The sequence below is a fragment of the Chaetura pelagica genome, unplaced genomic scaffold (genome assembly GCF_000747805.2).
Source record: "Chaetura pelagica isolate M959 unplaced genomic scaffold, ChaPel_1.0 scaffold46, whole genome shotgun sequence".
In the NCBI taxonomy this organism is placed as follows: Eukaryota; Metazoa; Chordata; class Aves; order Apodiformes; family Apodidae; genus Chaetura; species Chaetura pelagica.
In genome coordinates this window covers 1,469,804-1,541,892 of record NW_009954102.1, presented here as the reverse complement: position 1 = coordinate 1,541,892, position 72,089 = coordinate 1,469,804, and positions in this window count along the sequence as shown.

Here is a 72,089-nt window from a genome sequence, read left to right as displayed (position 1 = left end):
GAAGCTTATGAGGGGATCTGTGGTATTGGACTGAGTATCTTGCAACAGCATCTTTTGTTGGGAAATCCTTGGTTATTTTTTCCTTCTGGTCATGGGTCAGGATGTTGAAGAAAACACTGCTGCACACCTGATTGAGTACAGAGGAAGGAAAGAAAAAAAATACAAACATTACCAAAATCTTTAAGGTCTCTTCCAACCTTAACTATTCTATGATTCTTAACAACAAAATCCTTTCACGTGAAAGGTTCCCTCTTCAATTTTCTACAGAACAAGTCTTTGAGCTCTATTACCTTTTCAAATATAAATCTGGAAAGAAAATAACTACCTCTCTGGAGGTGAAAAAGGCTTTGCTGCATTTTCAACCACCACAGTAGTATGTTGTTTATTTATACCCGGTCAGCCACGTAACTCTCAGGTACAGTATCCAGATGCTCCCATCTGCACTTCAAGACTTCTGCTCCAGTTGTTATGTCACCTGCTGAAAGAAAACAATCAGATTGTCTGAGGATTGAGCAGCCACTTCTTTTGAAGCAGTAACCAGTGCAGCTTCTGACTCCAGTCCTCTGCCAGCACACATTCAACCGGCCTGCAGACATCAGTAGCTGGCTTCCCCCCACTCTGAGGCTTCAAATTAAATTGCTGTTGAGACTCCATGACATAAATTAAGAACAGAAAAACCAGTTTTAAGCTTACGGCTCTGAAGAAATCACCAAACGAGTTCTGTTTTGGCAGCCTGCTGCTCACAACTCAGAAAATACGACAGCAAAGCAAATCACATGTCCAGCGTGTGTTTTATAACCCTGCTCAGACTAAGCCATCTTGTAGGCACATGCTTGACTATTTTTAGTGGCTGTGCTCCCAAAAACATGGCAAAGTCCTTTAGCACTGGCGAGTCACTGGGGGCTACTTGAAAAGTAGCAAGAGATGTCAGTCGCTGGAATCTTGACTGAAAATAATCATACCTGGATTTCAGATTTGCTGCACAGATTTGCCAAAGTGCAAATGAAGTCAGTGCTGGCAGTGTGATGATTCCCTGATTGCTGCCTCCAGCCATGAAAGCGCAGGATCTGACTGTATTTTATTTTCATCACCATCACTGCAGCGCCGTTTTAAAGGTACACGGTTGCTCGTGGGAATATCAGCTTCCCAGGGTGTCCATCTGGGAATCAAACATTGCTTCTTCAGATCCGAGCAGGCACTGTGGCATATCCAAAGGACCTATAACTGACACGGCCCATTAGTCATAGAAACATCCCACTAAAATTAGCGGCAGCTTTTCATCTTTACGGGCCTCATGCCTCGGTCCATATGTAGAACATACAAAATGGATTTTTCTTTTCTTGGCATGTAACCCCGTCTTTCCGGTACTTTGGTTCCAGACCTTCGTGAGCAATGCAGGTGGCTTTTGTTGCTCCACAGCTCATATTCTTGACAGTTACTGCATCTACACAATACTTCTGGATTCGGCCAGGCTGAAACGTTCTCACAAACAGTTACTTAAGATTACCAGCATTAGCACATAAATATAATAGTAATTAATAACACTTTGGCTTCTTGAAGATCCCCTGTGCTGCTCGGTTGGCTCCATTTCAACAGCACCTAAAACACCAGCAGCAAGAGCTCCCCCTGCCCCCAGCTTGTTTTTAAACTTCAACTGGTTTGTTTTTAAGGTGTGCAACAGAGGCAGGGGGATGAGCTGCTGTGATTCTCACTTGCAGAGCACAAGGTTTTCACAGCTGCTTCGTGCTTCGGATTGCATCCATTTATTCATCTATCTATCTATCCAGTCCAAGATGAGGACAGTTCAGACCTGATTTTTGGAGGTGTTGGGCAATTAACAGCTTTCATGCAAGCCAAGGGGAAGTGTGACCCTGCAGTGCTATGCTGGATGTGGCGTCTGGTTTGTCAAAGAAAGCACGTTGTAGGAGAAGTTGTTTCAACAGTGTTTACCTCACATCTTTATCCTGAGTCTAAATTGACAGCAAATATGAACTTGGATTACTTCTGTGTCATTTCCAGCCTTTATGAAATGAGTAAAGGATCCAAACTGATATATTACAAAATTAATATCTATCGTAAAGAAAATCTCAGATTTCTCAACTCTACCCTCCTGCTTATTTGCTTATTTGCTGCCTCAATATATAGGTAAAACACTGAATAAGACTCTCCTGTTCTCATGAAATCATTACTCTGAGGTAGGGATCATGTTGCCAGTGAGATCTTTATGACACCAGTGCTTTACAGGGCACACAGGATTTATTTTCCAGTGCTGTCCATACACAAGTCTCCCAACGCATTTAATCTGCCCAGAAAAGACAATAGGTTGCCCTAGTTGAAGTCTCCAAGCAAGTATTTCCCATTTTGTAAGAGGAAAATTAGAAGTGAACTGCCTGGATAAAGCTGAGAAGAACACTCACAGCTGAGTGCTAGCACAGGTAGCACTTTTGTAGGATACTGTATAATGCATTGCAGTGCAAACAGTGGTTGTTCCAGTCCTGAAATATCCAGAAATAGAAAAGGTGATTCATTTTCTTTTGGAAGGGAAAAGCAGTGTGCCTTGGTGTTGCTAATAAAAGCCTTTAGGGTTTTGCTCCCTGCAGGCTTCATTGCAGCAATCAGCAGTGCTTCTGTTAGCTCATTATCAGCATTGCTGGCAGAGCAGGAGGGAGAATTGGTTGCACATTCAGATTGTTATTGTCATTGTAACACTTTATATTAAGGCTCCTTTCACAAAGGATTTACAAGCTGCATTAGAGAGAGTGCATCAATAGAAGCTGCTACAGAACTGCACTGTTACTGGGAGGACTGATTAGCCTTTTACTGACACCCTGTGAAAAATTTACTAACTACCCATAAACTTTGTAAATGGAGCTGGAGTTTTCAGGCAGGTACATCTGAGGAACAGGAGGGACCGTTTTGAGGATGTGATCTGGCTGCCCACAGATTACAGGTCACAGCATCTTGCCAGAGGAGCCCTGCAGTGAGCCAACAGTTTCTGGATGAACTACTGCATCTTTCCTAGGAAACCATCCATTTTGAAGCTGGAGTTCTCAGGAATCCTTAATTACTCAGTACTTCAACTTATAAAAAACAGTATTCATGAGGTTCCAGATTTCAGTTATTGAACAGCCTGCTACAGTAAAGACACTTCCACCATTGCAACCTTTCTCCTTCTCTCTCACTTTCTTTCTTTCACTTCATCTACATTGTGTTATGTATGAAGTAAAAACCATTACCTAATATTTAGGTTTTGGTAGGATATGAGTTCCATCCAAGCTAGGGATCAGTCATGCTGATGTTCTATAAGCAAATGCCAACACACCCTTCCAAAAATTATATAGGCAACACGTAACAGATGGATAAAAAAATCTTGATGGTTCAGAGGCTGGCTGCAAAGAAGGGAGTAAAGGAGTAATGGGATACATCCAGTTCTTAGCCACTCACGTGTCACTGTAAGAAGCCTCCTCAGAGCTGCACCTGCAGGGGTTTTAGAAAGCCCTCTGGAAAAGTTCTCCCTCTTTCAGAGGGAGATGGTGGCCAGGATGCCTCCTACAGGTAATTTGAGATAGTGAACTAGAAAGAAAATTAAGCTAAAATAAAAAAACCCAACCAAATCCAAGCCTAAATTCTCCCCAAACCACACTACAGCATGCACAGAACCAGTGCTCACTGGTGTAGCAGGTAACACACACTGTCACACTTGGCTCCAGGTTGGCAGTTAAACCAATAACAACAAAGGTGTGAATTCTGCCCGTATCACTGGTTTTCTGGATTCCTGAGTTTGTAACCTACATAACCTACACTTCTTACGAGACCTCTCTGCCTTCTCCCCCCTCTCCTAAGATTCCCTTGAACAAACTGCCTTGGCTGAGCTTTTCCAAGCACACAGAGTGACCTGGCGTAGAAACCTCAGGGTCCTCTTCAGGCTCTCTCATAAAATAACTTGGATCTCTTTGTGTTTTTCTTGAATAAATGCAGCACGTTCTGCCTTTGTTGTTTTTTTTGCCAAGGTGTTTAGAAGCAGTAAAGCTGGGGGCTGAGGAGTGCTGGCAGGCTGGGCCCAGGCACTGTGCTTACTGCAGGGATATTCTCCCACCAGCTGGTTTCTGCTTCCATATAATTTGTCCAGAATTCCCATCAGGACCTCTAAGTTCACCTTCTGCAAAATGTTTATTAATTCTTTTTCTTCCTCTCTCTCTGAGAAAAGTGTTCCTCCCTCATTCTTTTTTAGAAGAAAATAATTTGCCACTGGATTGGAAACAAATTAGTACCACGTTGGCAGGGCAAGTCTGCCTGTTTCCCAGACACATTTCTTGTACTTGCTAATTCTTTTCATCATGAAAATGGCAGAAAGGCAGAGGTGAAAACCCATATTTTCAAGGAGCTCCTTTGATAGGGGTAGATCTAAAAAGAAGTGGGGATTCATCCATTACACATGTGGCTCATTCCCAGTGGCTGCAGTGCACTCCAGACACCATCAGGCTGTTGACTGGAGGATTCACAATTTAAACTACCATTGACAGGTTGTTTAAAACAATCCTCTTAACTGAAAGATATTTTGGCTCTGCTTATTAACTGCCAATTAGGTATATCTGCCTGATATTTGCCACTTACAAATGTTAGGCTGCTCACACGGGTCATAAGATTTAAATTTTACTGTGTCTCTGGGACATGAAGAGGTTTTAAAAGACTTTCCTAATGAGAGGAAGATGCAGTATAAGGCTAACAATTGATGCAAATCACCAGTAAAGCCTGTGGTTGTAATAAGAAGCATTTTCACCCCTGTGTAGAAAAACAAAGCCTAGATTTTTCACTTGGACACATTTTGAAAGCAAGCCTGCCTAAATCTAGTGTAATATAAATGAAAAAATAATAATAAAAAAAAACTATGAGTTAATTATTTTAGGTTGAGCAGTGTGTTTCATAGAGTCATAGAATGTCTTGAGTTGGAAGTGACCTCTAAAGCTCATCTAGTCCAACTCCCCTGCAATAAGCAGGGAGATCTCACACTAGACCAGATTGTTCAGAGCCCCATCAATGACCCTGGATGTCTCCAGGGATGGGGCCTCCACCACCTTTCTGGGAAACCTGTTCCAATGACCCACCACCTTCATATTAAAAAACTTGTTCCTAATGTCCAACCTAAATCTACCCTTTTCTAGATTAAAAACATCACCCCCTGTCCTGTCATAACCTGCCCTTGTGAGCAGCTCTTCCCCAGCCTTCTTATGGGCCCCTTTCAGGTATTGGAAGGTGCTATAAGGTCCCCCCAGAGTCTTCTCTTCTTTAGGCTGAACAACCTCAACTCTCTCAGCCTGTTTTCATAAGAGAGGTGCTCCAGCCCTCTGATCACTTGTGTTGCCCTCCTCTGGACATACTCCAAGAGGTCCACATCCTTCTTGTGTTGGGGCTTTCAGAGCTGGATGCACTGAAATATCTTTGATTTTCATTTTGGCAAAAAAAAACCAAAACCAACACAACAAAAAGGTGGTTTTGAGTTGACCCAAAACAATTTCATCTTTTTTTTTAGTTTAGCCAAAGAGTGGAAAGATTAGCTATTTAGACAGCACTACTCCTCAATTTAAATTTGAGGAGCTATGCCATTTCCAGCAGGCTATCCTTCCTGCCTTAAACGAGGCTTTTTATCCTTATATATAAGTCTGTAACAACTGATGAGAGAAATATTGAGTAATCACAGAGATTGCAGTCAAAGTTTCAAAACTCCTTTAACTATTTGACCTTCCTTTCTTGGAAGGGGATCCTCTCCGTGTGCTACTTATTCATCATTCCAGTTTATAATAAGAACTTTTTGTTGTTGATTGTGGCCATTGGCTCTTGTTTTAAAAATAAAACCATCCCCTATCAATTTATTTCATCTCTTGCTTTGTAGGACATAATTTACAGTGATATGCCTGGCCCTAAGTGAATGCAGGTTAACTTACAGTAGGAAGAACTGCTGGAAAAAATACAAGGAGTTGTCCCCAAAATAAACAACCCTTCCTTTTCAGTTTTTGTTCTGCCAACAGCTGTGTGATGCTGAATGTATAGGAGCAGGATGTTTGTTACCCATCCTACAGATGTCTAATGTTTCAGTCATGTCAAATTAATCACTTTTGCTCTGCTGGCTCACAAAGAAGCAAACAGTCTTTTTCTGATTCACCTTCAGAACAGATATTGCTTTGCTATTTATGAAATGGAATGCACCAAGCACCTTGTTTGTTCTTTTTTAGTTCCCTCTCCATTTTTCTGCTTATAACACCTTTGGTGACATCAGCATGTGCAGTATAAACCTTGTGTCATGTGCTAGAGCACATGAAAAAAAAGCTCAGCATGCTAGTGCTCTTTGGGTAACACCTACAATGGTAATGAAGTGTTTCCTGGCACGCTGCACGCTCTGCCTTAAATCACACTTATATTGAGCTCTGTAAGTCGTAGAGCTTTTCCCAGTTTCACCTCTACATTAGTGCCCAAGGGAATGGTGCTGGATCATGGGAGGCAGCCCCTTCCCAAGGCAGTGGGGCTGCTGGACGTGGTTGCCACCAGCAGCTTCAGCAGCAGGAGCCAAGGAAAGAAGCTTCAGCAGAGCTGATGGCAGAAAAGTCTCAGCAGCACAGCAGGCTCCAAGAAGAAGAGATTTGTCTAGAGCTTAGCACTAAAACCCCAGGTCCTCACCATATTTGTGTGCCCTGCTTTGTGTGTGCAAAGCCTTGCTTAAACACCAGTGGGATTTCTCACGTTGTTAAAAGGAGAAGCCACTCCAGGGGCTCATTGGGAAGATTTGCAATTTTTTTAAGGACAGAAAATGCTTAGGGGGAAGTGACAAAATAAAAGATAACAAAATAATAATAAAAATTTTTAAAAAATCATAACACAGGGAAGAAAAGAATACAAATGTTGATAATTAACCAAGTATTGTGACAGAAACCTGGGAAAGATTATGCACATTAGATATGAGCCTGAAATGTATTGGAAACAATGTAAGTGTCTAAAATATGTTAAAAACACATCACTTGGGAGATAATGCTCCTTTCCCTTGATTATTTTGGAATTAAATATGACAGCTGTGTGTTTTAATTGGCTGTGATGATCCTAATTTTCAAATTTTTTACATTTGCTGACTGCTAAACATTTTCTTAGGCAGCCTGACATCTGATAGCCCTGACCACCTACAGGCCATAGCTCCTGTTCCAAGTAGATTTCATGTAATCTTGTCTTTATTGGAAAATTACCAAATTACAAGAAAGTTACTGGCTTTAAGAGGTAGACAGAAAAACCTAAATTTGTATTGGAAGGTAGTATGAGGTGGGGGATGTATTATTAGATAGTATTATATCAGGGTTGCTTTCCATAGATGTATGATGGTGCATTTATCAACAATTAATTGTATCTGCCATTTTATTACCATTAAACTATTATTATTGCTTTAGTAGTGAGAACCACCTTTCTGCAGCTCTTTGTAGATAGTACTAATTTTTGCAGCTCTTAGTAATTTGTATTACTTGAAAAGGTTGCTTTATCAGTGCAATTTCAGGAACTGTTTGTCTCTGCCTCCTCAGCTTCAGGTAACTGGTTTAAAACAAATGGACTTTAGTACCAGAAATTCACTGCCAAGCAGCAAACCAGGAAAAGCCAAAGGTTCATCAATCACAGAGCAATTGACAAGATTTCACAAGAATGTAGGTGAAGAAAGGAATACCTGTCCAGAGAAAAATGTATTATTTAATTGCTATTAAGTATTGATTATTAAATATTATGCTAACATTAAATTTAATTTAAAAAAAAAAAAAAAAGCTCTGGCTAGCACCAAAAATTAATTTAAATAGTTTTTTTTTTAAAACAGTGAATTATGAAGGAATAAACACAAACATTTGATTCCCTCCTTTGCTTTCAGTGGCTTCCATTAATTTCTCACAGAAATGGGCTTAACTCTCTGGTCTAAGCTGCAGTGAGGTGAGTCAGGGTGCAGAGCTGTGCAAGATCTGCCCCTCTGCTCTGCTCTGCTGAGACCCCACCTGGAGAGCTGGGTCCTGCTCTGGAGCCCTCAGCACAGGAGGGACATGGAGCTGTTGGAGAGAGGCCAGAGGAGGGCCATGAAGATGATCCTTGGGCTGGAGCAGCTCTGCTCTGGAGACAGGCTGGGAGAGTTGGGGTGTTCAGCCTGGAGAAGAGAAGGCTCCAGGGAGACCTGAGAGCACCTTCCAGTGCCTGAAGGGGCTCCAGGAAAGCTGGGGAGGGGCTTTTCATCAGAGAGGGCAGTGACAGGACAAGGGGTGATGGTTTTAAACTGAGAGAGGGGAGATTTAAGTTAGATAGTAGGAAGAAATTCTTCACCATAAGGGTGGTGAGGAACTGGAATGGGTTGCCCAGGGAGGCTTTTGATGCCCCATCCCTGGAGGTTTTTAAGGCCAGGTTGGACGAGGTTTTCTGCAACCTGGTCTAGTAGTTCCCTGCTCATGGCAGGAAGGTTAGAACTTGGAGATCTCTAAGGTCCCTTCCCACCTTAATGATTCTATGACTATGATTCTACGATTCTATAAGATCAACAACTGCACCCATGGGTGCCCATGCTGCCTGGTGCAGCACCCAGGCTGGACACACATGCCAGCTGAAATGAACAAAAAGCTAAAGTGTACAGATAAAGAAAAGCAAATAAATAGGATTTGAAGTTACTAAATCAGTTTCTATGTACTGCAGATGCTACTTTATAGGGTAAACAAGCCCTTAAGATGCAGCTCAGATAAGCTCCCACCTTGATAAAACATTTCTATAGACTTATTTATGGAATAGTCTCTGGAATAATACCTAGCATTCTGTACACTTTCTTTGAAAATATAGTTTCGTAAAAAACCCAAAATAATAAAACTATATACTATTATTATTGTTGTTATTATTATCATCATCATCATTATCATTATTATTGTTATCACTGTTATCACTATTATTAATTTTTTATTAGTAGTAATAATATTTTCTGTAGAGAAAAATCCATCAGAGGCCAGGAGATATGCTAGACAGAGCAGTATTTTACTTTTCTTTCTGTCTGCTGGTGACTATGAGGGTTTAAGAACATCCCTGTCTTTTTTAAGGACTACTCAAGCAAACCCTCTGCATTCTGCATACCTTCTGATTCACACTCATCTAAACCAGAGACATTATGAAACAGCTTGGCACAGATAACCAGATATTGTTTAGTTATTTATTTTCACTGTGGCTTCAGTCTCTTCTCTGTAAAGGTTTGGATTTTATTTTATTTTTCCTGAAAAATGTTCATTTCTCACCTTATTCATTTTCTGCCCATAGTTCTTGTGTGAGCTCCAGTGAGAACACATATTTCTTCTCAAAGTTTGAAAAAAGCCTGAAAGCTGCAGCTGAAGAGTCCTGCAACTGGAGTAATTTTTATTACCTTAACACTCTCTTCCTCAAGCTGCATCTCTCCAAAGAGAAGGCTAAGGCTGTTCTAACAAACCAAAGGAGCCTGACCCTTTAAAATCATCTCTGATCCTGGAGCAGAGCTTCCCTGTTTCACATGAACACAGCCTCCCTTCCCAATCTATTTCAGATTTTTTTACAATCCCCATGTTAGCCAGGAAGTCTCTGAAGCTCAGCTCCTACCAGAACAGTTTTATACCTTATACCTTTGACAGGAACTGCTGGCATTCGCCTGCAGGAAGCTGACATGTGATTTAGGAGGGGATAAAACATGTACATGTTTGTTACTTGAATTTTACAGCTCTGCGGGGAATGAAAAACTTTTTCACAAAGGATTTAAATCCTTGGCTTTGTTCCCCACTTGAAAATTTCAAAAAATTCTCTGAAGGGAAATTGCAAGATGAAATTAATTTGAGGTCAATTGAAAGGTTTCAGTTTGACCCAAACCAAAATCCTTCTGGTGTTCACTTTCATATTTATTTTTTACATTACATTATAACACACTGAGCAGCATAAAATATGAGATGCTAGTCCTGCTGCTTTAAAGAAAGTCTTGAACATGTGGCCCAAATGTAACTGATACATTGATGTCTAGCTGAGTTTATGGAAACCCTAAAACAACAACTGTGGGAGATATGAAATGAGCTATTCATCCTGACTTGTGCCCAGGCGTGACATTTAATAACGTCACTATTTAAAATACTTTATCAAATAGCATGAGATAAAGAGGAAGAAGAAAGGAAAAGGGTATGAAACAGGAAGGAAGGACCAGGTATGGTAAGAGACAGTGTCACTTGTGGCCAAGAAAATAAACTGTTTACTAAAAAGTACGAGTTTGCTGTTCTTATAATCTTACAGATCTATATTCTTTCCAAGCCAAGAAGAATCACACCCCCAGCAGGGAGGAAGCTCTGCTAAGGAGAAGCAGAGTCTCAGGAGCTGAGTTATTTGGAATCACCAAAGCAGCACTGGCTTAATGTGCAGTCATACTTCAGCATTTGCACTGAGAAGGAAAAAAATTTGTTCTATCCCTTTGCTGAAACCTCTTCCATCAGAGGAGCTTTCCATCCCTTTCACCACCACCACATTACCACTACTTCCATGAACATGGAAGACAGGAAAGTAATCAAGAACAGTCAACATCAGCAGATCACACTCCACCAGCCCAACTGCTTTTGATGAAGAAATGAGTGTCTGTGCAGATAACGTGTAATACACTCTGACTTCTGTAAAACTGTTGACACCATCCCACACAGTATTTTCATGTGCAGGCTGAGGAAATCTGGACTGGACAAACTGTCTGCAAGATGCGTTGAAAACTGGCCAAAGCACCTCATTCTAATTAGTGGCTCAGCACCAAATTGGCAGCCAGCAAGAAGCAGAGCAGCCCAGGAGCTGACACTGGGGCTGGCACTCTTCAGTAGTTTTTTTCAATGACCTGGGCAATGAGACAGAATCCACCCTGGTCAGATGTGTGGACAATACTTAACTAAACAGAGAAGGAAGAGATTGGTACACACTGCAACAGGGAGAGTTTCGAGCCAAAGGGACCCTAGTAACCTTGAGGATTAGGATAACAGAAGTCTCACTGACTTCAGCAATGAGAAATGCAAAGTTTTGTACCTGGACTAGTGCAAAGACAAGTCAGGGAGTCAATTGTCTGAACAGCAGCCTTGTTGAAGAGTACCTTGGGAATCTGGGGAGCACGAGTTAGACTAAGAGCCATCAAGGTGTTCAAGGACCTGGCATAAGGGGTTAGCCCAGGAGGAGCATGGCCAGAGAAAGGAGAGAAGTTACTTCTCCGTTCAGCAGTGATATGGAGGCAAAGAGGTTATTTAACAGGAGCCTACAACAATTTGAAAGACTGTTATAAAGACAGAGGTGTCAAACTGCTGTCAGGAGTTTCAGATGACTTAACAGGGGACAAAAGAAAAGTGTTGCAGCTTGGGAGGTTCACACTGACATTCAGAGAAACTTCTTCTACCAGAGAATAGTGCAACACTGGAAGGCACACTAAAGTGGAAGGTCTGTTCTCAGAGGGTTTCAAGATTCAGGTAGACGTGGCCTCAGCTAGTCTGACCTACTCTTGTTCTAGTCCTGCTTTAACCAGGGTATTGTGCTAGATGATCTCCAGACATCCCTTCTAAATTCATTGATTCTGTGATTTACTTTTTTCACTTCCCGTCACTGCCTCTTCCCTTCTTCTCCCCTTCCATTCAACACCACTGAAAGGTCAAATCAAAGTTGAGAAAAATTCCTCTCAGAATACAAAACCATGTAAAGATGGCCTCAGTATACTCCTTAAAATAGGGAAGGATCTTTGAAAGTGTAATTCGAAAATATCAGGAATACAGAGGAGTGTGAATTTAATCACCAAGTTAATGTGACTTGAAAAATCTTTATTGCTTAAGACAACACATAATTCCTCCCTCTCTCCTTCCCTCACTCTCTCCCTCCTCCCCTCACTTCATCCCTTCTCCCCATCTATCCATCCATCTGCACAGATTCAGTAAAATAATGAAAACAGCACTGCCTGTGGGATGTTCTTGCCTGGGCAAGTCTTTACTCATCAGTCCAGTGTTTAAAGAATGGGAATGACCACCTGGGAATGAATTCAGCAAGCTGAGGTCCCTCAGGCACTCTCCAGCTTGTGAGAGAAGTTGGCATAACATACAGCCTGGACACAACCTGGAATTTAGATGCCAATATCCTAACTCAATCCCATTTTATACAGAGTTTGGGCATGAGTACAGGCAAACTGCACTGTTCTTTCCTCTAACTACAGATGCATTTAAAATCTCTGTTAAGAAAAAAACAAAATAAAATAAAATAATGATAAAAGAAAGAAATTATGACAATCCTGCTAAGGTAACCTCCTCCTATCATCTCAGTTCAATTCAATTCTAGTGAAACTCCACTGACTGAAAGATACGACCAAGATATTTATCTAGAAATCAGTAACTTCCCAGAAACAACTTTACCCAACCATTGTACCTCAAACTCAGGGAACAGTTCAGCATCAACTTTTGAGATACATGTAAGATAAAATTAATGTGGTGGGAAACACAATCTACATATGATTTCCCAAGTAGACAGATAATAAACAATACAGTAAAACAGGAATCACCAGAGGAGTTTGCTCAAACAGAGAATTGAAGTTGTTAACACAGAGATTCTGAAAATGGGCAGTTCTGGCCTCTGGAGAGACTTTTTTCAGTCTGTGTGGCCCTTGGAATATTTTCATCCAAGAGGAGTTCCCTTGGATGAGATCCTTGGAAAATATTTCCCTTTGATCTCTGGTGTATTACTCCTCTTTTGCAGCCAGCCAAAGTTTAAAACTAACTTGACTCCCCTTTGACTGATACAACTTGTACAGTCAGATACAGAATGAAGGTAGCAGGGATCAGAAAGACCCCGAGGAGCACTGCAAACAATCAAAATGCCACTTGTGTTGGGCAGTGGTAAGATGACATTTTTGGAGATGTCTGGAAGAGGCTTGTCTCATCAGCACCAGATGCTTAGAAAGACATGGGCTATGGAGAAAATCATCAGCTAGTGGAGAACTTGCAGTTGCAGAGAAGACAATGCAACCAGATCAACTCATACCACCTGGGAATCTGAGCCCTAAAGACTGAAATCATAACAATAGCCCTAAAAATAAGTTCCCACAAACAGGCCTACTCATCAGCACTGTTTCTTGCCTTATTTTGGAGCTGGAGATCTGCTACTAATACAGGCTTCCCTGCCCTAAATCATTTATTTTGGCAGCTCATAAAATACGGAAACTCTAACACTCAATATTCCCCCCTGTCTCGTGAGTCCTGTTCAGGGACAGGCTCTTTATATCAAACAGAAACTTAAAGATTGTGGCATGTTATCAAAACCATAATGAAATCTTGTGCAAGTAGAGTAATCAGAGAGGGCTATTTGTCAAGACATACTGGAGAGAAAAACAAAATCCCACAGCAGAAACAGGAGTGCTTGCTCTGCCGAGAGATCCTGTGAAAATGAAATGAGGCTCTTTTTTTCCTCCTCTTCAATCAAAGCTCAGTATGAAAACAAAAACGTTACCAAATCACTTTTGCTGATTAAAAAAAAAAAGAAGAAAATAAAGAAAAAGATGTTGGCTGGGAAGGAGCAGTGCATAATTTATACAGAAACAACACTAAAAGGGGATTGTTCACATAGATATTTTTGAGCGTGTGATCAGAGATTTTGACCCTGGGGGGAGCTCATGTTGCTGCCACTACTGGGTTGAGGCTGGATTTGAATCTCTCTGTGAGACAGTCAAAACCTGGGAAGCTGCACAGGGAACGAAGGTGCAGGCAGATCTGATATTACTTAGGAGGTCCCTGGTGACAGCATGCCTGTGTTTTGACCCCACCTGCTGCTGGAGGTTACTGGTTGTATCCACAAAATATCTGTAGGGGTTTAAACTTGACTCATTGCTTAACGATGAGAACACGGGAGGGGGAGTTACATGCTCTGGGATCTCCTTCTGGCTGTGCCATTGATTTGTGAGCTAGAGGCCTGCTCAGTAAATCCAGGGTAGCATTATTAAGTTACTTCAATGGACTGTTGGGATGTTAATTACCCAGCACATTTGTGGTCAGTTTGCCCTTCTGAAAATCAAGCCACTTCGCTGTCTAAATGGTACTTAACTCTGGGTGAAAAGATCAAACACTTCAGCTTAAACGTCCCCATTCTCAGCTCTGCAGACTTTCTCAGTACCGTCACATTTTCAAATACCATCCCACTTCCAGAAGAGGAGGTCAGGTCAGGATTAAGTTTCACCCAGAGATCTGCAAGGCAGATATTAAAAGGCACAGTGGTACCTAATGGTATTGGTTTCACAGTTGCACAAGCACTAAATTACTGAACGTGGATGTAAATACTGATGAGTAAAGGGCAGCAAGGGTGGGTGCCTACAGGGCTGGAAGGCAATACTTCATTTTTGATCACAAATACAATCTATTTCTGAGGCAGAGCAATGCAAGGCTAGTACCTGTCAACAAGACAGCTGGAGGTCTCTTTTTTGCTGATAAATGTTGAGTGCAGCTGTGCTTGGCACACGCTTGTGCTGTAAACAGGAGCCGTGGCTTGAAACATCATTCTGATTTTCCCAGCCCTGCTAATTGCTGCTTCCACTTCATCAGGGGTGGCACCAAGGCCACGTCCTGAAATCTATTCAAACCCAGAGAACAAATTAGCTCCTAGAGCTGCCTGGCCTTGTAGTCACCCACATTCATTAATTCATCTGTGCTGAATGAAGGAATGCAAGCCCTTTAATTACACTGAGACACTCAGAAGTTGCTGGGTTTGGTGGATAACCATGGGCAGGCCTAGGCTCTCCATGTTCTCCCCAGGATCACATTGCTTTTGAACCAACCCACACTCAAGTGAGGGAGTGAATAGGGTGATGGTCTAGGACAGGGTGATGGTTTCATGATCAGGGCACTTGTCAGAACTGCAGTTTCAATATCTTTAAGCTAAATAGTTCATGACTGCAGCTTCTATTTCTTGGATTTCAGGGTGTTATGGAAAAGGTAACAGCTGGAACTAGGCCTTCCCAGTGCCAGCAGGTGTGCATCAGAAGAAGAAAGCTATCTCAACTAGAATGAATTACTTACCATTTTCTATTTATAACAGTTCCCTGCCACACATGTAAGAATAGCCTGAAATATTTAAGTGAAAGGAGAAAGATGTCAGAATAAAATCAAGAGAACACTTAACAGAAGGTAGCAGACAGCAGCTTCATTTTTAATTCAGAGCCCTGTGGCCAGCAAATCCAACAGTAGAAATAGTCTTCACCTTCCCTTACCTATCTCAAAATGTAAAGATCAATAGGTTGCAAAAAGGATCAGAAGAAAAGGGCAGGAAGACAAAACCTCCTGTATTTATGAGGGTTCACCAACCTGTTTCCTGCAGGTTAGAGGACTGCAGTGCTATGGGCATTCTTCAGGCAAAACCCTCTAGTATGGGAAGTTCACCTGCACCTTGGTTGTTGCCATAGCACCATGTCATTTTCAAATTGAAAATCTATTACATTCTCCTTATAAAGTGCTCCCAAAATATCTTTGCCAGATCTTCATAATTTTCCATTTTTTCTACTTTGACCTCTTTTCTGTGACCCTTGACTTCCCTACAGAACCTTCAAAGAGGGATCAAACCCTACAAAGATCAGCCAGGATCATCCTCCTCACTTGTCTTAAATCCATCAAACCAGCTGTCCCTTCTCTAAATAATCTTTTATTTGTTTTACATTTCTATGACCATAAATACTGCTTCTTCATACCAGCTCCTGCTTCCACCTTTCTGCCAGTTGTACACTCCTTCACTGCCATTTTCTATGCCTTCTTATTGTCTCCATCACTCTAGGTACTTTGCCAAAGAGCAATGCTCCTTTAGGTCCAAATTCTGAAGACAATTTATCCACAAGGACCAAATTAGAGACCAGGCTGAAAAGCAACTTGATCTTTACTCATTTTTAAAAAGCATTTGATTTATGTACATGATTTTTATCAAAGCTCTAAACCTTAGTTATAATGCTCTCCTCACATATCCAAGGGATGCACCTAGGAGGCCTGTGAAGTAAGCTGGGGACTCATTCTGCCTGAGACCTACACCAACTCAGAGTGAATCAGGTCCAGATTTAGTGTGCAACCACAGCTACTGCTGCTGATTTGGAGCTGACTACTGTTCAGCTGGCTTGAATCACAGACAGAGGCACCCACAGGACTTGTTTGACCCACTGTAGGTACCTACTGCACAAATGCCAGCATCTGAGCTAGTCATCCAGGCTGTCTTTATAATCAATGGAAGATAGAGCTGATTCTAGGGTACAGTTCAGCTCATCCTGAATTTGCTGCCTTAAAAATCACTTATTTTGCTTAGTTAAGCCTTATGTATGTCTATTTGTCTCCATTAACTACAAAAGGATTTTTTGGTAACTTAGCTCAGATGCAGATGTCTGAATTATCTGCCTGCAAATTAATATCTAGATTTATAGCCTGAACTCAGTTTGAATATGACTCTCTTTGGAGATCCCTCCTTTCTTTCCTGAATGCACAGGAAGTCTCTGCAAACCTATGTCCAGTTTTCCATGGTCAGATAACAGCTTTCTGAACATGGATATGAACATGTTTGGCATCAAATGCTTACACAGCTGCATCTTCTTTTATCAACCAGACAAGTTACCTACTGATGGTGTACAGAGAATAACTTACAAAGGATTTTCTTCACCGTGCCAACCAGCACATTTTAAATGTAGAGCAAAGCAGAATGGGATGGCTCTTGCTTCAGCAAGTGGCAATTTCCACATCACCTGTTGTGTGTACTTTTACTGTCCATTTTCTGGCAGAATAATGCCCTGTTCCTGCTCCATGGTGACTGGGCATTATATGACCACATTATTAATGGCATGTGATCCATAGGAAAGCTGCTTAATACTTAGGTACATTCAAACTACAATTAAATTTCCATCCTACTTAGTAACTCATCACAGCTACGATTTTAAAAGTTGTACAGATTTATCTCTGCAAACAATCAAATTATTTCCTCCAGTGGTGCCAAATGAAATCTTACATACAAATCTGGAAGTATTATTTCCTTTAAAATTTTCCTTCACAGTGTTTTATCAATCTCTTTCTTGTCATTGCACCACCATGAAACATCTGTGTTTCAGCTCCAGCTCACCAGCAGTTCCCATTTGAAAACTCTGTAAATTTTGTGCTCCTCTAAAATAGATAGATAATTGATTCCAGGAGTGGGTGTCCAGAGCAAACTGTGTAGCTGCAGTTCCACTTCATTTAACAATATACAGTTCTTTGTTAGGTAGAGATCAAAGAATATAATTTTATTAAGTTTTATTTGCCAGATTGGAAAAGAATGGGATTTTTTTATTTAAAAAAAAAAAATATATATAATAAAAGAAAAGAAAAATTGACTGCTGAAAGTTCCTGGGAAGGGAGAAACCTTCAACAGGAAACAAAGTCTCAGAGCTGTGGTAACATTTTGACACTCCCCAGAAAAGAGGGAAAAGTGCTTGGGCTTAAAGGCAGGCCAAGTGTTTTTCTTGTAGAATATAGAGTGGAATGAGAGGTAAAACAAAACCAAAGCATTTAATAAGTACCTTGAAGTGGGTTTCAATCAACAGCTTTAATGTATGTTGATTTTAAAAAAATAAATAAATAAAATAATTATTATTATTACTATAGTAGATTGTCATTGCCAAACAAAAGTGAGGAAGGAAAAGTCTAGGGAAGTGTAGAAGTAACTAAGTATTTGCTCCAGTTTGTAGCTCAGGGTAAAAAAGAAAGAGGTGGAGGGAAAAGAAAAGAGAGGTTATGTTTCCTTGTGTTGTGTTCTTTTTAATTCTGTGTTCTTTTGGACTTGATGCATTTGAGCAGCTTTGTGTTCAACTAGGGCTATCAGTGCTCCCAATGAGTGTGTGTACATGTTGGCAGGATCAGGTCTTGTTTGTGCAGCAAATGATAATGTTTAGTGTCACTGCACTATGTCTAGAGCCCTGAAGCAGTGAAAGATCAAAGCATGTGCCTAAAGCACATAACATCACTTTAATAAACGTGTGGTACTTTTGTGCCCACCTGAGGAAGGTACCTCAGTGGCATTGGTTTCAGGATGCTCTGAACCACCCAAAGGGCTTCTTTGCTGCCTGAAATGTCCCTTTTGGGGTATTTTTTAGAAATTCAGGAAAAAAAGCTTCCATGTTGTTTTTGAGTTCAAGTTGTTAATGAAAGTGTTTGGAAAAAAAAAGAGTGGCAGAACAATTTCACTTCAAAGAAAACAAAAAAATGGCCAGAGAGGTGAATTAAGCAAGGCAAGGAAGGGTGAAGATGCTTTAGAGCAGGCTGGAAAAGTGGTGAAGATGGAAAAATCAAAACAGGATGTCCTAGAAAGTAGTTGCCAATAGCAGCAAGTTTTTTATTTTGGAATGGAGACGTTCTCATCTTTTCTTTGGTACTTTATTGCTTCTGGTTTAGGTTTTGGGAGGCCAATGCATTTGTTTCTGCCTGAAAGCTTGGTGAAGAAAGAAAACAGAGTTCAGTCTTCCTGCACTGTAAATTAAGTGGTTTTGGAATGTGTAATCATCCAAAAAAAAATGACAGTGATGGGTACCATGGAACAGCTTAAATAGTTTTGAATGCTTGATGGACAGAAGTTGTTTATTATTCTTTTTGACACAACAGCACAGTCCCTGCTATTTATTTTATAAGGTCAATTTTGTAGATTTGGTTTCCTTAAGATGAGATTCATATTCAGAGTATATAGAGTTAAAAAATGGGACTAATTATTGTACAATGGGGCATTAAAATTACAGCAGATCCTAGCTGCTTGCCCAACAAACAAAAAACCCCCAAAAAGCCAACTAATAAATCCTGACAAAGTGCAAATGTTTGGAAAACAAATTGGTTTTTGCAATTTTGTGTTGAAAATTCTAAGCAACAGACAGAGAGTTCATACTTTCAAGTGAAGATTTTTCCTTTCTACGTTTCTTTGTTTTGAAATGACTTCTTCCACTATTTTTCAAACATTTTAAAATTCAAGATCTGAATTATTTCTCAATTTTATCCAACCAAAGGGTTCAAAACGAAAGATGAGAGAAGGATTCATTTAATGGATTTTATTTTTTTTAGCTCTAAGAAATCTCCTTTCAGATGAAAAACTTTCCAAGTAGTGGAATTTCCTTATGTTCTTTTCATAAACTTCCATTAACTTCACAAAACTCAAAATAAACATCAAAAGGAAGATCAGGAGATTATTTTCCAAAATGTGCCATGAAAATACCCAAATGATGTTAACTTTGTCATTAATAACTGTGTCAGGATGAAAACTAATACATTTAATGCACAGTAAATGTAATTGCTTGTATTTTTTTCCACTAAGGTTATCCAGAAAAGACAGATTTTATTGCCTTTTGTTGTTTTTTTCTTTTTTTCAGACTGATTTTTGTTAAGCAGGAAGTCAAGATACCTGTTTTTTTTGAGCATGTTTAAGATCTCCAGCTAATACTAGTAGTTTCCATATGCCTTATCTCTATGTTTCTCAATGAAAATGAGGAAGGAAAATAGGATAATTGTGTCAAAATGGGAGATAATAACACTTTCTTCAATGTAGTTAAGTAAAGTATGACTACTTAATGTAAGTAATCATATTTGACATGGTCCTGTTACAAGACTCTGAGTGTCTCAGGTTGATTTTCACAGTAGCCTTTGTTTTTTTTGTGCACAACCAACTGAGAAGCAGAAGTCTGGATTAATTCCTCCTCACTTTAGACATTTCCCTTTAAGGTGCTTATGATGGGCATCCTTCAGGTTCACAGTTTCCCTAAGTTTCCTCTCCAGGCAGAGCGAGGTTGAGCTCCTAGTCGGCCTGTACCAAAGTAGCATATAAACCAGAAAACATTTCTGGAAAGAAATGGGGAGGGAGAGAAAGAAAAAAAAAAAGCAGAAATCCACAGAAATTGTCATGATGTCATGATATAAGTCTTTGTTGCACGTGCAGCTTGAACATTGTGTCCTGATTCCCTCATTTCTACAAAGTTTTAGCAACCTAGCAACAGACAGAAGGAAGATAAGATGGTTACTGCTGTGGACCTACTTCCACTGAAGGAACAAGGAAATTACAGCCTGGGGAAGGTCTTTCAAAGGTGTGTAGAAATAAATCCCTCAAAGAGCTTGAACTGGAAACAGATGGCCATTGTCTCTCATTTTTTTCAGAGGTGGGGTTCACCAAAGGAGATAAACCCATGGCAGACCTGAAAGAGGTGTGGGGAGGTACCTCACAGAGAGAAAATAGCTGACAACTGATTGCCCTGGAATGCAGGAATGGGTTCAAGGAGATCAGGTACATCCATGGCATAAAAGGAACTCAGTGTGCATTCTGATACGGGACTCTGGACAGTGTGGATGTTTGGTCTGGCCCACTCTTATGCTCCTTGTTCTGTTCTTCTGAATGGGTCTCAGTGAGGGGTTTAGGACCTTTGAACTGAAACCACTTATGCCATTCAAGTTTCTGAAGGTGGTGTGAAGCTCTGAAAGCATTGCCTACCCTTCTTCAGGAAATCTGTGGTGCAGCAGGGAAACTCAACCCAAGTCTACAGTTGACCAGAGATGTCCAGCACATCTAAACAGTGGTTGTTTGACTTCTGCAGCTTTTCCCTGAAGTTCAAACCAACATTCACAGACTGGAAAGGAGGCACCTGCAGTCACTTTGGTCTCCTGCATGGCCATATGAGATACTTCAGTGGACTTGTGGGCACAAATATAATTTCTGCATTGCGTGTGTATATATCTATGTTATCATATTCTTTCCCTGTGAAAGCAGCAACTACTGTATGTGGTAAAATGATATATTGTTGTCCGCAAAATGTCTTTGGCAACAGGATGTTCACTAGCCTTGGAATTTTGCCTTGTATAAATATTTTTAATCTACTCCATGTAGGCATATTTTGGCTGCAAAATAAAGGGTTTGGGAGATTAATATATCCAAGCTCAGTTCTGCTTATACATCCTACATACATCAAGGTTTTATTGAACTCTGCATCTAGAAACTTTGTGTAGCAGCTGTTTGGGGGGCTTTTTTTTTCCCTTTTGCCTGCTTTACTCAAAGGAGGATTATAACTCTATCCTATTTTTATACTCTACAAATGTAGTAATTTAATCTACAGATATATTTTCACTCTTCAGATGTAACCTATATAAAGCATGTTCAAATTTATGCTCATTGCTTTTCCTGTAAAGAATATTCCTGGCCTCTTTTCAAGTGTCCACATTTTCCCAAGGACCATCCAAATAGCTGTTTAGCAATGAATAATGAACATAACAATTATTTGACAGCATCAAGTACCTTTCAGCTGAGTATCTCAAAGCTCTGTCAACTATTTATTAATCCTCACTATTCCCTCAGGAGAGATGTTTCCTTAGTCCATTCTGTTGGCACAGCAGCTGGGTCTCAGAGAAGTTGCATGCCTGGGTTCAGGTCCAAGAGTCCACCAGTCACCAGCAGAGCATGGCCTAGAGCTTCTGCCTCAACCCTGCTGGATGGAACTGTGACCTCTCACAGAATCATGGAATTGTTAGAGCTGGAAGGGACCTCTTAAGATCATCCAGGATCCCCTGGAGCACATCACTCAGGGCTGCATCCAGGGGGGTTTGAATATCTCCAGAGAAGGAGACTCCACAGCCTCCCTGGGCAGCCTGTCCCAGGGCTCTGTCACCCTCAGAGTAAAGAAGTTTTCCCTCATGTTTCAGTGGCACTTGCCATGTTCCAGCTTGTTCCTCTCCTGCATGTTAAAATCTCCTGCATGTTTTGTCTTCTGCAAGACAAAATTTAAAGGAAGGCTGAGATGGTGACTCTGCCCAGGTGCACTTTGCCAGCTCTTTTCCAAAACCTGCTGCTACCAGAGAAAGGCCTACATAAGTAGGCATGTGTAAATGAAGTTATCACTTAGGTTTTACAGGCTGTGTTTCTGCTGCACTGAGCATGACACTGCTTTTCCCAGATATTCAGTCTTGTGGTGGAGAAGGTGGCAGGTAATGAGTCAGTCCCCCCCACACCTCAGCTTTTGCTGCCTGAGCACGGGCAGCCCAAAAGAGGGGCTGACTACAGGAATGCAAAGCTGCTTCTGGCGGAGGGGTAAAACAACGTACCAGGGAGAAGGGTGTTTCTCTAATTCAAATTTCAGCAGTTCTGCTGTGAATACAGGAATAGCTTTCAGATGGACCACAAACATTCACATCTTTGTCCAATTTCTGCCTCAATCTGGATGTGATAAGATGTCTGCAAATGCCAGTTCAGAACACGATTTAGCAGCTGCCCGAAGTGCCTTTAGCTTAAGTCAAACTCCATTTTAGCAAAAAATGTGTTTCCTACTTCTTACAGAGCTGGAAGTTGTTGCTCACACCAGTTGCATGTGCTTTTCTTCATGTGGCACTGTATACATTTCATGTGCAATACAAGTAACATTAATTGAAAGAGACTGTGAGATCTTTTATTTATGCCCACTACCACATGATTTTTTTTCAGCACTTTGCTGGGACAATTAGTCTAGTATTCCTGTAAGCTTATATCTCATTACAGAGGACCAGACTGTCCCTCTGTAACACAGACACACATATTACCTCTTTAATTGGAAATGAAAGGCTGACACCAGCACCAGCCTCTGCACCTTCCCAACCAGCTCCGTGGCCTTTGCGACGTGTGAGTGCAAGAAAGCAGGGGTGGGGGGGATCCCTCTCCCCTCCCACTCTCTGCCCTAGGAATCAGCAAAGAAGGGGAGGTGCCTATTTCATGCTTGCAGCAAACATTTGGCAGAGACCTCAGGAAGGTGAAAGGATGGAGGAGCTGCAGTCACGACCAGACACAGGTGTCTAGAGATACAGAGCAACGCAGAACCTGAAATATGGCAGCTGCTGCTTAGCAGCTGAGGATGCTGGCAGAGAGGTGAGATGGTACCTGTCCTCAGCTTGGGCATTGCTCAAAAGATGCCACTGGCCCATGATCAGATGTATCCACTAACCTGGAAAAAGGATCAAGTATTACCCAGGTCACATTGAAGTGACAGTTGTGTTTACACTGCACCCAGAGCCTCCAGTGAAAGGAGGCCCAGCCCCACTTAGATATCTTTACCAAATAAACCATGGACAGTTGTACTGAGTTGTCCATCACTGCTGCAGACCTTCCATTCTGAGTGTGGAAAACAACTCACTGCTTTCCTTTCCAATGTATGTATTACAGACAGGAAAACTGCAAATATGCATTGCATTTATTTTATTTTTTTTCCTCTGATAGAGAAAATAGCTCCATTCTTTCAACTTCTCTTCAGAAATCCCATTTTTAAAACCTTCTCTCACTGTGTTTATCTTCAGCATACCTGTGTCCTCCTCAAAACCCAGACCTCATCACAATACTTTATTTGAGACCTCACCCCTTCCAACTACATTATCTACCACTTCTTAGGTATGACTTTCTGCTTAACCTCTCCCAGAGGGACACTTGCAAAAGCATTAGGTTGTTGACTGATAAGAAGCAGGAGATTCACCCAGACAACAGAGTTACCTTCTTCTCTCCTGCTGTGATGCAGAATCATGGGGCTTTTTGGGACTTTGGAGCCTACAGCAATCTTGCAGGTATACTAATTCTCAGGTTCAAACAAGCTGTTTGTTTACAGGCCAGAGAAATATTATCTCACCTTAAGAAATTACCTTGACAATTTTGCCATTCCCTAGAGACTCTTCCTCCTTGGTTTCCCAAAAGAGGAGGGTGATCTGGCCCATGAAGTGGATGCTATTTTATGACTGGCCAGCTCCACGTGTTTACAATGTGTTAATGACAGTAAAGCACAGGAAGTCTTTAATCTAATGCTATTGCAGACTGGGCCACTGTGCACACAGAGACTTTTTTCTTCTTGCCACTGCTTTTTTAAAAAGCAAATTTCCCTCTAACTGATTTTTACCTTCACTTCACCATCAATATGAGGGAGCTGCAGGCCTCTTCAACAGACATGGACCATTGCAGAGCACAGAGAGTTGTGTCTACCAGAAGTCCTTTCCAAGTCTTGCCACAGAACAGCTCCTCTTCCCAAAAGAGAGGTTATAACAATATCATGTAACCTCATGTGACCACTGTTGGCTTGTTAGCCATGACCACTGCTATACACTGGAGACATGGAAAGTGTTGGTGGTAGCTCTCCTCCTTCATCTCTGTGTCCTTCCTCCTCCCCACCTCTGTTTTACCACCAGAGATGATGGAACTAATGCCCTCACATTCCCATGGTGCAATAATCTGGACTGAAAATCCTTGGTCTTGCCTTACAGGCCTTTCTGGTCACATTCCTCCTTAGCTTGACTCCCTTTACTTCACCCTCCAGGATATTATAACGTTTGATCTTCCACAAGTTTTATTTATTAAGTGACAGTGCTGGCTTTGCTCCTTGGGCTGAACAGGACACACATTTTGCATCCCAGGAGTCACCAGGGATCGTGTGAATGTCCCAGTAACAGAGAATGCAGAAAGTCCAAGATTTAAGTACAAAAACGGGGATTAAACTCTTAAGAGCCTGTTTTAAACTCAGAATCCTGCAGCTAACGTACCAGTGCTCCTGGCTGGAGTCTGGTAGCAAAATGTTCTGATATTTTGTTCCACAGGAAAGACTCAGAATAATACTGTCTTTTTTGGATATACATGTGTAATTGAGCAGTGCGTATTTCTGTGGTTTAGGTAGTCATGTTTGACATGATCTGTAATAATTAGCAAAGCCTTGCTGACCTATAGCACTCTCTGCTGCAAAGCAGAGTGTGTGAATTGCTCCTTGAGGAAAATTCACCCTTAATGTAATTCCATTAACTTCATGCCCTTGAGATTTACACTGATATCTACCACTAACATCAAAGGGTTTGGCTAATTAAAGTGAAGAATAAAAATTACCCTTTTCCATCCCTTAAAATTCCACCCAGGCCAGAAGGGAAATCCCCTGTGGTTTTTATTGTCCCTTCCCATAAGAATAAACAATCTTTTCTGAGAGCTCTTGTCTTTACCCACTGTGACAGTTAAATGGACACTGCTGGGTTGAAAGTAATGCTCCCAATTCTGACTCTTATTTGCACTAGTATAAATCACTAGTAGCTCCACTACAGCTAAAGGAATTAGTGTAGTAAAAAAATCAGTATAGGTGGGAAGAAAAACAGGCCCTCATATTTACAGCAAATGAAACAGCACTATCTACATGTTATCTATAACCTGCCAGACTCCCAGAACTGTCCTTGTTCCTAAAATCCAATTTACTGATCCGTTTTTATGGTGTTTAACTCAGCATTTCCATAAACTTAGAGAATTTACATGTTTCAATTCTATTTTGTTTTCACCACATAAGATTAAAAAAATTTTTTACTAGGTCTATAGTGCAATAAATAATACTCTTGTAAACAGTAATATCAGGTAAGTTTTCTGCTATGGCATTAAGTATTCTGCTACTTTAAACAGTGGAATTCCACTGTCTGTGCCTGTCCCAAAGAATGTGTGGATGGCAAAATCTGAGCAGCTTATGTGAAATTTTGGAAAATCCATGTGTATCATGTCAATAACATTTCAATGCCATCAACCACATGAGACTAAGTTCAGATTTCCCTTTGCTTAAAGTTGTTATAAACCACACCAGTGCCTTTTGGTAAGCTAGAAATAACAAAGCTCCCCATGGAAAAGAACATTCATGTAAAAAAAAAAAAAAAAAAAAGTTGCTTTGTCATAATGGAGATAGTGTTCTGAAATGTTCAGCATTAAATAATTCTTGGAAGCTCACTCTCCAAAGCACCTCAGCCAAGGTTTCCACACTGCCCAACCCCACCTGCACTAGGGAGGGTCAGGACCTGGGGAGGCTGGGGCAGCCCCTACCAACATGAAACTTAGAAGAATAAGCAATTTCTGGTCCAAAAACAACCTGTGAGCGGGTTGGCAGGAACCTGGTAGCCTTCCAGCAGGACCCTGCTTGCATTTCATCAAAACTTCATCAGACCTGACACATTCCTACGAAATACTTCTGTTTCCCCACACTGGCATTTTCCAACAAAAGAAGTGTTTGATCGTTGGCTCCCAACCAACTCTGCTCTAAAGGGCTCTGTACAACTTGGTCCATAAACAGTAACAGGTTATTTCCAGCAGTTTACACCTGACTGGCACATACTCAGCTCTTTTTCCCTATCCAAACTATTCCTCCAGGCACTTTTGTTTACACACATATCATTTGGATAAGAGCACAATTTAGTCTCGCTCGGAAAATATATCAGTGCTCGCTGATCAATGTAATATACTTTAGAGACTAAACCAGATTAAAGTGAGCCTATTAATACCAGAAAATACCAATCAATATTTGAACTGTTTATCTATATATATGCTAGAAGTGCATTAGCAAAATAGCAGCTTATATACAAAGCAGCCCATTGTACCCACGTTGGGCCATTTTTCTTCAGTCTACAGCTGTGCACGTAGCCCCACTGGTTGTAAAATGCCAAAACACTGCTCCTGACAGATCACACCTGCTTCAAATAACACATCTCACCCCACACTAATCTACAGCTATAGGCTGGTTTTAATGATTTTAAAACGCTGGTATTAACTCTTAATGCTCAACTGTTTTTTATGGAAGCAGCAGAGTCCATTTTGTCTAGTCTTAATACAATCCCAATAAAACAGCTGGGAAATTGAAGTGCCAAGGAAAAGACATTCAAGTCCACCATTTCCCCTATTGTAATAATAATCAGCTTGACAAAGTCAGATAGTAAAGCAGATTGTAGCACTTTGGGGCTTTTTATACATATATTTAATTGTATTGTTAAGTTCCTCATTTGAAAGCAATTAAAAAAAAATACTTTCAGTTCAAGATTATAAAACTACCCACTTCTGATTTCAGCCTGACATTTTTATTGGTAATCTGAGTTATAACATGCTCAGGTTCATTCCTCATTGATTGGCTGCTGAGCTTTCTGCCAGAGTTTTATAGCTTTATGGGAAAGTACAGTATTTAAAACTCCTTTAAATTCATGGGCTACTCCTGCTTCTGAAAAAGCTTCTCTTGACTTCTCAGAAATGCATAACAAGAGCCCATGTTTACTTAAAAACATCTGCTTCATCCCTTTGTGGAGTAACATAAAAAGTGGGCTGATGTTTTCCATGCTTTCCCTTTACCCTTCTGTCAAACCAGGAGATGACTTCTTTGGGGCCAAACCTGGTTCCTCCTCTACCCCAACACAACCAGTGGAGGTGTGTGCTGAGATGGGGTGAAAAATGGGCATCCCAGGGAAGGGCTCACACACCACAGATCCCATATACCACGGCCCTGTAGGGCTTTGACCTCTCTCTTAGCTGCAACTTGACAAGGAGAGGATGTGAGCAAACAGTGGGCAAGAGATCTCTGTGCCTGGGCTTGCTGCTGCTTTCCCAGCTGACAATAAAAGGGTCATAAAGGCCACTGGAAAAATCATAAACATCAGAAAGGTTCCTTTTGATTTCTTATAGGGACACTCAGATCAGATACTGCTGCTTAGTGCAGAAATGCTCTTTACAGCAAAGACAGAGGCAAAAAAAAGTGCATTGACATGGCTCAATATTCATGATATTTATGTTCTTCTACTATTCTGTTCTGAGCTGTTTCCAAGTTACATATTTTCTTTATTCAGCATGTACCTGGCTCCTGTTATCTCACTGGGGTTGGTGTGTGTGGAAGGGAGGGAGGATGCAGGGCTGCTGGCTCATCTCACTGCACACAGCAGACAGTTCCCAAAGGCTCTGATGGCCATGGAGCAGGTTGGTGGGAAGCCCCCAGCATGGGCCCAAGGACTTGCCTGTGTTGGGCCCTGCTCGTACCAGCCTTCTTCATGGGTTTGCATGAGAGACTTGAAACTGGGGTGGGTGAATCATAGAATCATTGGTTGGTTGGAAGAGGTTGGAAAAGACCTTCAAGACTATCAAATCCAACTATAAGCCCTGCACCCCTGTGACCACTAAACCATCTCCTGAAGCACGTCTAGCTGCTTTTTGAACACCTCCAGGGATGGTGCCTCCACCACCTCCCTGGGGAGCCTGTTCCAAGGCCTCACCACTCTTGCTGTGAATAAATTTTTCCTAATATCCAATCTAAACCTCCCTTGGTGCAACTTGACCCCCATTCCTGAAGAGTGAAGGCTTGGCCCAAGGCAATACAGCCACTCCTACTCTGTACCAGAGGATGCCCAGATGATGTTATAATCATAATAACCTCAGAAGAATGAATTGGGTACCATTTGTACTGAGGCCATCTCAGTGTCAGGCACTTGGCTTCATTCCTGGTAAGTACTGATGACAGAGGCTGCTGCAGTTGGGTGAGTAGATCAAGTGAGTTCAGCAGATGCTGAGCTGCTGTCAACAAATGAGGATTTTCACATGGGACCATCAGAACATGGATTTGATGCTGGTAACCAGAGCCTGCTACCTCCTACTCACCCACACTGATGCAGGCTGAACCTCAGCAATTATTTTTATGCCACATAAATGCAGGTTTGTTTTTCCAGGGCCCTTTCTAAGCAAGCAATGATTCACAGCTAAGTCTCCCCCAAACTTAACACTGCACTTACTGAAGGAACACAGGGTGTATGGAAGCATAACAGTAAGAAGCTGTTTATACCCTTTAATATTATAACTCAGCTTTTGTCATAAATCTCTCTCCTTGATTGCACATACCTCCTGCATGAACTCATGCTTCTTTTGATTTTCCTCTTTATTACCCTTAGCCAACTGAGTGATGTGTGAGTTCCTGTCATGGTGCTGACTCTATTACAAAGTGCAAAGGTAATTTACATCATGGGGCTGGCAGGGCAGCCAATCACACCGTGCCTGGGAGGTGTGCAGCTCCAAAAAGCCTCTCTCTTCTATGGATGATGGAGAGCAATGTTTTTTTTAAAAACAAACTATAAATTTCTGTGCATGGTCAGAGGCAAGTCCTTGAGGTGGGAAAGTGGATTTACACTCAGCCCACGAGCAGCATCGTGAGGAGTCAGCATCTTCTTTCCAGTGAGAAGCCCCAAGAGCAGGGCCTGGGCCACCCCCTCCCTGGCTGAATTCCTCTGGCTCATAGTAGGGGAACCAGAGAAGTGGGGAGAAACAGAAAATTCATGTTTCTTTGCTGAAGAGGCTCGCTGTAAGCCAAGACTCCCTGGAGTCAGAGCTGCAGTTTTCACACAGCTCTATACCCTAAGCTATTTGGAAATTTTCGTTCAGTTTGGATATAAACAAACCTTCACTCTATCTGAGTTCAGGCAGGGGCAAAAGCTCTCCCAGGAGCACAGACTGAGTGAACAGGGCCAGCCTTCAGAGGCTTGGGAGGAAGAAAATCCTTTCCAGGTGGCACTCAGCAGATACTCACAATACCAATGGAAGCAACTAATTCTGGAGGTCAGTCACCCCACACTGTCTTTACAGCCATTAAGGAGAGATAGGCACCTCAAAAACTGGTTCAGAGAATCCGAGTTAGGCTCTTGGCATGATCATTGCTTTAAAGAGAACTCACCTTTCCCAGTGGTGCATAAACTTTACTCCTACCTGAGATAAGGGCTCAGTTAGCCCAGAGGAACACACCCATCTGCTGCTCTTTCCAACCCTGAGACTGGAAAATCCCTCCTGTGGCTGGGAACACGGGCACAGCATCCACTCCATCCCAGGCCCTCAGACAAAAGGGGATGGTAACATGCCCTCTATTGTCTGTCACAGTTAGCTCAAAATACTGCAGGATACACCCCAAAGCCTCAAATTGTACAGGCATTAGAAAATATGCATTTTCTGGTGGAAAAGTAATTTTTAAAAGCACCTCTACAACCCCATCCCTGACAAAACTCTCCTTCTGAGCCTTAACTTTGCACTCAGAGAAATATGTTACTGCTCTCTTCACACAGAGCAACAGGAAAGGAGGAGACTTCTTTGCCTTCACCCACCTCACAGACACTTACTTGTGATAGTACTATTTTACTTTTTAATCAGTTCAGCAAGATGGCAGGTAACAGTGACACACGAGAGCCCTTGAGTCACTTCTGCATCACATAGTGACAAGGTTTATCCTGCATCTCCTAGGTTGGCTCATGGGCACACTGCTTCAGGCTTCAGTGGAAATGCTGAAATCAGTGTTGCAAAACGACCATGTGAACAGCACTTTCTCTGGTGTTTGACAATGCTTTTAATATTAGACATGTGTTTGGACAAGATCATGATGTTTGATAGATACAAAATTTGTATCCATTTGATCAAAGCTATTAAAAGCAATAAAAGAACCTGTTTTCACTATATGGGAGTTAGGGGCACAGGAGACAAGGTTCTGCAGCCCTCAGACTCAAATTCTGATGTTCATCAAGCTTCAGAGGAAATAGTCCCTTAAATTGCAATGGGTCCTGCTCCTGGCTTGCAAAATCACAGGCACAAATCTAGGCTGGGGGAGAACGGCTGGAGAGCAGCCCTGAGGAGAAGGACATGGGGGTGGGAGGAGATGAGAAGCTGGACATGAGCTCCCAGTGAGGGCTGGAGCCCAGAGGGGCATCTGTGTCCTGGGCTGCATCAACAGAAGTGTGGGCAGCAGGGCCAGGGAGGGGATCCTGCCCCTCTGCTCTGCTGAGACCCCACCTGGAGAGCTGGGTCCTGCTCTGGAGCCCCCAGCACAGGAGGGACATGGAGCTATTGGAGAGGGGCCAGAGAAGGGCCATGAAGATGATCCTTGGGCTGGAGCAGCTCTGCTCTGGAGCCAGGCTGGGAGAGTTGGGGTGTTCAGCCTGGAGAAGAGAAGGCTCCAGGGAGACCTTAGAGCACCTTCCAGTGCCTGAAGGGGCTCCAGGAAAGCTGGGGAGGGGCTTTTCACCAGAGACGGCAGTGAATGGGCAAGGGTTGATGGTTTTAAACTGAAAGAGGGGAGATTTAGATCAGACATCAGGAAGAAATTCTTCCCCATGAGGGTAGGAAGGCACTGGAACAGGTTGCCAGGAAGGTCGTGGCTGCCCCATCCCTGGAGGTGTTCAAGGCCAGGTTGGATGAGGTTTGTGCAGCCTGGTCTGGTGGGAGGTATCCCTGCTCATAGCAGGGGGGTTGGATCCTGATGATATTTAGGGTACCTTCCAAACTTAACCATTTTGTAGTTCTGTGATTCCATGATCTTTACTCATGGATGTGCTACACAGCATGGCCAGCTGGACTTCCTAATAATTTACATTATATACTCAAGAAGATTAAATATAAAGTTTCCTTTACTGGCTTTCAGTGCACAGCTTAATTCAAGTCCTTTCACAAAGGGGCTTAGTGTAAGCTGGGGATGTTAGGATTCTGGATCTTTCCACTAAAGTATAACTTTTCAACCTCTGTTTAAACAAAAATGGAAAAGACTTATCCTCAGCACACCCTTCAGCCCCAGCAGTAATGCGAACGGAACCCGTGTAAATAATCTCTCTGTAAATAATCCTCCACCAAACATTTTTAGGGGACTTGTTTTTGCAGCAGTAGCTTCATTCCAGAGCCGCATAAATTTACCCTGTTTGCAAAACTACTGTAGGGCAGTACAACAACACAGTCCAAATCCTGGTTCCACTGCCGTGCAGACCGATAGCGGCAGCAGAAAGCAACACTCCCATCTGGTTATGACACTGTGCTTTATGTGGCTGTCATGCTGCACTAGCTTTTCACCCAGCTGAAGGCTGACCTTCAGCTCAGTACGAATACACAGGGCAAAGTGACTGTAGGTAGACTGCTTTATTTACCAGCCATCCCTGGGTGTTGCATTATCTCCCCCTGGGGCATGTTCTACATCTGCTTTAAGGGTGTGTTTACACTGGACTGAGTGCAGTGTGAGTAGACATTCCTGAGTAAGCATTTGAAGGAATATCTGAGGACTGTTTGCAGCACAGCTGTGATAGCACAGACTTCAGCACAGAGTGGGTACCCCCTTATCTGCTTAGTTTTACAGCTGACCTGCCTGAGCCCAAAGCTGCTGGCCAGACAATCTCCCCAGAGTCCCCAAGGGGAACTCAAGGACTTAGTAGGACCACTCATGCTTGCATTCTCTGATCCTGTGCACAACACAACATGGGGAGATTGCAGAAGCCAGAGCAATGACTGATCAGCACATCCAGCATCCCACTGTCAGCAGACATCATGTCCTAAGTTGACTTATGAAATATGTCATGTCTGAGGTGACACGGAGTCCATGGAGCTAGGAGAAAAATGTATAAACACATCCATTATCTCTAGACTGCCTGGACTGAGCCAATGGTCTGTTTGCCTTTAGCAATGAGAACAGTCTGAGCCCTTTAGTCTTTGGGAGTGCTGTAATGTTAACATATCATCAGGTCATACTTGAAAATGCACGACCTCAGTGTGCACATGTACTGACCAACTTATGGCTGCTCTGACTGTTGTGCATGTCCTTCCCATTCCCTTGGCATCCCTCAGTGAACCCAGGCAGTCAGAGTGAAGCAAACAAAAGCAAAGGTGTTCAAAAGGAAGCAGAGAGAGCAGGATTAGATGCTAAGCTGACAGGAGAGAAGACCATGCACACGCTTCTCTGCATTGTGCTGCTTTCCTCTTTCTTGTAATTTGATGTTCTAGACAAACAACTTTTGTGCCCTCCTCCCCATAACTCACACATCTCTGGTTTTATTCATTGTTAAGTCAATGATCTGTGACTTAGACATAATATAATGTTTTGGACTTTCTTATCCACATTGGATGCAGGAGAAGAATATTTTCATGTGTGTGAATGGGTCTGCCTTTTCTCCTACAGCTCTCCTCAAGGTCCAGCCTGGCCTCACAGACTGTCTGAATTATTTTAGCTGCTATACAAAGTGATGTTGGTTATTCTGAGAAAAATGCACAGAAGGCACCACTTCAATCTGATTTGAAGTCATTGTCCCTCTAAAAAGTGTCAACTGTAACCATTTGCATCCATCAATGCAATCAGTGCTATCATGACGCTTCAAACCCAGTATTGAACTGGACCTGAGGCATCTGAGATCTGACTAGTTGGATGGTGCTGAATAAAGTGTTTTACTTCTGAATACCTGGAACTCTTCATCAGTGAAACAGGGTCAACATGAATTTCCCCTGTAAGTCCTCTCGGATCCATTAATGAGTAAAGATATCCAAAGAAGCAAAGCTTTGGAAGTGATTATATTTAATATCTTGATATGCTTTCAGAATGCCCACTTGGGTTCAATATCTACTGTACTAGTGGAAATAAAAATCATTCTGATTAAGATATTTGTATAGATTTTATAAATTAGAAAAAAAAAAATCTTTTTTTTTTTTCAATTATTATCTTCATTTCCCTTAAAATATAAGATTTCTTACCTAAACTTTCACTGCGCAGCTTTCTGAATAACTATTTGAATTAGTGACAGCGAAGCTTGGACAGAGGAGAATTCTGGCTATATCTTTAATAATCCTAATTACTTTTAAAAATTATTAATATTTTATTTGAACAGCTCCAAACAGTAAGCAGCATATTGCTATAACTGGCTATTTATTACACCTACTATATAAAAGAAAGCAAGTCTCTATTCCTTTTTTTAAAATTCATATAGATGTTCCTATAAACCAGATAGTTAAGTGATGTATTTATTTTGGTTGCAAGCCAAGCAGAAATATTTAAATCCTGCTTTTGGAAGCAAGAATTATCTAATCACTCACTAGCTTTTATAATAAAACATTTATCATGGAACATTAATCCATTAGTACTTATTTTCCATCCCATCCTTTCACTAGCACCTTGCTTTGAACAAGGTTGAGTTTGGCTGTGATTTTTCCTTTTATCATATATCATAGTTACATGATGGGACACACCAACATTGCATTCAGGGAAAAAAAAATACTAAAAAACCAACCCTTGCACTTTGCTTGAACTTGGCACCCAGATGTTCTGCTTGTGCTTCCCCTGCTAACAAAATAGTGCATGTGTGAGTTCTGAAATTAGTCTTTCATCGTTAGGTACCAGGGTTTCATGGCTGCAAGGAGGCATGTGGAAACAGCTAAGAATAATTACCTGTTAGAGAAAAACTGGTGTTTAACTAGCTTTGTTTTTTTCACAGCTTTAATTTGCATAGCACATCAGCAAACTGCCAGGCTGAAGCTGTCTGGCATTAAAGGCAAAACCCAAACGCTTCAGGGGGATTTCTGCTTTGTTTTGTTTTGTTTTGCCAAATTAGAGATTAAAGGTAACCTCTGACTGGAAGGTGCAGTCCCTGACTCTGTGATGCCACATCACCTACGGTGCCGTGTGACTGATCCAAGGTTTGACTTCCTGGAGCTCTTGCTGGACCTGCATTTACAAAGCCACTTGCCCAGGCCAGTGGCAGCTGAGGAGCAGAGGTTGATGTGTCCTCTTACAGCACAAAACCCATGAGGGGGAGGGAAGCACTTACGAAACTCCACAGTGTACTTGCATTTTCTTCAGCTTCCTCTGAAAAGAGAGTTAAAAAAAAAAAACAACAAACACAAACCAAACAAGAAACAACAAAGAAAAGCAAGCTGAGAAAAATCAGGAAAAAAAACAGGAGGGAATGTCCTGAAGGAACCAAAAACTCCCACAGGACATCTCTGCAACCAAGATGTCTCAGCTGAGATTCTGCCCTCACATATGACTTTACTCAGCAGCCCTGAGATGCCCTGGTAGGTATCTCTGGAGACACTGTGGCAGCTGGATCTCCCCTCCCCTCCCTACCATGTGCTGGGCTCAGGCTCCAAGGCTGAGTTGGAATCTCAGTTGAACCCAAGATCATTCTGCTTCATGCATCTCAAGCATTGCAAAACATTGACATCACGTGCCTCCAAATGGGGTTCTTCTGAGCCAGGTGCCAAAGGGAAGCTGCTGCATTTGTTTCCCATTTTTGTGAAGAAATGTCCCATTTCTGAGTCTAAAACCCACCCGTTTTGTAGCAAGCATTGCAGAATGTATGAAATTAGAACAAGAGGGAAGGGCTTCAAGCTGCAACAGGGGACGTTTAGACTGGACATTAGGGGAAAAAAAATCACAGCAAGAGTGGTCAGACACTGGAACAGGCTGCCCAGGGAGGCAGTGGAGTCACCATCCCTGGGTGTGTTAAGGGTCGTTTGGATGTGGTGTTGGTGGAGATGGTTTAGGGGAGAAGTTTGCAGAGTAGGGATGATGGTTGGACTGGGTGATCCCAAGGGGCTTTTCCAACCTGAATGGTTCTATGATTCTAAACATCAGCACCAAACCCTGCAAACTCTGGTTGTTAATATTTAAGGATGGAGTAGACTCCTTGCAAGCTATGGATGTAATAAATACTATGTCAAGTTTTTTTCAGGCAGACACTGATAGGAAGATTAGGGTCTTTGGTCACTGCAGTGATTAGTGAGGCTAGAGTAATCAAATTAAGTGCACACAGAGGCAAAAACTCACCACTGATGAAACAAACAACTTCTGGGAAACAGGAAATAGAAGACAATTTTGAAGACCCTGAATTGTTCCAGTATTCAGACACATCTTTTCCCTGTTGGTTGTTAATAGGTCAATCAGACCATTGTGGACTCTGTGGTCCTCAGAGGAAAGTGCCTATCACCACATGGCTGCTTTATGAGGCAGAAAGCAGCTGAATACAGAGACAGGAGTAGTTATTTATACATTTCAGAAGTGAAACTTAATTAGAAGTCTCCCCTGTGATTTTGGGAGAGAGATTTTATCTTTGCAAGATAGGCCACATACATGTATCAAACTATATAATTCTGCTTTTAAAAATAGGCCTGCCCTTTCAGATTGCTTATGTTATCAGTAGACTAATCTGATGTTAATATTTAAAGACACCCTTTTGTTTTCTCATGCATGTTTCACTTTTTTAAAAATAAGAAATAGCTGTTAAGATTCTTTTAAACATAGGCAATTCAAAGTTATATTAAAGAAATGTACCCAGATTGAATATCCAGATACTGCAATTAATGAAAAAAAAACTATTTTTTTTTTTCTTCCCACTGGGAAAACATTAGCTGCATTCTCAGAACCAAGTTATCAGCACAAGAATCTGAGAATTTCTTGTCACTGAAATGGTGTTACCTCATCCATTAAGGTCACTGAGCTGTCAGTGCAGGTGTGTTGCAGGGATCTGATGGCATTCCCTCAGCACCCACTGAGCCAAAGATTAGTTCAGCACTCGTGTCAAATAGAGTATCATTGAGGCCACTTTAACTTTTGAAGATGGGGCCTGTTCCAATAGGCTGCCAGGAAGTGGTAAAGAAGAATCACATCCATATCACCTTTCCTCTTCTGGAATCAGATTTACTTCTATAAACACTAACACGTAACATAACAACCTATCATATAATACAATACAGTACAACATACTAATAATTAAATCTATCTTTGTTAAGACTTAGGAAATCAGACACTGAACTTTCTACTGTTTTCTGATATCAGGGGCCTATTAGGACAACCTCTTTTGATAGGGTCATCATACCTTCTTTAGGTGAGCCCTCTGTCCCCCCTGCTTTGCTGGGGGATGCTCCTGCAAGATACAACACTGTGTCTTGTCCATTATGGTCATTTGTGCAATTGTCCTTAGAGACCTTTAGAACATATGTGCACACTGGAGAAACAGACTTCTTCACAGGTGACCTCCAACAAGTAGAAAGGTGAGATTTATGATCATGCAAGACTAATTGTCTTATGACAGAGAAACTTTATCTTCCAGGACATATGAGCATAGTGACAGACCTCAATGTCCTCTGAGTAGCAATTCTAATCCATGTATTTGACTAACCTTTTGCACTCATGAATTAAACACTTTAAGAAAACTTTACAGATAGGCAGATCTTTGTAAAAAAACCCAAAATCTTATCACATCTTCCTTATCAAAGGGATGGAAATGGTGTAAAGGCAGCAACTGATAGTTAAGGTAGCTCTTGGCCTTCCAGGAGAACTTCACTAGGTTTTATTTCTGTGATTTCCCACCTATAGGAAAGGCAACCCTTCCACTATTTATCCTTTATTAGACTGCTCAAGGTGACTGCAATGAGAGGGGATATTGCATATTTTTGGCTGAAGTACTTAGGAGTTCTTATATGAAGGTTTTTGCTAGCACTGGTAGAATATGAAAAAAAATCACTGCACTTAGAAAAAAGCTGCATGGAAAAAACAATCAGAATTGCCTAACCAATACTATCACATAATGGGATTCCTTGGCATAAGTTTAATACATGAAATGTCCTCAGTTGTCATACAATTCTGTGTCTTGATTGAGGAAGGAACTAAAAGACCAGACTTTTTCCATTGCTAAATTTTCCATTGTGAAATTTGACGTGTTCATGACTGCAGAACCTCTGTTAATCAGTAAATCACTGGACAACTTTGATTAATTAACTAGTCAACAGCTCATAAGACAGTTCAGTCAGACCATCTGCATTTCCTTTTGTCCTATGTGATTTTTCAGTGAAATAAAATGTGGCTGTTCCTGTTCCCAGATTGTTTGCTTTAAATGTTCTATGGAAGAATTATGGATTATTTTTATTTGTACTTCAGTAGCAACTAACGGCCTCCTCTAAGCTCTAGGCTCAATTTCTGCTGGATTTTACACAATCCCATTTTAATAGGCAAGGCTGGGTGGAGAAAGAGGTGCACAGTGATTCCAAGGATGTTTGCCTGTCCCCTCACACAAGCCTGGAGGCAAAGCCAGCACCAGAGCTGGGATGTCTGGAGTCCTCACCCAGTGCCTCAGCAGCCACACTGCTGTTCCTGGGAGAAAATACAGAATGCTCCAGTCTAAGCACACAGCATTGTTTTCAAAGACAATTTGCCAGCATGATCTTTCCTGTAAAAGGAACCATTTTATTAGCACTCTGGGTGGGATGTGACCCTCCAACCATGGAGTCACCCAACCTGCCCTGCGACGTTAGGTGCTGCACGCAGCCGTCCTCCCCAAGCCCCTGCCCCAACCCCTTTGGCTGGGGAAATGGGGCTGTGGGGGCTGGCAGCAAGAAATGCAGAGGCACATGGGGTAGGTGACAACATTTCCTGAAGAAAAATAAAACTTGCATGTGTCCAAGTCAACACAAAATAATTATGACTGTGAATGTGGGTGGGTTGTAGAATCTATATGTTGGTGCCACTCGAGTGCCTGTCACAGGAGCTGGTCCTGCATAAGGAGACAAACAAACCTAACCTGCCTTCTCACTTTGATCATCCTATTGACCTACCTCAAATTTCAAATCTCTTCAAGGATGTAGCCAGGAACCTCTGCATTTAATATTACTGACATTTATTGTTTACTATGTTGATCAGGCTGTGCAGTTACTTGGCATTTCTTGCTTAATTTCAGACTTAATGTTCTCTCTCACCCAGCTGAGATTTCCAAACTCGAAGCATTCAAAACCTTCCTCCTCCTTCCAAGCCCAGCAGAAGCCTCTGAGCTGTTTTGCCACCCATGCACAGAGCACTCACAGTCCCATAACCTCTATGCTTATGACTGCACCATGCTTTGAGTTATTACAATGTGAGTTGCTGCTTCTGCTCTTATTTCCTTACAGTGGTTCCATTTCATCTGTATCTGTCCCCCTCTTTTCATCACTGCTCCTCATGATAAGCCCTCTCCTCTATTTCTGCACTTTACCCTCACAAATCTGTGTTGCAAAACATGATGAGAACAATATGAAACGTTGGGTCTACCTGCTAGACAGAAATCCCAGTATTTCAGGCAGATCTGTTCCTGATCTTTCCAATTCTGACCCAAACACCCATGAGTTTCCCTATCATTTGCCAGAATACATGAGAAACAAAGTGCAAAGCAGGGTGTCTTCCCCCGGGGCACAAGTAGCAACACAATTTGGTAGTCATTAGCCAGAGCACAGTTTGAGGCTTTGATTTCAAGTGCATGATAGCTCAGTTTCCATCCGAAGTAGCCAACAAACAAGCAAACCAGAAAACATTACCCATGGTGCTCTAACACATTATTTATTTATTTTTTTCACTTGCCTCAGAAACACAAAACAGAGGCCACAGAGCAATATATTGAAAAAGCTGAACCGTACCAACCTTTGAAGAATCCCATACAAAATACTATTTTAAATCAAAAAGTCTGTGTGCTGCACTTTGGACCAGTTTGCCAGCTGATGTAAAACAGTTCAGCTCCTTTAATCATAAAGGGCTATGCCAATTTACATCAGCTGAGGATCTGTCTAATAATAATACGTGAAGCAGGGCTTCACCACATACTGTACTGAATGTTGGAAAACATCCTGTACTTAAATGCATGCAGCTCTTTAACTCAGAGTATGAGACTGGCCACATTGTTTGACATAAGGGTTAGTTTTCAGATAGTGAAATTTCAGTTGCCAGGTGCCAGAGGCAATTTATCAGACACTCATAAAATAAAGATCAAAAAGCCCATCAGTCTCCCACTGCATCTGGGATCTAGGAAGGAACACTTACAGCCCCCGATCCTTTAAACAGCTCTCACTTAAAGAGCTCACTGTTTATAATAACAAGAAAAGGAGAAAGGGGTCAGGTCAAAACCAGCAGAACAGCAGGTGGTGTTATAAAGTTTTTTTCCGCAGTTAAGACTTTTGTGAAATAGTAGTTCAAATGTACTTCTACAAGCCTGTTTCATATTTTTAATTTGTATTTTTAGACAACTTTTGGCTATTGGAATACAAGTCGCAAATGACTTGACCTCTTTTCCTCTGCTGTTTATTCCAACATGTTACAAAAATAATCCTGAGTGATTTCCTTTCATGCTTCCCTTTTGACTGAAAGCCCTTGCTACACAGTACTGAACTCAGGTTTTAGATCCAGAACCAAAATTCCTCCAAAGTTCAAAGGGGTTTCTGAGTAGTGTTCCCGTTCATAACCAGCTGAGCTGGAATGGTGCAAGATGAGAAGTCTGGATTCAGATCTGAACCATACTATTATTTCATATTTAATGAGCTTTTGCCCTCAGTCTTTGCTACATTCAGAGATGTCAGCCTTGCCTTCTGAAAAGTTTCAGTGCCAGGGCTCTGGTGTTGCCCTCAGGTCTCCTTGGTGAGATGGGAGAAGCATCTCTCCATGTCCTAGGAATGCGTCACATTCTGGTTTGAGTCTGTCTCTTACGACAGCCTTCTTTAGAGTCACAATAGCCAGCCTTCATCAGGTAAGAGTTAGCTACTTATGATGAGAGTTTTCATGCAAGGAATCTCATAGATACATCCTTCAAATGATATTGAGATAAGGTGAGGTCTATAGCTACCCGAGTGGAGCCAGTAAGTGTCCCAGGAAAACCTCACCTCCAGTCTGCAAATAGTGACAATTTGACTCATTTGATCTAATACTGAAAATATAGCATTACCACTGAGTAGTACCATCCCAGTGGAGATCTTCCCCTGGTGTGCTACACACCTCTGTGAAGTAGGGAGCACACACAGCTCCCCAAGACCTCAGCATTTCATGGCACTAACACACTTGAGCAAAAGAAATTGAATTTGCCGTGGCTAATTTTAATTGCTTGCTTTAGGTACCTGCCCAGGCTCTGTAAATGGAAAGAAGAGATCTAAATTCATCTCCTACTACAGTCCAATTCAGATATTCTGTATCATCCTCTAGAGGCACTTGCCTCCACCAGAGTGTGAGCCCTGGATCCCACACACAACACCAAAATCAGATCCCTACTACAGGGGATGTGGATCACCTCTCTGGGGCAAACACAACCTTCTGTGGCGTGTGCTGTTTGCTCATGCATCCTTTCAGCAGTGTCCTCTGTTGCTGCAACCTCTGCTGAGACTGTCTCTTCAGCACTGCCTTGACTAATGCTCAACGGTTGGGAACAGAAATCCCCCCAAGTGCACAACCACGGGGCTCATCATTCCTCAAAAATGTGAACGTTTGTCAACAGTTACTGCAGAGAGGTATCAAAAATCCATGGGAAAGAAGTGGTGTGCCTTGGATACAAAAGCAGAATTATTATTTTTACTTGCTGGCAAACGCATCTTTTTTTTAATAGCGACCACAATATTGTTACTGCACACCAGCATTCACTGAGCCTAGTACCCCTCATTTTCTGAGTGCTATCAAGCTTCCTACTTTGTCCCAGAAATCACTCTTCTACTCCAAAACATGAGTCAGGTCTCCCATCTGCTTTGGACATCCATTCAAAAAAGCTTGCTTGGCCTTCATCCCAGTCACTGAATTCTGTGTGGTATCCAGTATAGTATATGGATTATTTTGAAATGCTGTAATATTGACCATGTTATCTTTGCTTTGTAACCGTGATCCCAGAGAGCTTTTCTTTGTATTTCCAGCATTCATTTCCCAGGCAGTTTTATAAAAATGTAATGAGGTGCTATTATTAAAGCCTATTAACTTATACAGGCTTGTTGCCTGATGAGAACTCAATTTTATTTTCCTGAAGCAGCAGGCCAGATTGCAATCAAATAGTTTCTCCAGTGAGTATCCCAACAAATTCATCACCCTATTTCTTAGTCTGAGATAATGCCACAGTAGAGACCAGGCCAAAACGTTCCTTTCTCAAAGTTCCAACAAAGACATATTTACTCTTTTCACACTGATTGGCTGTAGTAAGGTTGATTTTTTCATTCATTTCATTGTTTCTTCTTTTTTTTCAACTTCACTCTCAGAAATAACACGGAGATATTTATGGATTGCGCTGAGCTCATGAGTTTTGATTAAGATTTTTACATAACTGAATGCTTTTTTAAATGTATCTGTTCTAGCAGGACTAGCACTAGGCTCATGTATAGGCATGAGACCACACAAAGGAGGAGGCTTTGCATTCCAGGTCACCATCTCCAGAGGCCAGAGCAGAGCAAGGGCTGCCAAATTGGTTAGATGGGCCCCAGCTCCGCCCTGCAGCTGTCAAAGCCTTCCCACGCACTGACAAAGTGAGACTTTCCCACCCTCCTCTGACCTCCAGAGATGTGAGAGTATGGAAACCTGCCCAAAGCACCAAGGTGTTAGGCATTTTTGCTACAAAGGGCTGGAGGAGAAAGACCTTGCAACGAAAGCACAAGGTTGTCTGGCTTCACTTCCTAGTCGTGTCGCACATTGCTTGGGTGACCTTGCATTTTGCTCCATTTCTATTCTGTTTTGACTTTGTGTTTCACAAAGCATGAGAAGAGACATTCTAATTGTGATAGCTGGAGAAATATAGCAATCAAAGTGTGCTCAGGTCATCAGCATCCTTTGTAAAAATAGTGCAAAATTAAAAAAAAAAAAAAGAAAAAAGAGGAGAGCTTTTTGGTGTAGATTAGGGAATGCAAACAGCAGATTTGTTATAAAACCAAATGTTTTGCAAATATTAATAATTCAGCAGCTAGGATATGTGATTCTGCTCTTACTCACTGAAAATGATATTTCAAACATACTGGCCTCCTGAGAAAATATTTTCAGCCTGAATCGCAAAGAACAACATCTTCTGGCACTGCAAGTGTCTCACGAGATTCCTTAATTTATATACTTGCGAGTGTCCAAAATGTACAGATTTTTGGAAGGCTACTTTCATTGAACTGGAATTCATCCTAAATTTCCTTGGCACCCATCTAATGATATCTGAGGTGATTTAACAAATATTTCGCAAATACCAGACCTAAGAGAGAAGTGCTACTTCAAGTTGTCTCAGTGGATAAGACGTTAATGGGATGGTTTGGCAACCCTTCCATGGCAGCCCTTCCAGCCAAGGATCCAGCCAACCCAAGATGGGCATCTGGTCTGCAACATTATATTCCTAATGAGGTAGTCACTCTAAAGGAGGTTTCTAAATTTCTCGTGCAGCTGAGGAGGAAAATGAAGTGCCTTTGAAGGCACATGTTGAGAGACTCAAGCTCCCTGATTTTAGGCCCAACAGAATGAAAAGTGGGACTCCCTCCAGAGCAGGCACCAGTTACCCAGGCAGGTGAGTCCCACTGTCAATTACCAAATGAAAGCTTTATGAAACCCAGTTTTATGAAAGGCCTTTCTGTATCACAGGGTACCACTTCACATATGAATCTCTCATATCTGTTTTCTAACTTGGCTTTGCCCATGAATCTCCTTAAACCAGTGAAGAAGCCAATCCTGAACAAAGCAGCAAAACCTTCAGAGTACAAAATTTAGACCCCAATCTATTATGATTTTCCTCCACCCCCCAGCCAGAAGAGACCATTATGATCACCTGATCTGCTGTGTAACATGCTACCTACATTTTCTCTCATCATATTATTTATGAAAATATGCTGGATTTCTAAGCAATTCATTTTAATTAAACCCTTTAAAACTCCATGGTTCTCTAGCTAAGCTGCACCAAACTTCCAATAATTATAGCACAGATCAAGTTTCACATCTCATTAACTTGGAGGAGTATGATTTAAAACAGAACTTGTGAAACTGCCACTTCTCTGTGCATTCATGTGCAGTTAGATAGCAGAAGATATATCTACATATAAAAATTGACTTATCTGTTTCTGATGTGAACCCTGTCTTTAAACTGAGTCAAGTATTCCTTTTTGCTATTCAAAATGTTACCAATTCCCTCCAGTAGAAGCCAGGTTCATATCTTGGCTGCTTCTTTCTGCTGGCTCTGTACTTTTCTCATCTCTAGCTTTTCCACTCATTAAAGTCATAGCTAAATTCTCCTTTTCCTTCTGTCCCTCTCTGTCCTCGAATCCCTTCACCAGCATGTCTGCCATGCCTTATCATGTCAGAAGCAAGCTCCCTACTCACGTTGACCAAAGCTCTGGACACAGTTCCCACCTACCTCTGAAGCCTTCCCTCTGCCCATTCCCACGGTCTCTCTCCAAGCACCTCCCAACCCTTTAGCCTATCTGCTCCAGTTGGCTCTTTTCCTGCTCCCTGTAGTCCTCAGGAGCTGCCAGCTGGCTTGCTCTGTCTTCTTGCTCAGAAAATTAGATACTCTTGCTGTCCCCACTACCTAATGTGGAGTCAGGTTCATGTAACCCCATCTCAGCTGGAGAGCTCTAAACTCATCTTTTTTCTCTTGCCTCACTGTTGTCACCATTTCTGGGGCCAGACTCTGGCAGAATGAAATAAAAAAGCCATACATATTTCTGATTAAAGGCATAATGAACTGGTTTATGGATTGCATGGACTCCAAGTTCCTTGATCACCAAACATCTGGTTTGCTTGTAGCTCCAAGGCTTCAGTCTCTTCCTTGGGCGGGAGAAGCATCTTAGTTCGACACAAAGAAAGAAAGAAAAAAATATAATTCAGAGTTTTCATTTAAAAAATGGGAAGAATTTTCTGAAAATGTTGCCAGAAAAAGTACTTAATTTACAAAAAAAAAAGAGAAAAAAAAAAAAAAAAAGGTGTCAAAACTAGTCATGCAGTTCAGTTGCAATGTCACTGATGTTCTGCTTCAGCTCGTTTACAAATTACCAAGTGTTGAACTTCTCAAGATGCAGTTATTTAATATTTCTAGACAAAGGGAATTACTTTTCTCATATGTTATGAGAACTAATCATCATGGGAACAAAAGGAAAAGTTGGCTACTGATCTAGAGGAACTAACAGATCCATTACTTTCCTGGAAATGTTTCCTTTTAGTTGGCTAATGTGCATTATGAGCTAATGATAATGCTGCACATGCCTATATGGAAGCGATGACCTCTTTCTGTCTATTCTCTGAGCAGACAGACAAAATCTATCTCCATTTCAGACACCACACAGCACATTAGGATGTTTTAGTGTATATTTACACTAGAACTGGGTGCTAGGACAGCTCAGTAATTTCCAAATTGCAGATGGTTCATGTCTGGGCCATTCAGCATGTAGCCCGCACCCATTTATGTGGACATACCCACACGTTTTAAAAAGCTCTGTTCCTTGAATGTCTTTCTCATCCTTTTGATTATCTACATAGTGAAGTTGTCCTCTTGGAAGAATTTTCAAGCCTTCTTCTGGGACTGAGCTTCATTTCGTTTGGCAGATGTAAATGAAAAGCAATTTAATATCCAGTTACACCCATGCCTTCCTCCCAGATGCTGTTCTGAACCTGGGCTGCATTTACTCCTCCTGCTCTGACAAAGGCAGCTCATACTTACTCATCCCAGCATCATCTTTGGTTTTTTTGACACCCATGACATGTTGGGGGGATTCAAAGAACTCATTTCAGTCTTTTTCTATTTCCAATCAGTGGGGAAAATTTATCTCATTCTAGAAGTGGTTCCTCTTCCTTCTTTCACCCTCACCCTCCAAAAAAACAAACAGAGGGAGTAGAAATACCCCATAACAACTCAGAAGAGGATGGGGAAATTGCTATATGATTATTACCATGCCCTGCAAGGCTTAAGTGGCACTACATGTTCCCTGCAGAGGGAAGGACCCCAGGCCTAAGATAATTTTCACATCTCCATGCCTCCTAGTTTCAAGCATCAGTGTGCTTCACTGAGAAGAAAAGGAGACTTTTTTGAAACAACATACTTAACAATTATGATGGTGCTGAAATTCCTCCCCCATCACACAAACCACACAAACATGCTGTGATGCAGATCCTACTGATTTTTGAAAATTTGCTTGGTCCCTCAGGCTGCTAATCATCTTTTAGGGCAGGATCTTTGGAATCGGAGGCTTAAGCAGCTTTACACCTTTTGTAAAGATACACATTTAAGAGAAAGTATTATGCAGGAGGACAGTTAAACACAGGCTCCTGAATTCCATTGGGTATGTGGGAGGGCTGCACTTGCCTTTGTATGCCAGCAAATACCTAAGATGAGGCATGGGACAGTTAGTTATTTGGTTATGCTAAATTCTATAGAGAAAGAAGAAACTAAGGTAAGGTACTAGGTGAAAAGCTGCAGGCTTTACTTTCTGGTTTGATCCCTGATTTAAAGCACTTGTGAGAGTCTATTTTATTTTATTTTTTTTCCTGGAAAACACAGAAAGCAATTTTTATTCTGTTTTGTTGATTGACCACCTCTGGCCCAGGACATTACATGAAATACAGTTTCTCTTGGATTATACCCAATTTCACCATCACTGATTGATCTTCCACTGAGAAATCAGCACAAAAGTCTTGTCATCTGCTACTGCTTGGCAGAGAGGAGATAGCAGAGTCAGGATAGGGCCAGCATGTCAGGAAGGCAAAAATCTGAGAGCAACTCAGATTTAATGTTAGCTTTGTAATTCACCCATGGTGTTCCATCCTTTAGAGTTGGGAATGTTTCATTAAATACCATGCATTGTTTAAAAAGTAGTTTGCCAACTTTTCCAACCCCCCTTGTCTTTTAAGTCTAGAGCCAGCAAAGTAACCACTTACCAGACAGCACAGATAGTTTAACTTCAGCAAATGTACTAATGCTGATAATGCCAAAGAAGACAAGGATTGAGCAGAGGCTGCAGAACAGATAAGGAAATTATTATTTTTTTAAAATTAAGCCAGAGGAAAATGGAATAAAGATAAAAGAGTAATCAAACACTTTATAGTTGTGGTGTGTTTTGTTTTTTTTTCCCCCAAGTGACAGAAATCCACTGGATTAATAGAAAACCAACAGGACTGCCCCACTAAGGAACAAAGTTATCTTGAGCCTCCTTTATCAAATGAAACACTCAAAGAATCTGTTTTAATTAAAAGCACTACTTCTATCTTTTACCAAATGCAATCTCTTATTTGGCACAGCTTTAATAACAAATGGCAGGTATTTAAACAGCTGGGATTTCAGCTGTAGAAGAGGGAGGATATCTCTGGTTTGGTTTGTTTAGAGCCCATTCACACCTTGACTGATGCCTGTAGGTCCTGCAGAGATGGAGCAAGGGAACTGTGTGTTTGGGGTCTGTTGTTCCCTCCTACTGGGCAGCGACTTGATCTTGCATGGCAGCAGCAGCAACCTGCTCACACAGTGTCACTCTCTCCCCCTCCTGGCAGGCAGAGCAAGGCTGGATGCAGCCCCAGCAGGGCTGAACAGCTGCAGGGGAGGTTTAGATTGGATATTGGGAAGAATTTCTTTACTGTCAGAGTGTTTGGACAGTGGAACAGGCTGCCCAGGGAGATGGTGGAGTCACCATCCCTGGAAGCATTTAAAAGGCATGCAGATATAGTGCTTAGGGACAGGATTTAAGCACTGAACTGGTCAATTAGGATATGGTAGGGGGATTTAGGTTGTGGTTGGACTTGATGATCTTCAAGGTCCCTTCCAACCGGGATGATTCTATAATTTTATGATTCTATGATTCTACTGCAGAAAGGCCGTGGTTCAGCTGTGCCATTCAAAACATCCATCCTCATTTAAAGTAGCTACCTTGGCACTTTCAGTAGGTCAAGTACTATTTTGGAGAAAAGCATGGGGACTGAGATTTGCTAGATGTGCCCCAAAGGAGAATTTGTCTGGTTTTAGATTGTGAAATACTCCAGCTTCTGGTATTGTTGCTCCTTTTTATTTCACAGAGTAAACACAAATTGCTACTCTGATGTGCCCGGTCCTTCAAATATTAATACACAAGAATAAACTTTTATGGTTACACTGATCAAAGGGCTGCACAAAATTAAGAACACTCATTAAGTCTCTGCAAGATCAGGAATGTAATCTACTGTGCCCAAAATAAAAATTCAGAGGACTTAGAGAAAACTTGGTAGATTTTTTTCTTCATCTGAATTCAAATGAATACTTTAGAATGGACTGAAGCTTAATATGAAACCCTTGAGGGTTGTTGTTGTTGTTGTTGTTGTTGTGTTGGTTTTTGGTTGTTTTTTTTTTCTACTTCCTGAATTTCTGTCAAAGCCAAAGAATAAACAACTTATAGAAAATGAAATTTGGGTTCTGGCTCTGCTAATGAATGTCTGTGCTTGACTTTATGAACAAAACCTTGGACGTCTGTGGATTTACTGTATAATGGTTTGTCACACTCTGGATCTGTGTGACTTACTTATGGCTTAGCATACTTGAATGTACTTTTTTTGCAGAGCACTAAAGGCAGTGATTGGTCTTATGTGGGTAAATTAGCTCTCGTTCTAAGGGATTTTTTAAATACCTGGATTTTGTTAAGCAATCCATAATATAACAGTTCTTCCTTGAGGTTAAAAACCAGAGCTTCTCCAACACTAGCCACTGTACTTCATGTGCATATAATATGGCTATCAGCTGCCTATTTGATTTCTCTCTCTCTCTCCTACTTAGCAAGATTAAAGGCTTAAATGTTCTGTTATACCATACCATATGTTAAGAGAAAATACTAATTTTGGCTGCCTACAGCATTCCAAGCCCTACTTAAATAATATTTGCTAAAAGCTCAACTTGTATAAATGCTTAAATCTGCAGATGTAAAGCTTTGACTAACAAAGTCCTTTAAGGACCAAATTCTGCAATTTACTGCCATGGAAAGGTCTGCCATGCTCCAGGGAGAGGTCCTGTTTCTTGGAGGAGTCCTGGCAGGGCAATGCATTCACAGGATCTGTTCACACCCACTGAATTTCACTTAGGAAGAGATCTACGCAGCTCCCCTAACCACATCATCCTGATGGCTAAAAAGCCTGCAATTAAAGCTAATTTCTGCTTTTCACTCACTTAGCTCACAGGCAACTACAAGCAAATGCCTCCATTCTTTCTGCACGTTGTTTCTCTCACTATTAAATAGGGCCTTCATGAAGATTTTCTGCCCACTGGGTGAGTTGTCATGGCACACAAGCTCATGAGATGAGCAGAACTGCTGACATAAGCCTTCTGTCAAATGCTCATGAGCCAGAAGGTCAAATCAGACAAATCAGCCTTGTAATAAGAGGAAGCATTCTCAGTGTGAGAACAATTAAACAGTATAAATAGTAAGGGGAGATAATCACATCCCCATCAACTGGAAGAGTTCAGTACCTTTTTACAGTGTGTTTTCAGGCAGCTGCTGGGATTAAGGTTATAGGCATTAAATTAAGGGTTTATGGCTCTTTCCTGGGTGTAGATTCAGTAAATCTTACAGAATTTGGGGTGTGGGGGCTGCTACAGCAGGCAAAAGGTATCAAGTGCTCTGGGCTCAGACAGTGGCCGTGTTTCAATCTCATGCCCCAGCTTGTTGCCTGAAGAAATCAGAAAAACATTTTTTCCATCCTGATGAACAACTTCAAGAGCTCTTCTGTTTATTTGCTCATTTTCTGCTTAGCTAGTGGGTTGTTATTTTGGGTTTGTTTGGTTTGGTGTGTTTCTTCTCCCTCTACCACATTACACATTGGCTGCTGGAGGGGATGTGGCAGCCTTAGGACAGAAGAGCACTCTGTGAGGGTGCAGAGGATTCCCCCGGCCAGCTGGGTCTTCTGTGCTAAAATTAATGTCCTGAAATACAGAGAGAGTTTGAACGAATGAGGCAATCATCCTCTCCACCATTAAACCTTCTGAGATATCACATAGAATCACAGAATCTTAAGGGTTGGAAGGGACCTGGAAAGACCATCCAGTCCAACCCCCTGCCAGAGCAGGGGCACCCAGAGCACATCACACAGGAACGTGGCCAGGGGGGTTGGAATGTCTCCAGAGAAGGAGACTCCACAGCCTCTCTGGGCAGCCTGGCCCAGGGCTCTGTGACCCTCACAGGAAAGAAGTTTTGTCTGATGTTTACGTGGAACCTCCTGTGCTCCAGTTTGCACCCACTGCCCCTTGTCCTATCACTGGACATCACTGAAAAAAGCCTGGCTCCATCATCCTGACACTCATATAAAATCACATCTATGTTGTTATTGTAAATTATAAATATAATGCATTAAACTATGATGTGTGAATAATAATTAATTTTAAACAAGAAATAAAAATTAAAAATCTTGGAACTTTATAGCAAATCTCTTTTCACCAAGTGAATTTCTTATGCTCACTTCAGTACTCCTTTTCCACTCAGGTTCACTGGCTACACCTTCCATATCTTAACTAGATGCTGCATCTGCCACGTTGGATGACTGATCAACATCTATCTCATGTGCATGTAAGTCACCATCATTACTTACGGGTGAGATCACGTCAATGATCACAGGAAGCCCATTAATTACCCTGAAATTGCTTCAGTCTTTCACCAGAAGTTGATCTAAAGCTCCGCTTTGGACCATAAATACATCCTTATGGATTTTTCTCTTAAAACTTATGTCTTCCTTACAGGGAAGTTCTGAGGGTAAGCAGCAGCCAACTGAGTTTTAATGTGGGACTGCAAATGTATGTGTTTCACCATGCCTTGCAAGCCCTCCAGCTGATGATCTACATCAGGCTGTACATATGGCAAGCATCAAGGAGCTATTAAACCTGCTGCCTTGAAGAAAACAACACCAGCAAACTCTGATTGTATTAGGTGTTGCATACAAATAACTATTTCCAGTTTGATATAGGAATTGTACAGAGTTGTTGAGACCTTCCCCTCAAATTGGGACTTCTGGGCCATTAAATATTGTACAGCCCAGCCCCAGCCACATGTGGTGGGTCACCTTTAAGATCCCCCCTCTCTAAGCCAGTGCATGTGTATATGTAGTTGTACAGCCAGGAAGCTGCTCTCCAGCTTTTCATCAGGCTACCTGAGACAGTAGCTCCAATCATAGAGATATCTAGTCACATGTGACAAGCAGCTGTGTCATAAGGACACTACTCTTACAGTTTTCACCTGGAAGACTCAGAAATTCAAAATTAAAACAACAAAATAAAAGCTCTGAGCTCTTCTTTGAGGGCACTACTTCTAATCAATATAGAAGCAAAGATCAATGAGAAAGCAGAAATTAAGCAAGGAGCAGTATTTCCCTTGTCTTCAGCAGATGCTTTCCCAAAGGAAAGGGCACTATTAGTCTCAGATCTGTATCCAAAGGTGCTCAAGAAATGGCCCAAGTTTCTGATCCCATCTTTTCCAATTCGTGTTGAAGAAGGAGGAGTGAATATTTGCATCTGGCATAAACAAGCAGCAGAGTGCTCTAAAAATAACATCCAGTGTTTAAGTAGCATTTTTAATTCAGACATCTTAAAGCTTTCACGGGGATGGGTAAGTTATATTATCCCCATTTTACAAGGCAGAAAAATCAAGATACTATTGAGTTAATGCACCTGCCCAAGAATAACCCTTAATTTCACCTAAGGGACAGGATCAGATTTATAGCAATCCAAGAAGCTGAATCCTGTTCTTCCATTCACTCATTCTCTCTCATTCCACCACTGTGGCACATTTCATGTCATGTGTTGAGGGAGAGGCCATGGGACTGTCCAGGTTGTCTTTCTGCCATTCAGATCACAGCTGCCTTTGGCCCTGTGGACTAATAATGCCTCATGAACTGGGGCAGTGGGGAATAAATGCAGAACTGCTCAGTGCTTGGCCTGCAGGAAGACTTTAAACCACTAAGTCAGATGTTCCCCTAAACTTTCTCATATAAAAACCTTAAGCAGAGATTGCCAAGACTGCAGAGATGGAAACACCACCTTTACCTATTGCAAGCTCTTGGCATAAATTGCTCAGCACAGCAGGAAATTCTCAGGCAGCAGTGCAGAACTGAGTAGTGGCTGCTTGACAAGTGCTTGCCTCAAAAGAAGTGTGGCCAGCAGGGTGAGGGAGGTGGTTCTTCCCTTCTACTCTGTTCATGTGAGACTGCACCTGGAGCTCTGGAGCCCCCAACATAAGAAGGACATGAACCTCTTGGAGAGAGTCCAGAGAAAGGCCACAAAGATGATCTGAGGGCTGGAGCAGCTCTGCTCTGAAGACAGGCTGGTGGGGTGTTCAGCCTGGAGAAGAGAAGGCTCCAGGGAGACCTTAGAGCACCTTCCAGTGCCTGAAGGGGCTCCAGGAAAGATGGGGAGGGGCTTTTCACCAGAGAGGGCAGTGACAGGACAAGGGATGATGGTTTTAAACTGAAAAAGGAGAGATTTAGGTCAGACATCAGGAAGAAATTCTTCCCCATGAGGGTAGGAAGGCACTGGAAGAAGTTGCTCAGGGAGGTTGTGGCTGCCCCATCCCTGGAGGTGTTGAAGGGCAGGTTGGATGGGGCTTGTGCAGCCTGGGCTGGTGGGAGGTGTCCCTGCCCATGCAGGGGGGTTGGAACCTGATGATCTTTAAGGTTCCTTCCAACCTTCACCATTCTGATTCCATGATTCTCCCACTCACATGGCCATCAGGACAGAAACCTTTCAGCATGACTGCACAGCACACAGCAGACAATGTTATATTTAAACCGAGAATCCTTTCAGTCCTGCTGCATGGAAAGACTGGAAATTGCACTGAACACAAGTCCCAGAATTAGCTCCTTGATTATGTTCACTACACTAATAACACACAGCTTGATTTCTCCTTCTCTCCTAATGAAAGGAATTTGTCAGCCACAGCAAAAAATTTTTCCTCTAGTTGGGATGGTAGTGTGGCGTGGTAGGTTTGTGATGGTGGGTATTTTATTGGCATATTTATCCATTCATGTGGGAGCATTATTAATACATTCACGCTTACTGACAGGGTTTTTTTTAAATTTTATTTTCTTCTTTTTAAACTTTAAACATCTGCCAGTTGCAAGATGCTTTACCTTCTCTTTACAGCAATGCCCGAGCTGTAGAAATGCAACCTTTACTCCCTTTTTCTCACACAAAAAAATATATATATTTCCTACCTTTTCCCTATTTTGTATCAGCTAATAGGAAAAACAAAACAAAACAAAACAAAACACCCAAGAGATACTGAAGACTAGTGACCATCAGGCAAAATGATTTATGATCATAACTGGTCTAGGGGAAGATGTCCCTGCCCATGCAAGAGAGTTGGAACTGGATTATCTTTAATGTCCTTTCCAACTCAACCCAATCTATGATTCTATTCAGGATAAACAAATATAAAGATTACATCAGAACATTTTCTCTCCTCCCAAAGCTTCCTTGCTACTGTTTCCAGTGGGACTGTTCATGGCAGTTTACAGCAATCACTATTAAGGTTCTAACATGTGCTGCTCCAGCTCACAGTTCCACGGGGGATGTCACAGCTGAGCTGTCTGCTCTGCTGCTGACATTGGTGCTGTTCATCACTTAGTGCTATTTATCTTGCTGTAGTGCCAGCAATTGCCCAGTGTCAAAAGCTTTTTTGGAGATGGCTTAAATAGCACTTCAGTTCTGAGTTTGGTTTGGAAGGGTTTGTCCCTGGAAATGGAAATGCTGTGGAGCTGCACTGATCATTTCACACATGTAGCCTCCGTGACATAACAGATCATCTTCCTGGTAGGGCTGAGGTGAAGAGATGTCAGGTGGCAGAGGCCAGAATCCCTTCTTCTATGTACCAGAAACCAGGAGACCATCCCTGAACATGGCAGGAGGCTTCTTGGTGAGTGCCAGCATAGGAAAGGGAATCAAAATCCAAAGCTGTTGTGAACGAGTAGGATACCCAGCAGAACTGCTCAAGATGGGAAGTGGCCAAGACCTGGAGACTAACAAGATAAATGTGCAGAATATGCTCAGTTTGCTGCTAACTCATCTCTGTACTTCCCTTCCTCTTCTGCACATTTATTATTATTTTCAGTGGACAGGCCAATATGTACAAACAAGAGACCGGTGAAGCCTGGTTTTTGAGTACTTCCAGATTTCTGGATGTATCTTTCCATTGTTCGTCTTCCTAAGTGTGTAATCCTGGGATGACAGAGTGGAGCAAAGGCTGGGAGATGCCGAAGGGAAGTGCAGCCACCCCGTGGCCACTCAGGGCTAAGTTACAGAGCAAGAGCTGCAGGGAGCCCAAAGGATTTCCTGGGGCTGCTCCTTAAGCTCTGCAAGAGTTCATTCTCAGGAATAGTGCAGGAGGCAAAATCACTTTACACCTTGGTGACTAAGTTTTGGCTTCCATGAGGTGAAAGGAAAGACTTCAAAACTTTGGCATAAGTCACCCCATTAGTCAATTTACCTGTTAGCAGGAAAAATACTCTGCAAGAGAAATACCTAATATTGCTATGATGTTCTTTCAAATTTGCATTCCAGTAGTACCAACAAGCCCACTGCGATCAAAGCCCAGTGATCAGGGATAATATTGTGATTTCTAATGAATGGCAGCTTTGTCCTCTGAGATTTTAAAATCAGACTGAGAAGAAATGAAAAGTCACAAGTGCCACTATTCCCCTAAAACCAGAAGGGATGCCTGCCCACAAAGAGTTTATGTGGCTTTCAAGAAGCTTTGATTCCCTGATGAGGTGGATCTCTGTGATCTGTGTTTTAGTCTAGTGCCATCACCACAGAGGTTTATTTCCTATACTGTGGATTCTGTACTGAGAAGCTCATTGATTTAAATTCACACTTGCCTTTCATTTTCCAAGTGGCTATTAGGGAAATCACAGGAGCTTGAAAAACTGAAAGAAAAAAAAAAAAAAAATCATATTAGCAACTCAGCTATTGTGAAACAACTTTTTACTAGTCACAGAAATTGGATGACTAGATGTCAGGATTTTTTTTTTTTCCTTAGGTGCTAAACAAGCTTTGTGTTGGGGGTTTCAAATCAACTATGTATTTCAGAGATGTGGCATAAGTGATTTTTGTGAAGTGCTTTCAGATAATTGCAAAAGAGAGATCATAAAAGACCAGAGAATTAACATTATGTTAGGAAATTTGGCCTCTCAGAACCATGACTGATAAAACTATGCATTGTGATAAAGAAAATCTATTTTTTATTAAAAATAGGTTGAGAGTGTCCAGAGCTAGGTTAAGGCTGTAACTTAGGTTTGAGGGCAAATTGGACAAAAGCTCAGATATATTAACAGTAATATCCTGGGTCTGATTTCATGAGATTCAGGAATGTCTGAAACAGAGAATAAGTCTCTTCTAGTATTGGATCCATCTGCTGTTTCAATGCTAAACCTAGATATATAAAGTACAGGAAAGTGGGGTTCAAAATTCTATTCAGGTCTTGTTTACTTTTAAGCTCTAACTAAAAAAAACAAACCAAAACAATTCCAATTAATTGGATGTTTCATACTCTGCTGTGTTTCCAACAAATCCTGGAACCTTAATGAAATCTCAAGAGTGAGCAATGAGTGTACATGGTGAGTACTGGACTGGGGAGAAGTCTTAAAAAGCAGGTCAATCTTACTGTGATTCTGCTGTTGCCTAATGGTAAAATAAAACTGACTGAATCAGGCTGGATAATCTTCAGGTCAAAAAAATCCCTGCATAGAATCATAGAATCACAGAATCCTAGAATGCCAGGTTGGAGGGGACCTCAAGAATCATCTGGTCCAACCTTTCTAGGTACTACTATATTTTATATAAGATGGCTCTCAGCCCTGTCTAGCTGAGATTTAAAACTGTCCAATGTGAGGAAATCTACCACTTCTTGGTATATTCATCTTCTTGGTAGCCACCCTCTAAGTACTGGAACATGGTAAGAAGGTCTCTTTGAAGCCCTGTTTTCTCCAGGCTGAACAAACCCAGTTTTCTCAGCCTCTCCTCATATGGCAGGTCCTCCAGCCCTCTGATTATCCTTGTGGCCCTTCTCTGGACCCTCTCCAGCCTGTCCCATCCTTTTCATAGAGCAGGGACCAGAACTGAACACAACACTGCAGGTGTGGTCTGACAAGTGCTGAGCAGAGCAGGATCATGACTTCTTGGGCTCTGCTGGCGATGCCCTGTGGATGCAGCCCAGCATCTTGTTGGCTTTCTGTGCTGCTGCAGCACACTGGGCATTCATGTTGATCCTGTTACCCACCAAGATGGCCAGGTCCCTTCCCGCAAGGCTGCTCTCCAGACAGGTGGATCCCAGTCTGAACTGCATCCTGTTTTCCTCTGCACAGAAAGAGTTTGTATAGTAGACATATTGTTTGTGTAATTGACATATTTAACCTCATTAATCTGGGCACAAATTCAACTCTAATTATTATGTAAAAGCTGATCTGTGTTGGGAGATCTTGAGGAAAAAGGAGATGAACCATAATTTCTCTTGAAAGATCTCCTTCTGGTCATCCATCTCTGTTGGGTATCAGCTGCTGGACTATATAGGTCTGATCCATTGTGGCAGTTCCTAAAGCCTTCTTCCCAAAGTGTGTTAAGCAGGGCTGTCAAATTGAAAAATCTTATCTGAGAAGGAAGAGATAAACTATGTTTACAATTAATTGAAACATACTGCCTTTGGCTGTGTTGTTGTTGTTTTCTCCTATGGTATTCCTAGGTAAGATAGTACAATTTGCTTCACAAACTCAAAGAGGGCCTCCCACAAGTTGAATCCCCTTTTCCATGAACTAGAGTGAATTTCCCTTCCCTAAATATCTGAATTAATTGGAGGAGTTGTTCTTGAAAAAACGTATTTTATATATGGAGAACCAATCAAGCAGCAGCATCTTGGTCAGGAACAGGTCCAGAGACTCAGGAACCCATTCACAAATATTTATCTTCCTTATTCAATAAATTCCTGATCTCTTGTGAATCCACCTAAGAAGTGAACTTCACTTTACAGCTTTAGGAGTATTTTTGTAGTGAAAATGTCATGTGGAGCTTGAGAGGTGCAAAGAATGAAGTTCAAAACAGAACATAATAGTTACATAAACCTCCCCTAGAAAAGGTAATGCTCCTCAAAGAAGCAAAAGTCATTTAATCTCATTTCCTGTGGCTAGGAAGTTGAGGAATGGATTCTCCAGTACCTGAGAAAGGGTTAACAGTGACTGACCATCTGTTTCATTCATCATGATTTTAATCATAAGGCTGATCCTTTGGCAATCACATTGCAGCCTTCTCCTCAGAGAGGACTCTCAAACAGCCTCTACCTGAAACCTAGAGGAACCTGATACCTTTAGTAGGTCTACCTGAAATTAACCAAGAACTTCAAAGGCTTTCAGAGATATAAACACATCATCCCATAACCTTTGCTTCTATTGGAGACAAGTATAAAACCAATGAAAACAAACAATAATATTTCATTTTTAACAATGTTTGGTGGAATCATAGCAGACTTTTTCCTGTTATATAAAGCAGAAATAGATACAAGACAAGTGATGTCCTTTTGATTTCTTGTAGGAACCAGAATCTGTAAAGATTCAGTTCTGCTTTCTGCAGAGCTATACACAGTTTTCACTCACGGCCAGACCAGCTCTGGCTGCAAGCACCACATTTGCTTCCAACTGAGAAAAGTGAAACTTCTGTGCAAGGATTCTTGTACTGACTTCCTGAATGATGTGCATTAGCCATCAGTGCTTCCTCAGCTGGGACAGTAATTAGAAGTGGGGTCTGGACCACGATTCTTGGAAGCAAATAGCCCCATTTCTTCATTAATTTCCAACCCAAATCCAGATGCAGCTCAGAATTTCACAAATGAGGTCCCCCCTTCAACGATGAGCAAAACTAAAACTTCAGACCAGATCTCCTAAATTCAAGGATTTAAAAATCCAGCTCTATATTTTGTGGTTTGGACTCCAGTCGCTTTCTAGAGATATTTTCAAAGTTAAACCCTAGTAACAGGCAAGAAGTTTCAAGTGTTTTTCTCCCCAGAAAATATTTCTATATATCTTTCAGCTGGCCAAATTATCCTATTTGAAATGAATTTGTAATTTGCTGCGACTGAGTGACCTGTTTGTGAGGCTGTATCTGATCATTTGCAGACCTTGTTAAATAACAGCTTGTGCATGACTTTAGCAGATGGTTCAGCTAACCTATAATTTCTATAGGTATATAAAATAACATGTGGAATAAGAAAGCATAATGGCCTCAAGATTCTCTCTTCATTTTTGCAAAGTCATTTGCTTCGAGCTGTTATAGCACAGCAGCAAAGGACCCTACAAAACAAATCATGGTAAGGGAAAACTAAGCTGAATAATAACACTGTTTAATTAATACTCCAGAAACTTGATGAATGTGTGCATAAAAACTAGTGTTTCACAGATAGCTACGAAGAGGGGGGTCTGATCTTTCCAGATCAAGCAAAAAAGTCTGATCAGCACTGATTTAGTCAGGGTTTTAAGTATCCACAGTCTCCAGAGAAGGTTTGTTTTGACATAGTCATCATTAAAGCTGGTATTTAAAAAAGCATCAGCAAGCAATTCCATAATTTATTTTCAGGAGATAACATTTTGTAAAGGATATGTATTGTCAAAATCAAGAGAGAATACTTTGCTCGATGGTCCTTGGATTTCATTCCAGATGATAAAGGAACAATAACTGGTCCACAGCTTATGTTTTCAAGAGTTTGGAGGGAGAGATATTCCAGAGCATAACTTCAGAATTAAGTACTTTTTCATCCTCCACTTCATCTGTAGCTGACTGAGGGAGTCAGAGATCCTGGACAGCAAGAGGCTATTCTCTAATATCATGAGGTCACTCCCCAGTGCCCCTTGCAGTCCTGATCCCAGGATGTGCACCCCAAGTGCATCCATGCAGCAGAGAAGATGTCCTTTACCTTTACCCTAGGAATTTTCCCTTTGGGGAATAACTGGACTGATACGTGATCTACTCTCTACCTGTGGACCTGCATTCCCTCTGGAAGGAAATCCTGAAACACAACCCACCTACCCCCCTCCCCGAGCTGGAGCCAGGCCATGGTGCCTGCAAACTGAGCCTGAAAGGTTCTGCTGTAGGACCTGTCAGTCCTATCGTGTTGGCTCAGCCAAAAAGCCCCTGTGGGAAGTTTCTGCTTTGAATCATCCCCTAGAAGAATCCACCACTCCCCACCAACCACGGAGGAAACCTAAGACCCGTCTGCTCTGCCCAAGGTTAGCCTTTGTTATCCCATTTGTTAATCATTTCTCCTCTGTTAATTACATGGCACTTTGTTCAGCTAATACTGATTCTGCTGTGAACACCAGCGAGTGTCTTGCATGCAGACCTGTGGGTGTTCTGCACATGTATTAATGAGAGACTATAACATCCTCCAGGGCAAAATGAATATATATCAAAAAGTTCTGCCAAAATAGCTCCTCAGCTGTTTTTCTTAAATATTGCAGGCCACAAGAAGGGGATATAACTTTGCAAAAATGTTTACAGTTCCCATTCCAGTTTTTATTTCTGATCTACCCTACCTCCTTAAATTCCTTCTCTTCTATTTAGGATGCTGTAATTGTCCAGTTCAAACCTAAAGTCCATCCAATATCTTATTAAATAGTGGGAGTAACTCTGCTCATTGACATCTGCGAGTGTGGCAGAAGGAATCCCCAATCCTGTCAGAAAACAAAAATCAACCATCAAGCCCAGAAAATGAAGACAGAGCTTATAAAACTATCAAAATATAGAAAACTATCACTGCCAGTCCTGCAGCACCCACATACAGGAGTCCAATTTATAGGAATTGTTGCAAGCCTCATTGACCAAGGAAAATTGCTGTCATTATGGATATATCAGTGAGTTGGTAAGGAACATTTTTGTTCTGCTTTTCAAAACAGAACATATTGATGAATTCATGCAATATTTTTTCGAGGGGAAACGTTGGTTTTGGGAAATGGATTGCAAAACATTTGCAAATATGTTTTGATGTAACTGAGGCTTTGTCCCCAGAAATGACCATTCCATGGCTCAAAATTACTTTTCATAGAGAAAGATAAGCAACTTAAATCACAAGGTATATATTGAAAGCAACCAAAATGTTTCCAAATTGCCAAAACAACATGTTACAGCTGATCTGAACCAAACCCATCTCTTCTGGATTTACAGCCCGTGATGTGGGTTTTTTTTTCAGATTTTGACTTCTTTGTCCTGATTCAGGACATAAACATTTTTCCATACTGTTACATTTGGCCAGAATGTGAAACCTATTTCCTGCCTGTTTCTTTTTTACTACCATACTGATGGCAGCTCTCCTAGCACAGTCACAGCTGTAAGATATTGGCTCTACTGCAACTGAGATACTTTATGTCAGTTCCACAGACCCAAAAGATAACTGTTCTGCAAAACCAATGTTTTTACTTGCTAGGATAACTGTAGATATATGGCTTTACACACACACACACAAAAATCCCTCAGATCTAGCTTGTATTATGGTGTTAGCCATAAATTTAAGAATATATTTCCCCCTATTTGCATCAATGAATCTGCTTCACTGAAAGCATTCCTGTAATTCACCAAAGGGCAAAGGGTCTCTCAGGTCCCATGCGGGCAATTTTAGTGGTAACTATAATCCATGTTTTAATGCTTGAATATAGTGATGGGAGATGCACTAATACCACGGAAATGGTCTTAAATATCCCCTGTTCCAAACTATGCCAGAATTATTAAATGTTGATAGACTTGCTGTATTTACTCTGATAATTTTTGTGTCCTATTCCTGGTCTCTTTTCCATCTCTTTGTTCCTCCCCTGCTTGCTGTCTCAGAGCACAGATAAGACTGCTTGAGTTCTTTCTCTGCTCCAGCACAGTATTCCTTCCCAAGCACTGAGCTGCAGCAGAGAAGAGCAGCCTCCAGTGGGTTTTATGGCCTATCTGCAACAACAAAAAACTGTTTGGGGAATATTCTTATATTCTGAGGAGAGCTGGCATGGCCCAACTCATGTCCAGAAGGGTAAAATTTCCTCTTTCCCAAAGCAGACTGGCTGTGCTGAGATAACTTACTGGAAGCCACATCTGCTCCATAAAACTCCCACAACAGGCCTGGGCAGGGTTGAGAAGAGCCCTGCCCAGGAGCACACTGACAGCAAAGCACTACAGGTAATCATGGGATGGTGCAGGAGTCCTTCCTGACCAGGCATCATTTGCTAGTGTGGACCTACTTGTCCAGCCCAGCATCCTAGCAAGAGTGGGAAGAAAGAAAAGTCTCCTAGAAAAGGTTTCCAGGACCCCCAGGCAACAGAGAAAGACTCACTGAGACAAGTATAGCAGGAGCCAGCCTGGAGGTTAAACCCCAGAGAAAAGCCCCTGACCAACTGGGCCCTCATTCCAAAATATAGCAAAGCTTGATGGTGCTGGGATGTTTTGTTGGCATTGGCAGCATGGAAGACTTGAATTTCACATGCTTCCTAAAATATTAGCACTGTGATGAAATTTAAGCCTGCTTGAATGAATATTGGGATTTTTTTCTATTGGCTTAGACTTTTCCTTAAGTTTGTAAATACCTAAGAGGAAAAATGATTTACTTATTCACTTATTCCAGAGAACTTGCTAATAAAGAGAGGACAGGCAGTGTGGAAGATGGGAAGAGAGAGGTTCAACATTTTTAATTTTGACCCCAGCATTGCCCCTGGACAAACCACTAAGCAGTTGAGTTTGGACACGACAGAACTTTTTTAGCCCCTTGTGGCTAATGAGAGCTGCAGGATAATGAATCACATCATCACTTCAAAAGATAATATCCACAACCCTGATGGGGGCTTTTTTTTCAGTTTCAGAAAGATGACACGAGGGCAGCTGGAAAGCTGCCAGACTTCAGAACAGTTACTGAGTTATAGGCACAGTTATCAGGGCACGACATGCATGGAGGAAAACACAGTGTTTTGTAGAAAGAGGCAGAAACTGGAAAATAATATGTTAATGGACAAACAGACATACAAAGGCCCATTTTTGTGGTCTGTGATATTTCACAGGCTGGTGGTGTCTTCTGCATGATTAATTAGTCTCCTCCATGCTACAACCCCCACAATGTTTCTGAGATAGCAGACAATTCAGTTCTCTTTGTTTTTCCTGTGTGTGTTTCAAACCTCTTGCAACTGCAAAAAAGATAGTGGTGATCTTCCATGTGAGATCAGCAGTTTCACACATTTGTTAACAGCAAGGAGCTCTCTGCATAAAGGAAGTGTATGACCTAAGGAAGTTGAGTAAACACACTGTCATTAAATATGTGTAATAGCTATTATAATGCGATATATTCTTAGCTGTCAACAGGTCTTGGACTGGGCTCTGGGTGTTCCTACGTGGCAGGTCAAGCAGAGGTGGAGGCCAGCAGATCCCTGGAAGGCATGCTGCCAGCTCCTTGAGTGCTGGCTGCTGATGGAAGAGGGAGCTTTTTGGGGGTGAAGTGAGTGATGCCCTGAGTGTGCCTTCAGGGGGTGCCAGCCCAGCCCCGTGAATGAATGAACTGCTATGTTTGGGCTTCACAGAATCACAGAGCTGTCAGAGTTGGAAGGCAGCTCTAGAGACCATCCAGCCCAGCTCCCCTCTAAAGCAGGATCCCCTGGAGCACATCACTCAGGGCTGCATCCAGGGGCGTTTGAATATCTCCAGAGAAGGGGACTCCACCCCCTCCCTGGGCAGCCTGTCCCAGGGCTCTGTCACCCTCAGAGTAAAGAAGTTTCCCCTCATATTTCAGTGGCATTTCCCCCATCCCAGCCTGTGCCCGTTGCCCCTCATCCTGTCCCTGGGCACTGGTGAGCAGAGTCTGGCTCCATCCTCCTGCACCCACCCTGAGATACTTGTAGGCACTGATAAGGTCTGTCCGCAGCCTTCTCTTCTCCAGGCTGAACAGTCCCAGCTCTGTCAGCCTTTCCTCATCAGGGAGATGCTTCAATCCCATCTCTGCTGTGTGGCCACCACCAGCCCTCAGGCATCCAAAATGCCCTCAAAGGGCATGGTGGTTACAAGGAACACAAATTGTAACAAGTTTTCTTCTCTGACCGGTGCCACAAGACACAGCAATTGTGTTTGCCTGGGTCTCTTTGTGTTAATACTACATAATTCTGCTTGTGCAAACTGATAAATAATATTTTAGGACTTCAAGGTGAACCATGGGAAATGAAACTAATCTACTTCACTCACCAGGATAGACTCCATTTCTATATATCCCAGCTTTGCCTTTTTAGTCAAGAAAATAAAATAATAATAATTTAAAAAAAGGGACAAGGGACAAGAGCTGGAAAATAAATCATTAGATTTTAAGTGCAGAAAGGGACAAAATTCTTTTTCAGAGTTGGTGCCAGAATCACTTCCAGGTATAACCAAGAACTGGGATCTTGCAGCTAAGTCCTGGGATTTCATTTTGTTCTTCTTCATTTGCCTTCAAAATGATGAAGGACTCAGAGAATACTTTGCAGTAGAGGAGACAATAAGGACAAAGGGTGCAAGCACCCTTTAAATAGAAAAAATCTCCATTAAAATGGCAAAACCGAGCAAAAAACGATGGGCTTTTTTTAATCTGTCCCTCCTTCATCACCCCTCTCAATGGGTGCTCACAATTACTGTTTGTGTGATATACTCTAAGTACTAAGGAAGGAAAATTTGGCCAAAACTCATAACTAGTCCTCTGTTTTGTCAGTGTGAAATACTTGATAATTTGTAATGCATTTAGCCATTAATCATTTTAAAGGGGTTTTAAATGGGCATGAAGTCCTTTGAGTCTTTTCCATATACAGACATTGGATCAGGGACCTTTGCTTAAATTACTTTTGTCTGGACTTCTAATACAAAATCAACTTGAGAACAAGGGAAATACATCACTGTTAAATTTTATTATAAGACAGAGCCATTATAACACATCATGGGAAACATTTTTGGGCTGTTCTATTAATAATAGCAGTGCCTGATTTCTTTGGTTTAAACTTACCTTTTTTCACATTTTCTTGTGACATTTTCCAGATATAAATTGTTATGATGAAGAGTCATTCAAAGCAAGGGAAAAAGCTGCAATTATGTTTCTCATTTCTAAAAGAGAGTGGGGCAGGAGGGGGATTATTTTACACAGATCAGTGAAGGACACCCTAATAAAGATTGGTCTGGAACATTTCTTTTTATGACAATTGACTTATCAGCAAGAGCCATTGTAGCAAATCTGGAAATTACATAATTGCCAGAAACTGTAGATATTTGACTTGGCAAGAACCGTAGGTGTCTTTGATTTATTATTGTAAGAATTTGGCTCTGGAAAGATGAAGAAATGTTTAATGAAAGAACAGTAGAATACAAATGAAACAGGCAGAGATCCTGTTCTCAGAGGCTATATTTAACTACATTGTCACTACTACTGTAAGACAAATAAACTAAACAGAAAATGTCTGTTGTGGCAAACTGGCACAAAGATCCATCTGCATGAAAATACTAATTTCAACAGCTAAACACTCATCTTTTCCTCTTTGTCTTGTACTGCCCTTTGGGCGAGTTATTTGTGTGTCATTAATTTTATTAGATCCCTTTTAGCACAGGCACAATTATGAAGCTGTAAAGCTAAAACAAACGTTTTAATCTGTCCTCCACAAGGCACTGAAGCCCTTTCAAGTAGCAAAGTCTAAAGGCATTAGATATTATTAAATTCAAGAGAAATGCAGGTTACTTTAAGATCAGAGTGGTGAGGTGGGAACTCTGTAAGTACTTATTTTAGGTTTGGAGGATTTGCAGACCACAGCAATTCTGAAAACACCCATAATTATTCTCTGTATCAGAAGACCAAGTCACCGCACAGTAGATTAAGGTGAATGTCTTTGCTTAAACCATTTGCATCAAAGAGATTTACTTTGGCAAGTCCTCCAGGAGAAGTTTTCCCTTTGATAAAGTTCAGCCTCTTTTGCTGGAGAAATGCTGTTTCCTGAAAATGGATTATCATTTACTCTTTAATATCTCCTTATGTTTCTTGTGTTTATCTTACTACCTCATGGAGGAACTGCTAAGAACATCCCCCAGTTTATCTGTCTTGGCGTTCAGCTGGGAGGCAGCAGCTGGAATCAATGCCACTGCTGCTGCTGCTCATGGCTGTTGTAGAAGGAAAAGAAATCCTGCTATCATTCCTATCTCCCAGAAGACACACGTGCTGGCACCACCATCATCCATTAGACCAGAAGTTTTGAGTCTGCTATCAGGCTGGAGCTTCTCTGCTGGCACTTGGACAGACCACTGCCCTGCCAGGGCTCTGATCATCTCAGTGTTATGGAGGAGTGTAAAACACCATGTTAGAAAAAATGTTTCTGTTGAAAGGGAAAAAATCAGGTGATTTATTTTATTGTCAGGAGATTACAAAGAAATATAGCAAAAAGTCACATAAACCCACCTTGTTATCTCCACAATTTCTTCCAGGAGTAAATACTGAATAGATGTTACTGGACATACTGGGAAAGGGGAGATCTGTGACAGTCTGAGGCTACCTCTGCTAAATGATGGAGATACCACTAGCAATAAATGTATGTTGCTCCATATTGCTCCTGCTCCATATCCACCCTGAGAGTGCTAACTAATAAAGAAATTTTCTGCCCCAAAGCCTTGATCCTGGCATGAGTAGATCATGAAAATCAAGCTTTTAGCAAATAGCAGCACATTAGTATTGCTGTGTCTGTCAGCAGTGACATCTGTGAGCATCAGGAAATGAAGCACCTCCTAACTCTGCTGCTTGGGCCTTCCCACCCAGTAGGGGTAAGCAGAAGTGGCAAGGCTGGTGCTGCTTGCCATGTGCTACAAAAACATTTCTTCACGGGCAGGGTTTTGAAGGCTTTACTTTCCTCTATGTCCTCATCAGCACCAGCTGCAAGATCTTGCTCTCAACAGAGCTGGCACCACCATGACCTTGCAGACTTGCACCCAGCTCTGCCCTTGGACTATTTCAGCAGTTTGCCTTCCTTTCCTTTGCCACAGCTCCAGTCCAGCTGCTTTATCTGCCCACAGCTAAAAAACAATGTGGAAAAAATCACCCAAAGACAGAATTCTATGCTAGTGATCCAATGTGTGCTTTCTTCTGAATGTTAAAAAGTCATTTTAACTTCTATGCTTTCCTTAATAGATTGGTTTGTATTTTCTTACTTTAATTTTTTTCTAGAGAAGCAATAATCATTCATCTCATCTCCATGATTTATATAACATTTTACACATTTATTACTTTATAATATAAATATTTTTGCATTCTTTTTTTTTCCTCTCTCTTTAAGCATATTGCAACCTTTCAAAATAAATAAAAAGTAAAAGGCCAAGCCAGTCTTAGACTAGTAGGAAAGTCACTGGCAGGAAATTTGAAACTAAAAACATGATATAATTATTATTTTAGCAGTGACTGGGTGTATAAAAACACACTTTTAAAAGTATTATTTGTCTTTTTCATTCATTTTCCATAAGCTCATGCAGCAAAATCCAATGGCAAGAGTGAGGAGGAATTTCAGTCTCACCCCTAATGGGAAGGAGATGGCCACACTGGAAAGGAACTGGAGCACCAGAAACTTTCTTGTGTTCTTACTCATTACACACACTACCTAGCACTAATAATTACTATTTCTGTGCTAACTGAATAAACAACTTCATTAGTAGACCTTCAACAGAAGTATTAACTGAAGGAGGTAGTTCTGGGCTCCTCAGTTCAAGAGGGACAGGGATACACTGGAAAGAGTCCAAAGGAGGCTACAAGGATGATTAAGGGACTGGAACATCTGTCTGATAAGGAAACGCTGAGACACCTGGGGCTATTTAGTCTTGAGAAAGAAGACTTAGAGGGGATCTAGTTAATGTCTATAAATATCTGCAGGGTGGATGTCAAGAATGGGCCAGTCTCTTTTCAGTGGTGCCTGTGATAGGATGAGGGAAAATGGCACCAAGTGACAACACACGAAATTCCACCTCAACAGGAGGAGAAACTTCTTTCCTGTGAGGGTGATGGAGCCCTGGGCCAGGCTGCCCAGAGAGGTTGTGGATTCTCCTTCTCTGGAGACTTTCCAGACCTGTCTGGTCATGTTCCTGCATGATCTGCCTTGGCTGTTCCTGCTCTGACAGGGGGGTTGGACTTGATGACCTTCAGATGTCCCTTCCAACCCCTGTGATTCTCTGATTTTATGATTTGCTGCAGGAAATACCATTTGAAGCTGCCCTGAAACCCTATGTCAAGAAGCAAACCTGTAGTGTCATTTCAGGTGCATCTGGACTACTTTGGGTCGTTTGGGTTTTTGTTTCATTTGATTTTTTGGTTGGTTGGTTTAGTTTTGCTTTGTTGTTTTTTTTTTTTAAGAAGGACTTTTAGGACCAACTGGAAAAATCTGGGGGTTTTTGTGTGTTTGTTGTTGTTTGTTGTTTTTTTTAATAGCTGAATCTGTGAGGAATTTTGATGACCTCAGTACAACTATATAAATTGAAATAGGGAGAGGTGTTTTGAAATGAGGGCATGAGGCTCCCATGAGGGTAGGAAGACCCTGGCCCAGGTTGCCCAGGGAAGCTGTGGCTGCCCCATCCCTGGAAGTGGTGAAGGGCAGGTTGGATGGGGCTTGTGCAGCCTGGTCTGGTGGGAGGTGTCCCTGCTCATGGCAGGGGGGTTGGAACTGAATGATCTTGAAGGTCCCTTCCAACTTTAACCATTCAATGATTTTGTGATTCTTTGATTCTATGCAATGGAAGCAGGATTTGAACTCTCTACTGATGTAACATCTCATGAGACCATATCATGGTGTAACTGGTGTCCAGTTATTCTGAAAGATTAATTTTATCTCTGGTTTTGTGCTATAATTTAATTGACTACTTACCTTCTTTTGCATTTCATCAGAATCATATATAGTGCATGATCTGCTCTTTAAAGCTTTATCCTTGGCACTGAATAAAATAATAAAAAATGTGGCCACCAGTTATACCACAGCTTTTCTCTCACTTTGGAATGAATATAATTGTTGGCAGAATATGTGTGACTAGGTGTAGTTTCAGCTGACTAATATTTTCTACTTTGCCAAATTTAAATTCTTTGCAATTTTAAAATTATTAATATTATAAATTCAACTTGGACTGAGAAAAGTTATTTCAGCAGAATTTGTTCATCCACCTTCTAGAATGCAGTTTGGGAACAATACATTGTTTGGCTCTCATTAATATTTTAAAGTAACTTTTGCCATATTTCTGAAAAACAAATTTCCCAGGTCCTGAGACTTTGGAAAATCTACCTACACGTGCTCCAGAGAGACATACTTGTGGATACTTGCTGGAGATGTAGTCTGCACTGAACATATTCTGTTCTTTCTCAGATGCCCAAAAACCTCCTGCCAACATTCTGTAAATTACAGGAAAAAAAATATAAGTAAAAAAAATAATAATTAAAAATAATGATGATCTATTATTGAGTATCAAGAGCTTTTTGACCCATGGTTTTGTGCTACTCGTGGTGAGGGAAATTACAACTAAATACAAGATATTTTTTTCCTCTGCTCTCAGTGTTACTTTTTTGACATTCATGTCTGGTGAGGATTAACAATTTGATGAAATTTAGCTTGACTGAAGATCAGAGGGACTTAGCAGGGTTTCCAACTTATACAGTATTTTTACAGGATCAGAAGAAATCTAGTGCCTAGATACAGTGCAGCTTTTCCCTTTCAAAAGAATTGTAGCCAACAGAATAAGCCCAGTTATTCCTGGGCCATTTTGTACTTCTCAGATGTTCTATTATGAGTCAAAGATTTCACTTCTATGAGGGCTGGATGCAACCCTTGTCCCTGGAGATGTGCTGTAGCACCTTTGAGCCTCTTCCAGGACAGAGAAGGCAGTTTCTGGAAAAGTGAAATTCTTTTAATGAAAATATCTCACTACTGGCAGGAAGGAAAGAATTTTGAGCATAGACCATTGAAGGATGTCATGTGGAAGAGGGAAGTGCCTCAGGGGGAAAAACTATACAACTGATTAGAGCAGTGAGAAATACCATATCCAAATATCTGTGATATTATTAGAGATACAAGTATCACCAGGAACTGTCTCATTATGGTAGGAATGGATGTGGACTGGAAAACAAATGTTACCAGTAATGATAAGCACTAATTACTTCTGCATTTGATGAACAACAGATTTTATCACACACCTCCTGGCTGGATAAGCCCTAATGTTATTTTTACCTGATTAGTATAAATGTTGAGGTTATTAGAGAAGCAGTATCTACAGAGATAGCTCTAGGTAACTTTTTGTCAAACCATGATTGAGTCAGCTGAAAAGAAAATTGAAGGCACTAAGTATTATTCAAAGCTTTAAGTCAAAACTAGAAAGAAGGAAAAATTGCATTTATTTATGTAACAAAGGCAAGTCATGCACAAATAAACATGTTTCCATTAATATCTGATTTTTATACTGAGGAAGCATTTCAAAACTAATCTTCTTGAAGGTCTATAGAAAAGTTGATTTTGGTTCTATGATACAACACCATCTTTAATGAATTATTACTGAATAATTTTCATATTATTTATCCAAACCAGACATTATGTAAAGAATTTTAGGGTGGGGACAGAATTACTACTGGGACGTGTGGAAAATAATTGGCTGCTCTTAATTACTCCTGAGTCACTCATTAATCTGATTTCACCTAATTTTTTTTAATGAGCTTAGTCATTAGTAAAAATTTTTCCTGATTTTGAGAAGTCAGCAAATTTTATCAGGTTAATGTTTATTTATTCATTAAGGTTCAGTGACCTTGAAAACTCGCAGATTAAGAATGAGCTGAAATGTTATGGTACAAGGTACAAGATCATGATCTTAAGAAAAAGAAAAAGAAATCTATCACCTCAGTGGTTAGCAAAAGCTGTTAATAAAGAAACAACTGTATTAGTAAATATGACTAAAATGCAATGATTATGTACTGAGTGACACACAAGAGAAGACTTAGAAGGAGCCCAAATCTCTTATTCATATTCAATAGCTTATTGAGAGCTTTTGGAGACACAGCATGTGGCTTATGTCTGTTTGTACAGAACCCTGAAGAATGGCTGATTCAGCAATCCCAGTAACAACATGCACAGTGTTTTAGTGAATGAAATCCCAAGAGGTCCTGATGAGGCACTGGTATCCTCAATGAAATGTTGGGTTTCTTGGTTTATGGGAGGCTCGTTGGAATTAGAACAGATGCACCCTGGACAACTGGAGTCAGTGGGGAAAACACCTCACCAAAATAAAGGTTGTGAAGATACATCACCAAGGAGACAAGGAAAACATCACAAAAAGCTTTGGTGTGACAGACATATGAATGGTAGAATCATTGAACTACTGAATCTGAGAATACAAGGTTGGAAGAGACCTCAAGAATAACCTGGTCTAACCTTTAAGAGGAGATTTAGGTGAGACAATAGGAAGAAATTCTTCAGTGTGAGGGTGGTGAGACACTGGCCCAGGTTGCCCAGGGAAGCTGTGGCTGCCCCATCCCTGGCAGTGTTGAAGGGCAGGTTGGATGGGGCTTGGAGCAGCCTGGGCTGGTGGGAGGTGTCCCTGCCCATGCAGGGGGGTTGGAACTAGATGATCCTTAAGATCCCTTCCAACTCAAACCACTCTATGATTCTATGAAAAGCATGTGCACTACCTTCAGTCTGGTAAGGAGAGAAAATATGTCTGGGGAAGCCTCAATAACAGTTTTCTGACCTCAGTGGAGAACACAGAAATCTAATTGTTTTTAATAAATGCACACAATTGTGAATTCAAGGAAATACACTCAGAAAATATTTTCTTACTCTTCACTGCTTTTTCTACTTCCTACATGGTACATTACAATATTTATTGACCCAAATAGAAATGTATCCAGCACCAGATTTTCAGCCTTATCTTTGGGACTATTGCCTGGTGGTCAGCATTGCTGTAACTTTTTTAGGGGATAAGTTCAGGACCAGCTCAGCAATTGCATCCCAGCATCACATAAATCCCAATTTACAATCATCTTTTCAGCCTTAGTGAGCAGATGGCAGTGTAAAAGGATATGGCTTCAGGTCACAAAAACTCTCAATGCAATTTAATTAAAACCAAGGGCAGGCAGCAGTAGGCACTGTCACCAGAGAACCAGCAAATCTCAGCAGTTCTCATTGGGAACTGTCAGAGCCTTGCTCTCTGCATGTTCACAGTCTCTTAGTCTGAGTCTCTCCACACATTTCAGTCAATCCCATCACATAGTGATTCACCAAGTTTCAACACATGAACAACTCTTCCTATCAACTTGTATAACCTCCTTCATGCTACAGAATACTGAGCTTCACACCATAACATACATACAAGCCCAACAAAGCCACAGAATTTGTGTTTCAGAAGAACAGAAACTATTTGTTGAGGTCTGCTCATCTAACAGGAGGTGGCCAAGATAGTGAGTCCAGCCCATCCTGAATTATCCAATGCTGACAGGAACAGACAGAGCAGCACTGGATCAGCCTACGTTGTAAAAACACTTGTTGCTCCTGCTGTGCTCTTCACTGCTACCACACGGACACACCAGTACCCAACACAGCTACTTTGAAGGTCCTTGGGGGAAGACCTTTGCCTTACCTTTGACTGCAGTTCTCTGCAGTTCTCTTTGGTAGGCCTGTAGCTTCTAGCTTTTGCATCCTGCACAGGGCTTGGCAGGCAGGTTAAAAAGCCTGCAGCACCTTTGGAGAGACTGAACATTAACCTTGGTTAAATGTCTTGGATTCAGAGGTTTGGATCCATTCCCCTGACTGAGCCAGCACTACACACACTGACCCAAGATGTTGACTTTAGCATCACATTAGGCTCTCCCTGTGAGAGAGGAGCATCCAGGGTGCAAGTTAAACCTTCAGTGGTACAAACTATCTTCTACACACACCTTTTCCTTTACAGAGGAAGGGCATAATGCTTGCATCCAACCTGGAAATGTCTGTATGGGAAGGAAAAGAGGATGAAAGCAGGACAGTTCATGTATTTTGTTCAAAGTCAGGAGCTGAAGCTGATAATGTAACTCGGATCACCCAGTTACATGATCCATGGCCTACTGAAATCCCACTGAGTTTATCTTTTTCTTCTCTGATTTTATAGGCCCATGTAAAATGAGGGTTGGATTTTGTGATGTAGACATTTATGGAGGTATATATCATAAAGGCCTCCTACTGAAAACATTGCTTTTATGTTATTACTGTTATTGTTACTTTTGTCATTGCTGCTCATACTGTTATCTTTCCACGCTCTCAAGAAAAATATTGAAAACAGAGAAATGTAAATACTGCTTAGATGTAAATAATACAACTTCAAAGTCGCTTTTAAGGGAACTAAAACCAGCCTGCTGGAGTGTGATTTACCCCAATGCATGCATAGTGTGAACTGATTAATGTGTCCATGGAATGTTTAAGTCACAGGATGAAAGGAGAAGCCATAGTGCAAGATTTTGAGTGTGGGTCTCACCTTCAACTGCAGCTGAGTCCCACAGCCTCATCTCACGACCCTCTGCACCAAGCAATTCCCACCAGTGGTCTTCCCCATCCTGGTCACACCCACCAAGTCAGCCCAGTTTTCTTGTCTGCCTAGGGGCCAAGTGTAGGAGCAGGATTGAAGCAAATGCCCAGGACAGCAGCACAGCTGTGGGAAAGCACATGAAGAAGGGCCACTGTGTGAGCCTCACACTTAATGCTTGAGCTTAGAGAGGTCTGCAAAAATAATCTTCCTTCTACTGAGAGGAGTCAAGAGAGGAGGAGGAATGTTGTACGGGGGGTGCCTTCCTGTGTGTTCCTACAGCATCAAACACAACAG